Raw genomic sequence first — 70864 nt, 5'->3', positions numbered from 1 at the left:
GATAGGGGAAACTCTCCCGGTATCGATTCCTACTTGTTGTTGATGCTATTGAGTGAAACCATTGAACCAAGTTTATGTTCAGATTGTTATTCATCATCATATCACCTCTGATCATGTTCCGTATGATGTCTTGTGAGTAGTTCGTTTAGTTCTTGAGGACATGGGTGAAGTCTAAATGTTAGTAGTGAACTATGGTTGAGTAATATTCAATGGTGTGATATTTAAGTTGTGGTGTTATTCTTCTAGTGGTGTCATGTGAACGTCGACTACATGACACTTCACCATTTATGGGCCTAGGGGAATGCATCTTGTATTCGTTTGCTAATTGCGGGGTTGCCGGAGTGACAGAAACCTAAACCCCCGTTGGTATATCGATGCAGGAGGGATCGCAGATCTCGTAGTTTAAGGCTGTGGTTAGATTTAATTCTTAATTACTTTCTTGTAGTTGCGGATGCTTGCAAGGGGTATAATCACAAGTATGTATTAGTCCTAGGAAGGGCGGTACATTAGCATAGGTTCACCCACACAACACTTATCACAACAATGAAGATTATTTAGCCGTATGTAGCGAAAGCACTAGACTAAAATCCCGTGTGTCCTCGAGAACGTTTGGTCATTATAAGTAAACAAACCGGCTTGTCCTTTGTGCTAAAAAGGATTGGGCCACTCGCTGCAATTATTACTCTCGCACTTTACATACTCGTACTTTATTCAACTGTTACATCAAACCCCACGAATACTTGTCTGTGAGCATTTACAAGTGAATCCTTCATCGAAACCGCTTGTCAACACCTTCGCTCCTCATTGGGATCGACATTCTTACTTATCGAAGATACTACGATACACCCCCTATACTTGTGGGTCATCAAGACTATTTTCTGGCGCCGTTGCTGGGGAGTGAAGCGCTATTGGTAAGTGGAATTGGTAAGGAAAACCTTTACTGTTGTGCTGATTTTATTTACTCGCTGCTATAAGTCATTATGGAGAGATCTTCTCTTCAATTTCTATTTGGGAAGTCTACTACTACCGCAACGGTAGTGGATGAGGCGCCAGTGAGGAAGTAATACCATATAAAATACCTATGAAAATTATTGAACGTGTTATGGATAACCGCTATGAAGGGGATGGAACTGTCCATCCCGGTGATCATTTACTTGTTTTTGCATGAATTATGCGGGTTATTCAAATGTGCAGGTATTGCTATGGATGAAGTGAGGAAGAAACTATTCTCTTTGTCGCTGTCCGGTAAGGCGGCACATTGGTATAAATTCTTGGATAATGGGGATTCTCTTGAATGGAATGATATTGTGCCCGGTTTTATTCTAAGTTCTATCCTCCAAGTGAAATTCATAAGTATCGGACTCGCATAGCTCATTTTGGGCCTCACGATGGAGAGAGCATCGCCCAAGCTTGGGGAGATTGAAGTCTTTAATGCTCAAATGCCCCATTCATGAGCTTCTGGTAATGTTATTATTGATAATTTCTATGCAAGACTTTCTTTTCAAGACAAGACCTTGCCGGATACTTCTTGTTCTGGATCATTTACACGCAACAAAGAAGAGTTTAAAAGGGACCTTCTTGATCGGATCCAAGAAAATATCAAGGTTGGGAGAACGACAAGGATAGAGAATCGGGTATAATTTATGATTATAAATGCATTGAAGCTTTTATGGATACCGATAAATTTCGTAATATGAGTGCTATATATGGTCTTGATTCTCAAGTTCTTTGTAAATCTTTATAAAGCTTTTGCCTCTCATTATGAATTGCCAAAGAAGAATTTTGATAAGTATCATGAACCGTATAAAGATAAAATTGATTCATCTATTAATAAATGCGTTGTAGTTGAAACTGCTGATCGTGTTATTGCTGAAGCTTATATTGAAAAAACTCCTTTCCCTGCTAAAAATAAAGAGTACTGTTATAAATAGTGTGGTTCATAAAAGTGAAAAGAAACAGCAGAACCCGAAGAACAAATAAAAGTTGAACTGCTGTTGCAATAATTAAAGATCTTGTGACCGAAAGTGTGGAGGATGGTCATATTATTTTCTCGTGAAGATGCTTCTAATATTGTCTCACATCCTAATAAACCCAAACAAGCTAGTGTTCCTATGCTATCTGTTAAAATTGGTGATCATTGTTATTATGGATTATGTGATATTGGTGCAAGTGTTAGTGCTATTCCGTATGAGCTTTACACGGAGATTATGCACGAAATTGATTCTTGTGAACTTGAAGATATTGATGTGGTTATTCAGCTGGCTAATAGAGAAACTATTTCTCCAATTGGTATTGTTCGAGATGTGGAAGTTTTATGCGGTAAGATTAAATATCCTGCTGACTTTTTGGTACTTGGTTCTGCTGCTAGTGATTATTGTCCTATTATTTTTGGTAGACCTTTTCTAAATACTTGTGGAGCTATTATAGATTGCAAGAAAGAGAAAATTTTGACTAAATTCGCTGGTGAATCTTATGAGTTTAACTTCTCTAAATTTACTAAAACTCCTTATAAAGCTGATTTGCCTAGTAATGATTTTAAAATGGAGCAATGTGCATCTATTGTTCTTGTTCCTAATAATCCTTTGCAGCAACATTTGGAGGATAGAGAGAGCGAAATTTTTAGGAAAGAAAGAGATGAGCTTGAGGAAATTTTTCTTCGCCAACCTATTCTCAAGCATGATTTACCGGTGGAAGATTTGGGTACAACACCGCCACCAAAGGAAGATCCTGTTTTTGATTTAAAGCCTTTACCTGATAATCTTAAATATGCTCATATTGATGATAAGAAAATATATCCTGTTATTATTAGTTCTAAGCTTTCAGAGATTGAGGAAGAAAGGTTATTGGAAATATTGAAGAAGCATCGAGGCGCTATTGGCTACACTCTTGATGATTTGAAGGGGATTTCTCCGTCTATATGCCAACATGCTATTAATATGGAAGATGATGCAAAGCCTCGTTGTTGAACCTCGTCATTGCCTAATTCCGAAGATGAAGGAAGTGGTAAGGAATGAGGTATTACGACTTCTTGAAGCTGGTATTATATATCCTATTGCTGATAGTAGATGGGTTAGTCCTGTGCATTGCGTTCCCGTGAAAGGAGGTATGACTTTTGTGCCTAATGATAATGATGAGCTCATTCCTCAAAGAGTAGTTGTAGGGTATAGAATGTGCATTGATTTTCGAAAAGTTAATAAAGTTACTAAGAAAGATCATTACCCTTTACCATTTATTGATCAAATGCTAGAAAGATTGTCTAAAAATACTCATTTTTGCTTTCTTGATGGTTATTCGGGTTTTCACAAATTGTCATTAAAGCTAAAGATCAAGAGAAAATCACCTTTACTTGTCCTTATGGAACTTATGCTTATAGACGCATGCCTTTTGGTTTATGTAATGCTCCTGCTACTTTTCAAAGATGCATGTCTGCTATTTTTCATGGTTTTTGTGAAAGTATTGTAGATGTATTCATGGATGATTTTTCCGTCTATGGGAATTCTTTTGATAGTTGCTTGCGAAACCTTGATAAAGTTTTGCAGAGATGTGAAGAAACTAACCTTGTTCTTAATTGGGAGAAATGCCACTTTATGGTTAATGAAGGAATTGTATTGGGACATAAAATTTCCGAGAGAGGTATTGAAGTTGATAGAGCTAAAGTTGAAGCAATTGAGAAGATGCCCTATCCGAGGGATGTTAAAGGTATTCGTAGTGTTCTTGGTCATGCTTGGGTTTTATAGGAGATTTATTAAAGATTTCTCCAAGATTTCAAAGCCTCTTACTAATCTTCTTCAAAAAGATGTACCATTTGTTTTTGATGATGATTGTAAGGAAGCTTTTGAAACTCTTAAAAAAGCCTTAACAACTGCTCCTATAGTTGAACCTCCTGATTGGAACTTACCATTTGAAATTATGTGTGATGCTAGTGATTTTGCTGTAGGCGCTGTTCTTGGACAGCGAGTAGATAAAAAACTGAATGTTATTCATTATGCTAGTAAAACTCTTGATGCTGCTCAAAGAAATTATGCTACAACTGAAAAAGAATTATTAGCTGTAGTCTTTGCTTGTGATAAATTTAGATCTTATATTGTTGATTCAAAAGTTACTATTCATACTGATCATGCTTTGCAATTAGATACCTAATGACAAAGAAAGATGCTAAGCCGAGGCTTATTAGATGGGTACTTCTTTTGCAAGAATTTGATCTACATATTGTAGATAGGAAAGGTCTTGATAATCCTGTTCTTTGATAATTTGTCTAGATTGGAAAATATTGCTTATGATCCTGTTCTCGTTAATGATAGTTTTCCAAATGAACAATTGGCTGTAATAAAGGTGAGCTCATGAGACAGTCCTTGGTATGCTTGATTATGCTAACTTTATTGTTTCCAAGTACTTGCCTCCAACCTTTTCAAATTTTCAGCAAAGGAGGAAATTCTTTTATGACTTGAGGCATTATTTCTGGGATGACCCACACTTATATAAAGAAGGAGTGGATGGTATTATGCGAAGATGTGTTCCTGAGTATGAACAACAAGAAATATTGAGTAAATGTCATGGTAGTGCTTATGGAGGACATCACGCTGGAGAAAGAACCGCGCAAAAGGTTTTACAATCAGGTTTTTATTGGCCAACTCTCTTCAAAGATGCGAGAAAGTTTATTTTATCTTGTGATGAATGCCAAAGGGTTGGTAATATCTCCGACGCAATGAAATGCCTATGAATTATACTCTTGTTATTGAACCGTTTGATTGTTGGGGATTTGACTTCATGGGACCTTTTCCGTCTTCTAAGGTAACACTCATATACTTGTTGTCGTTGATTATGTTACTAAATGGGTGGAAGCTATACCTACAAAAAGTGCTGATGGTGAGACCTCTTTAAGAATGCTCTTAGATATTATTTTTCCTAGATTTGGAGTACCTAGATATATTATGACCGATGGAGGTTCTCATTTTATTCATGGAGGTTTTAGAAAAACTCTTGCTAAGTATGGTATTAATCATAGAATTGCTTCGCTTATCATCCTCAAACTAGTGGTCAAGTAGAATTATCAAATAGAGAGATTAAATCTATTTTGGGAAAGACCGTTAATAAAACTAGAAAGAATTGGGCTAGTAAATTGAAGGATGCACTTTGGGCTTATAGAACTGCTTATAAAAATCCCATGGGAATGTCACCTTATAAAATGGTTTATGGGAAAGCTTGTCATTTACCTCTAGAACTAGAGCACAAAGCTTATTGGGCTGTTAGAGAATTAAATAAAGATCCTAAACTTGCCGGTGATAAGAGGTTGTTGCAATTGAGTTCTCTAGATGAATGGAGAAGTGAAGCATATGAAAATGCTAAACTCTTTAAAGAGAAAGTTAAAAAATGGCATGATAGGAGGATTATCAAAAGAGAATTTAATATTGGGGATAAAGTCCTATTGTATCGGTCTCGTCTCGAGATTCTTTGCGGGAAATTACTCTCGAAATGGGAAGGACCATATGTTGTCGAGGAGGTGTATCGTTCAGAGCAATCAAAATTAGCTCTCTCCAAGGCAATGCTACGCAAGTGGTGAATGGACAAAGACTCAAGCATTATATCTCGGGTGATTCTTATAATGTTGATGTTGATATTATTCAAGTGGAAACACCGGAGGCCTACATCAAAGGGCAAATTGACAGTCCGCCAGAACTCGACTTCGAATAGGTAACAGTACTGGTAATGAAAAGTACGCAATTTACTTTCCGAACTATATTTTTGCTGTTTTTGGAAAATATGAGAAATTACGAGTTCGAAACGGAGTGGAAAGGACGCACGAGGGGGTGCCACCATAGGGCGGCGCGGCTGACACAGGCCCGCGCCGGCCTATGGTTTGGCCGCCTCGTCGCCCCTTTCCGACTCTGGTTCGATCTGGTGCTTTCCGTTTGTCGTGAAATTTTTTGCTATATAATCCCCCGGACCCCTGGAGGTCCGTATATCGTTTTCTCGACGTGTTTTGTTTCGAGCTGTTTCTGCCAGGATCTGTTTTTGGTTTAGAAGCACCATGGTCTCCAAGAACAAGGGCAAGGAGTTTCCGGATGAAGATGATCGAGATCTCGGGTGGAAAGAGGAAGACAAGGACTTCAAGGAAGAAGATGAAGAAGAGGTGGAGGAAGACTCGCGCGCACGCCCGCGTGCTACCATCGCAAGCATCAAGGTGGTGGACAACCCTTTTTGTGCAAACAAGAGCGCAAGAATTCGCACTGGAGGAGCAGTCCCACGTCATTACCTAGCTCCAAAAACATCTCCATCAGGCACTCATCACCCCTTTCACAATCTAATTTTCAATAATCAAATTGAAGGGACTCCCAAGGCAGCATTGCCTAGCCAATGGGATATAGATCGCTCTAACACTGCAGGAGAGAAGGAGCCCGAGGCTGAAGAGTGGGGAAATAACTCCAAGAGCTGGGACTCGCCATCAGACAGACTCTTTAACCGCGTCGAGCACAATTCAGAGATGATTCGCAATCTCATGTACAGGATTGACGAGCTTCAGGAGCTTATTGAGAAGCTTGTCAGGAATTCATCACCACCATCACCGAAGGAGTAATTCATCATCGGTATTGGCATCCCCTTGGTTTGTTCCAAGCTTGGGGGAGTGCCGCGGTATCACATTATCACTACCTTTTACTTTTATTGTCAAGTAGTATCATATCATGAGTAGGGAAGTTATCATATAAGATGGGTTGCGTTTGGAAGTATCTCTCCTTTAGTTGGTTATCTATGTATCCCTTGGTGTGAGTTATCGTTATGGAATATTAATGAGAAGTCTTATCATTTACATATTGCACATCTTATTTTAGTTTGCAATCTCTATTATATGATTCACCTTGTTGTTAGTATTGGTATCACTTTGGGAGCATTGAATAAATCTATTTGGTTTTGGCAAACTTAGCATTGGTCAATAGCAACAACACTTTGAGGTTTAAATAGAAAAGAGAAATACATGTAGATGTTTCATTGTCTTTCTTGTTAGCTCATAGCTTATTATTCTGAAGTTAAAATTGTTTGTACTTACAAGGAAGATGCATGATTGTTTCTATCACATGTATATTTGTTTGTTTCCCTCGACTCTTATGCTTGCTAATTAACCTTGCTAGCCAAAGACTGTCTTGAGAGGGAATACTTCTCGTGCATCCAAACCTTAACCCAAACCTATGCCATTTGTGTCCACCATACCTACCTACTACATGGTATTTTCTGCCATTCCAAGTAAATACTTCATGTGCTACCTTTAAACAATTCAAAACTTAGTATCTCTTATTTATGTCAATGTTTCATAGCTCATGAGGAAGTATGTGGTGTTTTATCTTTCAATCTTGTTGGGCAACTTCCACCAATGGACTAGTGGCTTCACCCGCTTATCCAATAATTTTGCAAAAAGAGCTGGCAATGGGATTCCCAGTCCCAAATTGATTAAACTAAATAGACACTCCTCCATGGTATGTGATTGATGGACGGCACCCGAAGGATTCGGTTAGCGATGGCTTGTGTAAGCAAAGGCTGGGGGGAGTGTCATCATCATAATAAAGCTAAAATAAAAAGGCACTCCTTCATGGTATGAGATTGTTGGCAGGCACCCGAGGATTCGGTTAGCCATGGTTTGTGAAAGAAAGGTTGGAAAGAGTGCCACACAAAATGAAAATAATATGGGAGCCGCTCTTAGGAGGTTGTCTGGCAAGGGGGTTAGAGTACCCGCTACCGGTCGTTGACAACAACAAACACCTCTCAAAATGTTACTTTTATTCTCTTTATATGATTGCAAAAATTGAAAAAGCTCTAGCACATGATTTAATCCCTGCTTCCCTCTGCGAAGGGCCTGTCTTTTACTTTATGTTGAGTCAGTAAACCTATTTCCCTCCATCTCAAGCAAGCATTTGAGTAGTTGTGATCAAACCATTATATTGTGATTTGCTACATCATGTCTTTTATTCTTCTTTGTTTAGTACAAGTTTTATTTGAATGAATATAGCTTTGCAAGTTATCAATGATTATGAGTAGACCATTACGATTGAGTATGCAAGTTGTGCCTTATAAACTCTAACATGAGAGCGCTGCTCAATGAGATAAATATAATCTGTTAATTGTTCTCTGACCAAGAACGAAGTTTGCCATCACCAATCATGATTTCTCATGCACCTTTACTTGTGATTACCTTATACTTGTTTCAATATGAGTTATAAGAGGTTGTTTACTATAATGTCCTGTGTGAATGAATATGATGCTTCTTGTCCGTATTTTATTTATCGACTCTTCACTCCATAAACATGTGGTCATGTCTATCGAGCTCAGTTTCGCTTGGGGACAAGCGAAGTCTAAGCTTGGGGGAGTTGATACGTCCAATTTGCATCACTATTTTATATCATAATTTGCTGTTATTCATTGATATATTTCATATTGGGACACAATACTTATGTTATTTCATCTATTTTGCATGTTTCATCATTATTGGAGGATCGAACACGGAGCCGGGATTCTGCTGGAAAAAGCACCGTCGAGAATGCAATATTTCGGAAGATCAACTCGGAAGGAAATTATACCAAAAATCCTATTTTTCAAGATGACGAAGGAAGCCGGAAGGAGGAGCCGGGGAGGAGCCGGGGTGGGCCCACACCCTAGGGCGGCGCGGCCTGTGCCCCCGGCCGCGCCGGCCTATGGTCCTGGGGGCCCACGACCCTTTTCGCCTCCTTTTCTTCGCCAAACCCTTCGTCCCGAAGACCTAAGCCACGTAGGGTACCTCGCGAAGAGTTACTGACCGCCTCTGCGGGGCGGAGAACACCAGAGAGAAAAGAGCTCTCCGGCGGGCAGGAATCCGCCGGAAATTCCTCCGGGAGGGGAAATCGACGCCATCGACACCGTCATCGAGCTGGACATCATCGCCATCACCATCATCATCATCTCCACCATCATCACCACCGTCATCACCGCTGGACACCGCCACCGCCGTAGCAATTTGGGTTTGATCTTGATTGTTTGATAGGGGAAACTCTCCCGGTATCGATTCCTACTTGTTGTTGATGCTATTGAGTGAAACCATTGAACCAAGTTTATGTTCAGATTGTTATTCATCATCATATCACCTCTGATCATGTTCCGTATGATGTCTTGTGAGTAGTTCGTTTAGTTCTTGAGGACATGGGTGAAGTCTAAATGTTAGTAGTGAACTATGGTTGAGTAATATTCAATGGTGTGATATTTAAGTTGTGGTGTTATTCTTCTAGTGGTGTCATGTGAACGTCGACTACATGACACTTCACCATTTATGGGCCTAGGGGAATGCATCTTGTATTCGTTTGCTAATTGCGGGGTTGCCGGAGTGACAGAAACCTAAACCCCCGTTGGTATATCGATGCAGGAGGGATCGCAGATCTCGTAGTTTAAGGCTGTGGTTAGATTTAATTCTTAATTACTTTCTTGTAGTTGCGGATGCTTGCAAGGGGTATAATCACAAGTATGTATTAGTCCTAGGAAGGGCGGTACATTAGCATAGGTTCACCCACACAACACTTATCACAACAATGAAGATTATTTAGCCGTATGTAGCGAAAGCACTAGACTAAAATCCCGTGTGTCCTCGAGAACGTTTGGTCATTATAAGTAAACAAACCGGCTTGTCCTTTGTGCTAAAAAGGATTGGGCCACTCGCTGCAATTATTACTCTCGCACTTTACATACTCGTACTTTATTCAACTGTTACATCAAACCCCCTGAATACTTGTCTGTGAGCATTTACAGTGAATCCTTCATCGAAACTGCTTGTCAACACCTTCTGCTCCTCGTTGGGATCGATATTCTTACTTATCGAAGATACTACGATACACCCCCTATACTTGTGGGTCATCAGCATCCCAAATGGGCCTGCCGAAGATAGTACCCGGGGTTTACTGAAGGCCCACTACCCGAAGAATAAGAAGATTCGGAAGCCCAAGATATTATTAAGGAAAGCTAGAGTTGTAATAGGAAGTGTTATTTGTAAATCTTGCGGGATGAGTTAGAAACCTTCCCGGACTCTGTAACTTGTACAACACGAATCCCTCGGCTCCGCCTCCTATATAAGGGGGAGTCGAGGGACGAAGAAAGCATTGAATCATTGTTTCTCAAACCCTAGTTTCAGAATCGTCGAGTACTTTTCGGCTGAAACCTTCGAGATCTACTTGCCCTCTACTTCCAACTAAACCCTAGTCTACAACCTGTAGGCACTGACAAGTTAATACCTTGTTAGTAGGTGAAGGAGGTCACAGTTGGGAAGGGTGGATATGCTGCCATGGGTCATCCGATAGTCTCCCACGGGGTTGTGGCGAGCTGGATTTGTCATCAGTGCTCCAAAATGAAACCAGTGAATTACGAAATTGTGATGATGCATATGTTATTTGAGATGTTGCAAACCCATACATGTTTTATTGCAAACACATAACCGACATGTTATGGTGACTCTAGGTATCTATTGCCAATCAGGTGTTCATGTTGCTGGTGTAATTTTGTGGCGCTGCATAATTTGATCTCCATGATACATCTAATGGGTTTTCATGACTTTCCACGATAAATAATAATCAAGTGGCATTGCAACATCTATCACTAGAGTTTCCTAGCTACATATTGGTTGGTGGAATACTTTTCGATTCCGTTTGAACACTCTAACAATGGTGTGTCCAACTTACAGCGCAAAAGTCGATTTCTAACAAATGTACATGTGAAATAAAGATGGTGAGCTCAAATAGATCATTTAAGGCTGGAGCAAAAACCTGGGAAAGGACTCCAAAGCCCTAAAAACATCGCTGCTCCTCCAAATCTCACAGCTGGACACCCAGGCGGACTCAGTGGGTCTGGACGATGATGCCTGGGCAATCCGTTACCAACTTGAGGACCAACTTCTGCAGTTCTATCGTGTTGAAGAAGAGTACTGGAGACAGCGTGGTAGGGTGAAGTGGGCACTCTAGGGGGATGCCAACACGGCCTACTTCCACGCGGTGGCAAATGGAAGACGCCGCAAGTGTAACATCACTGCTCTCAGGAACGAAACTGGGCCGATTTCTGAGCCAAGACAAATCCAAGAGCACGTTTACAGCTTCTACAGAGAGCTCCTTGGCACCACAGCGCACAGGATGCGCGGGCTGGCCCCCAACATCTGGGAGGGAGTTGGGCGCGTCACCGAGGAGGAGAACAATGGTATCCTCATCACCTTCTCTGAAGAAGAGCTTGAGGCAGTCGTAAAAGACATGAAATCTAACACTGCACCTGGCCCTGACGGCTTCCCCGTCCTATTTTTTAAGAAGTTCTGGCCCTTGGTGAAACACGGGGTTTTACACATTTTGAATGACTTTGTGTTGGGGCGCATTGACATTGCCAGGCTCAATTTTGGAGTTTTGTCCCTTATCCCTAAAGTCCCGGGCGCCGACCTTATCACCCAGTTCCGCCCGATAGCACTCATCAATGTTATCTTCAAAATCATCTCCAGAGCATATGCTACGCGGCTCGACCCTATCGCTAACCGAGTGATTAGCCCCCATCAAATGACTTTCATCAAAGGAAGGAACATTTTGGATGGACCGTTGGCCTTGATTGAGGTCATTCATGAGCTGCGATCCAAGAAGCTAGGAGGAATCCTCCCGAAACTTGACTTTGAGAAGGCGTACGACCGCGTGAATTGGGATTTTCTCGCCGAGGTGCTCAGATGCAAAGGTTTCAATGAGGCGTACATTCACCGCATTTTACAGCTAGTCTCCGGGGGTCAGACCGCAATCTCCATTAATGGGGAGATTGGCCCGTTCTTCTGGAACAAACGTGGAGTCCGACAAGGGGATCCCCTATCTCCTCTGCTTTTCAATTTCATTGGGGAGGCCCTTTCGGGCATGCTCACGGCTGCGATGCAGGCAGGGCACATACATGGGGTAGTGCCACACTTAATTCCAGGGGGACTTTCTCACCTCCAATACGCAGACGACACCCTTATTCTGATCCAGAACGAAGAGCAAAGCATCATTAATCTCAAATTCCTTCTCATGTGCTTCGAGGATATGTCCGGCCTCAAGATTAATTTCCACAAAAGCGAAGTCATAGTGTTGGATGCTCAAGCAGAGGAACAAGCTAGCATAGCAAACAAGTTCAACTGCAAGCAGGGTGCCTTCCCATTTATATACCTAGGACTCCCTATATCTGACAGAAAACTCTCCCTGGAACAATGGTTATTCCTGGTGCGCCGCTTAGCCTCTAAACTAGAACCTTGGTTGGGAAGACTGTTGTCCTCGGGTGGACGGCTCGTCTTATCCAATTCCTGTCTGGATAATCTGCCTATGTTGCCATGGGCCTCTTCTTGCTCCATGACGGCATCCACGCGAAATTTGACTCAATCAGATCAAAGTTCTTCTGGGAAGGAGCAGGCCCCAATCGCAAGTATCACATGGTTAACTGCCGACGGTGTGCAGGCTTAAACCTATGGGGGGATTAGACCTGCTAAATACTAAAAAGATGAATGTGGCCCTGCTCCTGAAATGGGCCTGGAAACTTTACCAACAGGACGATTCTATCTGGGAAAAACTCATCAGGGCGAAATATGTTGATGCTGAAAACATATTTGCAGGTTCGGGCCATGGGGGCTCGCAATTCTGGAAAGCTCTGCATAAGATCAAGCATCTCTTCAAAGTGGGGGCCAAACATGAAGTGCGGAATGGGCTCCGTACAAACTTCTGGTCTGATTGGTGGCTTGGGACGCTCCACTCAAAGACTCTTTTCCACATCTCTTTGCGATCTGTGACAATCCCGATGTCTCTGTTGCGGTGGCCTGTCAACAGGAGGGTCTGAATATCCGCTTCTGTCGTTCTCTGGGCCCCACGGACATGAGGCAGTGGAGGGCGCTGCAAACATGTGTGGATCATGTTCAGTTGATCGACGGGCTAGATACTATCCTTTGGCACCTTGAACCATCAGGCAAATACTCTGTCAAGTCCATGTATTCGAAACTCTCGCAAGGTACCACGGTAGCTCACTTCAAAGATATGTGGGGCACGAAGGTGCCGTTAAAAGTCAAGATCTTCTCCTGGCAGTTGGTCATGGACTAGCTCCCAACCTGCAGTCAAATCGCAACCAGACACGACCCTTCCAACGGTGCATGCTCCCCATGTGGGGCCACAAAGGACGCTGCACACGCTTTCATTAGCTGCTCGCTTGCCAAGTTTGCCTGGAGCGCGCTCAGACAGGTCTTAGGCTGCAATTGGTGCCCTGCTAATTTTGCGCAATTCCATGCTATCCTTAGTAGCTTTTCGGGTTTATCTCGTAGGTTGCTTTGGGTATTCTTCCTTGCGCAATCTTGGGCCTTATGGCTGATCCGTAATAAGCTCACCATCGAGAGGAAGATCATTAACCACCCCGCTGACGTTTTATATAAAACTGTGATCCCTTTGCAGCTTTGGAGCTCCAGGTTCAAAGGAAGGGACAAGGAGGGTCTCTCGTGGATGGCGAACCAGCTAAGGGAGCTATACGCATCTATGAGGCCAAGAAACTGAAGTCAACGGCGAAGCCCTGAGCCCTTCCCCACGCGGTGTCCGACGCTATCGCCGGGGCTCCCCATCAACGCCTTGCCTAGCCCCCGGCGTTAGTTCGTTTCTGGTTGTGTTTTGGCTAAGCTGTATGCCGCAGTATGTTGTTCTTTAAGTTTCGTATCTTGGTCTGTATGACTTGCTAAACGTCAAGGCTTTATTGATTTAAAGTCAGGCACCTGGTGCCTTTTATCTAAAAAAAAATAGATCATTTAATTTCCCGCCTAGGATATGATCTAGAGGGCAGGCGTGTACCTGGTGGTACGTTGCTACATGCATTCATGTCTGGTCACCTCTCTGTTCTTGCTTGCTGCAAAGCGGTGGAGGATGGGACCGGGGTGTTCCTCCTTTGTTAGCTCATAGCAACAACTTATCATATTTCCGTGTCGAGATTTATCCCTAATCTAAACACGGCGACCTAACAGGATAACACGTTACTCCCATTCATGTCTCAGCGGCACTATGCTGTGACTTATTGGGTAAAACATACATAGAAATGTCAAGATTTGTTCCTAATCTGATAAACTCAGCACTTGCCATTTTCGTAGGAGAGGAGCTGTCCATAAATTATTAGTCTCTGTCGCATACATGCCCGTCAATTGTGTATGAAACTGACCTGACTCTTGATTATGTTGATGTCCCATAATAAGAAAAACGGATCCTTTGCTCTGTTAGCTTGACAGTCATAGCTTTGGTTCAAAATTTGCCACATTGTTGTCATCTGCTTCTATGGTTGGAAAATGTACCAGGCCTGTCATATCCGAACTTCAACATTCACAATGATTCCTGTTGTGGAAGACACTGAACAAGTATTGCTATGCCCAGATTCAGATCACACTGAAGATGCTACTGCGATTCTTTTCAATGAGTAAATATTTTTCCATGATCTTCATTAAGACAATCAAACGGCTCAGTAAATGTAATAAATTAAACCAAATTACATTCGGTATCATTTGATCTGGGTTAATCTATGCCAGTAGGAAAATTTCTACTCCTACTTGTTGAAGAGCCACTTCAGGCTGAGCTTGGGGTGCCCCAGCCACTCGCAGAGAGCAGGGGGATCCAAGAACCTGAAACTAATCTTGGAGAGCCACTCAAAGAGAGGAGGCCCCAAGAACCTGACAAATTTCTTCGCCAGGAAACATCTCCATGACCCACAGCTCGCGCTTGGCATCATGAATCCGGCCTGCAAGAAACAAAGAAACGCAGCTGCTTCTGTCAGAACCAAATTCCACCAAATGATGTTCTTGTTTGTTGCTGCAACCATCATGCACAAGATCACGGTGCAGCGGTGTAGGGTGTGGCAATTGTACCATGATGCGAAGCGCCGCGACGGAAGCCGCGGCGACGGCGAGTGCGCCGACGACGCAGAGAGCCCTCGTCGTCGCCGGCCGCATCAGCGCTCGATCCTGCGGCGAACGCACATACAGAAGAAGGGGCCAGAATCTCAGATCAAGCAAAAAACAAAACTAGTTGAGAAAGACTGAAAGAGGAGTTAGAGGCATTAGCATGGACGAACCAATAGAGAGGGGCTCGCCGGAGTGTGCGAGCCCGGCTTGTCGGCGGAGCGCGGCGGTTTCTTGCGGCGGAGAACGGAGGGGAGCCGCGGCGCTCGGGGCAGCCTGTTCCGCAGGAAGTGGAGGAGCTTGAGGGTGCGCGGCTTCTTCTCGGGCTCTGAAGCGCGGCCGCATTGGGAGGTGACGGCGAGGCGCAGGCGGCGGGGGAGGCGGACGAGGAAGGAGAGGCGCTCGCCGCCCTGGCCCCACCCCGGGAGGATGTTCTCAGCGGCGGCGCGGATCTCCAACCCGCCGCGGTAAGTCAGGCAGGCGGTCACCGACCACGTCGCCGGCGGCGGCGGCGTCGACGCCACTCCGGGGTAGTTCGCGACCGCTCGCTCTGCTTTCGCCATGCGCCTTCAGTCACTCAGATGGGGTAGTTCGTGAGGAACTGTAGATCTACCGGAAAGCGCTGTGAAGTTTCGAAGAAAGACACAAAAGTATACCCTGAAAATGAGCCGAAGCTTCGAAAAAAGTCTGAAATTTGAAATGCATGGAGTAGTTGTTCCTGCATTGCACGTATATTGCACACAGTTCTTGTGAATATGCAAAATTTCATCTAGATATGACCATGTGAAAAACATGGTTTCATGACTTGGAGCAGCGGCATGTAAGCGGGGGCGACTGCACAGGAGAAGACCAAAGTCTTATCTTTCAGGGTGAAAATCCAAGGTCTAGCCTTAATTGGTTGTGCCTGGCAATGACCTTATTGAAGGCATTGTTTTGAGAGTGAGGACCTTCTTCAGGGTGAAAATCCAGATCTTTGATCGGGCGACGACAACGCTTGTGCACTGTTCCTTCTTGGAGACGCCGCTTTTGAAGAAGTTTGACTTATGGTGCTGTCTTGGTGGTGTTAGTGTTGTTGTTTCAATGTTTAAACTACCGTAGCGGGACTTTTCATTTTTCCAGTAATTCTTCTTTCTTTTTTGGCTGTGTGCATCCGTAAGGCCGTTAGGGCAATGCGTTGTTGCAGGGGTTGTGTGTAATTGGTATTTTCGATATTAATATATGCTCGTTGTCGAAAAAATGTGAAAAACATGGGATGTGAATTCATTTATGATTTTATGTATTACCCGGGTGACATATTTCTGCATGAATTGTGCGAGTGCAGATGATTTAACATAGCTATGCTCATTATTATTTTTCAAAAATCTCATAAAATTGAAAGAGACACATGCAACATGAGGATGCGGAGATGACTATTCGTCCAAAATACACACATTTGCTTATTTGACTTCTCACTTGTATTGGCATCTTAAATCTTGCGGGTTAGAAAAACAAGACATTGTGTATTAGGAGTCACTGCAGAATTGGGAAACCATAAATTTTATGAGGTATTTTTGGGTCAGTATAAACTATAATTTTTTGATGAATAAAAATATATATATGAGAGGATTAGTGAAACGAAGAATGAAATTTAAAATTTGGCATCCTCTACCTTTCTTTCCGAGTTTTATCGTGAATTTTGGAGCATTGTAGTGCATTTCAAAACAAATTGCAACCTTATTAGTCCTATGGGAAATACCGTTAAAGGAAATATTACAATTTGGAGAAACCCTACACCTCCCTCTCGTGGTCGGACCAAGGTTCAGTTTTGTTGTCGGTAAGTGAATATGAAATGATCGACATTTGGTTTTGATGACATTTTTTTAGTATGTGAGATAAAACTAATAGATCTTATGGTTTCTTTGGTAATCAAGCATACATAAAAACTAAGAAGTGATAATTAAGTATACATGGTATCGCATGACCATTTATAGATTCCTTTTACAACAGAGCATATTGTTGTGTTGCATAGTGTACAGAAATGACAATGCACACATGATTCAGATTAGTATGATCATTCATTTGGGACGTGAGTGACACCTTCCTCCCCGGAAGATAAGGAGCACAAAGATTCCAAAGAGATAGGAGGTCAAAGATGATGTTCTAGTCGTTGTTCTAGATCTAGTGGTCTTGAGGTGTAGTGCCTTTCTTTTTTTTTCCTTGAAATGGTGCTATTTATTTGATTCAAATAATTTCATAGACAAATTGTAAAGTTGGATTTGGATTCTCTATATAGGTTTCTTGATTTGTATGACGGGATCCTTTGAGCTTTGCTTTCTTGGAGACTTTTCATCCGGTCCGACCTCTTAGAAAGATTTATTAGTTTCACATATGGTTGACATGCAATCCTATGGAAATCAACTAGGCATAACATTGCAATTATGTTATTTTTTATTCATGTGTTTATGAATCATGCAAAGATGCTAAAGTAATATTACATCACTTCGGTTGTGCATACGCCTGATTGGTACATATGATTAGCAGGATTACAAGAAAATTAACTTGAAAATAAAAGGCATGGTTTTAATGTTTGGTCATGCTAGCTTGAATCCTAAATGCTTGAATTTTTACAAGTCCATTTGAAACAAGGAACTATTTATAACATTTTTTTGCGAATAAACTGTTTATAACACTTGAGTGCGAGCAAGAGTGCAAAGCAATTATTACGAAAAATCCAAGACTAATCGAACTAGCAACACAAAAAAATTCCGAAGGATTTAAATCATCTAAATATACTACTCCTTCCGATTCAAAATAATGCCTAAAAATAGATGTATCTACCGGAGGGAGTATAAAAATCTGTTGAACGGAAGTCGAGGTTACGTCTGAAGTTTTGAGTGTCATTTTGAAATGACCAGTGGACACTCAGTTTGCTTTACAATAATTAGCTAGTATATATGCCACCGAGAGTTCATGGTGATGCGACTGAAGCTCATCAATTCCCTGCCACGACATTTCAACAGAAAAAACGCCCATGCATATGCACGACCACCAGTACCGATCACATAACGTAGATCGTGCATTCATGGAGAGAGAAATGTCGGTAGCAAGAAACGCCAGTGGAAAAATGCTTCAGTCCATTAATTCCAACTTTGGATCCATCCATGTTCGTATTAAGTCACCGGCATGGTAACGTCTCGGTCTACTTGATCTGTTGTTGGTTGATTCACAGTTAGCTAGTGGCCAAGGCCAAGGTCAGCTCATGTCCCCCTTAATTTCCTCTTTCCACACTCTGTCTTGTTTCTTCTTAACTTCTCCCCCAGTGAGAACGAGAATTTGTTCAAAAAAAAAGTGAGAACGAGAATGGGTGTGACTTCTACATCTCGATGGTTCTAGATGTAAAAGTACCAGGTCATGGCCGGCTTATGCCAACTTTGGATCCAAGGTCAGTATATTGTATGATTGCTTTATTTTTCCAAGTCTTAAGCATTTCTTTATATTCAGAAAACAGAATTAGAAGCCAGCTAGTAAGAGGGATAAATGGAGGTCGAGCTACATGTAGCTCCGCATGTAACTCAGCCTCCGTTTTAAGTTAGCCCTCTATTTCGAAACATTCAAAAATCATATCTAGAGTTTTTTAAAATCTGAAAAAATCATAGAGATAGCTAATGATGTAAGAAAGTGTAAAATTTCAATACTAATTGCTATATATTTTAGGCTGCACAAAGGAGATAAAATCTGACAAATTTATAGTGAATATTTTATTATTTTTGTGCAGCCCAGAATAGAAAGTGGTTCGCATTAGGATTCCGCACGTTTGTAGTACACATCATTGGCTACCTCTTATTTCAAATATTTTTAGAACTTTGAAATACGGATTCTGTTTTGAGTTTCCGGCAACATATGCTCCAATTAATTGTGGGCACTCCTCATTAATTGCATAGTATTCATGAAGATGTAATATATGGTGTTTGTTTGTGCACTGATGGTGTGGAAGATCATGTCTTGCCCTAGGACCATGAGATCCACCAAGGTCCATCCTCATGGGGTTGAAACATGAAAGAGTGTGTGCACCTGCTGTCTTAAGTTCAACGCTTGGGACCAACCATGTTTGTTGTGTATCATTTATAATGTGGTTATAGTCATTCTACGTAGCTACATATTGGTATGAGAAGTAGTATGAACTAATTTTTTGTATATATAGCTCTTGTGTTCCAACATGACACTTTTTTCTAGGGCTTTTCTACTTAATAGAGCAGAGAGTTTTCTCTCTCTTGGTCGGCACCGCCCTAGGCGGTTGCATGGCTCTTGCGCCTTTTGATTTTTTATTATTTCGGTATAAAGACATGTGTGTGTTTGAGAAAGATCCCCTTCACATGATTTTTGTAATGTTCCCACAAACCTAACCAAGAAAGTAGGAGTGGATTCCTACAAATGAATCAAGTAATAATTTCCTCATGTTTGTATGTGTAAAATATTTACTTTTATCCTAGAAAAAAAAGTTAGCCAGTGATTAAAATACAACCAATCCATTTCTAGATAAAATAGTTAATTTTATATAACCATAAAGATGCTAACTATGGTAATTAAGATACAATTATACTATTTCTGCATGGTCTATAGAAGTACGGCACTTCATGCCTGATGTCGGACTAATTGTAGGATGGAACATTGCGACCGGTGTATTGTTCCTAAACTATTAGCTCAATTTGTTCACAATTCAATTACTTGCACGATTCCATGTAAATCTCAGCGATAGCGGCATACAAAATGACAAGATCGAGATAAATATGCAAAATACTCTAGTACATACCTCTTTTCTCTCAATTGTTGGTTGTTCAATTACATTTTTCACGTTGCAGTTGGCCTATCCCGTTTGAACTCTATATGCACCTCGCGGTGCAAAACTCAATTTCTACAAAATGCATATATGAAACAAGATGGTACTAGCACACTATAAGATCAACATGATCATTCAATTTTCCACGAAGGCTCCAAAGGGCTGCCGTGCACCTGGTGATATGTTGTTGCATGCACTGGTGTGGTCTATGTTCCTCTTTGCTTGCTCCAAAGGGGTGGAATATGGGACCAGAGATGATGTTCCTCCATTGTTAGCTATAAACGCCAACCTCTCATAGTTTCATGTCAAGATCTATTTCTAATCTAAACAGTGTCAATTAACACGTTAAATACTTCCATGCATATCTCAATGGCAGTACTACATTATGTGTTATTGAAGGAATCAACATACATATAAATATATAAATATATGTATACTTTTATAGTTAAGTGTACCAATGTAACGCTCGTTATAATCTCTAATTTTTAGCTTTAAGCAACAACAACACACATTTCCATGCAAAGATTTATTCATAATCTAAATAGTGCTCAACTGCTCGCACATGCACGGGTTTTTTATTAGAAAATGCATGAAGTGTTTCTTATATTAAACAGAGGAGTCATGATCCAGCAATATTTTTTCTTAATTTATTGTTATCATAATTAGCATGGAAATATTGCTAATTGTACTTCTCGTAAAGAGTTCAATAACTTTATAACATTATTTTACCTGAAATACCAAAACTCTTCAAAACAGAAACCCCTTAACCAAATTTGAAATAAATAAAAAACTCGCTAAAATGAATATTAGTGATTTTAAAAAATTGCTAGTGATTTTTGGATATTGGATTGCGTATGATAGTTTGAAATGTTTAAACCTATGTGTGTTTTGTTGCCTACACATTGATGCAATGACTCTAGGTATTGCAAATGGTGTATTCATGTTGGTCTCCATGCTACATTCTTGGGACGACGTTTCTTGAGTTGCTACAAACAAATAGGTATTTGTTGCATACACATATTTTTTTCTACACAACTGTGTACAAATGTTGCAACATGTTTTGCATTGTTTCACATGCTGCCAAAAAAAAGGCACGGCGGTGTTGCAAATGTACAAAAAAGTTTCAGGTTGAAGGGAGGATGCTTATGCTGCAATGATCGGACAACTTAGAATCACGATTTTAAGTCAGATGAGATGTTCCCTGAGGCGGTTGATCTGGATTTCGTTCTATCTGTCACTATCACTAGATTTTTCCTAGCTACATATTTGTGGGAGGAATACTTTTCGATTTCACTCGAACTCTCTAATGATGGTATGTCCAACTTTCCATCCTTTCTCTTGAACCAAATGAACTAGTTGCAAATTTCAGTGTTGTATAATTTAGGATTTATAGGTTTTTAGTATACATCATTGGCTACCTCAAAATTTTCATTTCAGATTTTTTAGAATCTCTGAAATACGAAATTTTATGTATTCAAAAATAAAGATATACAAATCGTTCGACCCCTATTTGTCCACTCACCAAGGACCTATTTATTTAGCTAGTTGTTTTCGACTCATATGTGCAAAGGACGGATTCTAACAAATGTACATACCCTATAAAAATAGTAGTAGATGGTAAGCTCAACTAGATTATTTAATTAGCCAGGTAGGATTTAGAGGGTAGGCATATGTTGCTGAATGCATTGATGTGTGGCCACCTCTCCGTTCTTTTTTGCTTGCTGCACAGGGGCGGAATATGGGACCAAAGGCAGATATGTTTCTCCATTGTTAGCTCTAAGCACCAACCTATCATAGTTCCATTTGAAGATTTATCCTTAATCTAAGCACTGCCACCTAACAGGATAACACGTTACTTTCATGCATATCTCAGCGGCGCTATGCTGTTGTAGTGTTCGCTAAAAAAACATACACATGCTTTGTATACTTTCCTATTAAAGTGTACCAATGCGAAGCTCATATATAATTTTTTTTTGTTATAGGGTCAATCAAACATGTACGATCCAGCTAGACACCATGGTCATGTTCCAGCCATATTTGCTGTTTGTATTAATTATATAGTAATCGTAGTTAGCAGAGAATTACTGCTGTATAAACTTCTAGCAAAGGAGCACCTCCATTCAGATAGGTTCTAAGAGCATCTCAAACAGGCGTTGTATCTAGCGTTGTATCTAAAAACGTAACTAGTTTAGCGCGCGAGAGACCTAAATTGATGCTCCAACAGATGCTGCAACCGGTGCTGCAAAGTGGAGCGCGCTGCAAAAACGCTATCCCGTGCGCTATATCTACCGCGCCGGAAAGAGTGTGCGGTACAAATCGCTCGCAGAAACAACTACCCAGTTTTACGGCTTCAAAATTTAGAGCTTCTGTCGGAGAAGAATATGACCCCACGCGCGAAACATGGATAAAACGCGCTGCAAAGTAGTTTTATAGCGCCAAAATTTAACGCTTCTGTTGGAGACGCTCTAATCAACCATTCAACCATTGCATGGCACTATGGCAGTTGCATCAGTCAGTGTCAACCTTGAGACCTTGGTCTCTGATGAGTGAGTAGGCTCTCCGACTTTGGTGGTGGAGTGTCGGTGGGTCACACGGTGCAGTGCATGGGAAGGATTGGAATGCGACCTCCGGATCAGCATCAGGTGGAGGCCGCCCAAACCCAACCAACGCAACAACTTGCCGTTACGACTGTTTAATTAACTAAAACCCCAACAAATTTGAAATATTTAATGTTTTCTTCTAAGAGACAGTGGCGTGCCACCAAACTCCTCTAACGCTAGCTAGTAGGCGCCTCTCACTTTCTTCCTCCTTATCCACACGGCCTAACTGCTGCCAAGGAAAATTGTTTTCGAAGCAAATGTATGAGCTAGTGAGGAGATTCATGCGTGGCCGTTTTTGGTTGCAGGAAGAAGAAAATAAGGAAAATGATCGAGCATCGATTTGTGGCCGCGGACAACTGTATTTATGCGAGTTATTCTAGAAGAAGAATAACACGGGATCAAGTTGTTCCTCCCATGGTCGACAGTTTGTAATAAGCTGACAAGAAACTCCAAATGGAGACCAGGTTACAAGGAGCCATTCATTTTTTCTTAAATATAATCTTATTTTGAAGTTCCACAAAAGTCAGAAAAAGAAATCATGCATGTAGCCAATGATGTACTATATTACAAGCGTGGAAAATCCCAATGCGAAATAATTCTTTCTAGGCCACATAAAAGTGACAAAAGCGTGGATGTAAATACAGAGGGCGGACCACCTCGAGTGGTGGAGGGTGGATCCCCTCACCTTGGTTGCAGCGTGTCCGATGGTGCAGGCCTACCTCGCCCAATCCGTCGGCTTCGCACTGTGATGGTGGCCGCATCTTGGGCTCAAGTCCGTGGATGCCGCGGCGGCGGCCTCAGAAGGTGGACCACACGGGTGTTCCTTCGGTGGGCGAAATGGCGTTGGTGATGGTCTTGTCCCTGTGGTCATTTCGGGCGAGGAATAGGCAGTGGGAAACCTTGGTGGTGGTGGCGCTTTGGTTTCGACATTTCCCATATCGTGTTTGGAAGGCCAGGCTTAGGGATAGAGGGCGGTACGCTTGTGGGTGTGTGCGGATGTCTCTGTGATAGGGCTCCAGGTGAAACCCCTTGACCGTCGGTCTCATCGATGGCGAGGCGTTGCGTTGCGTTGCTAACCTCTTTGGGGCGTCATCGTGAATCAATTGTCCCCTTGGTAAAGTTCCCGTGTCGCCGATGACAAGTTTTGGTTCTTCGTGTACTTTGTTGTTTAACTTTGATCTGTTATGTAAGAGAGTTTCGTTATCGCCTTTGTTATCGGCCATATGGGGCTTTGTTTGTAGAGCAGAGCAAAAACCTATTTCGATGAGGTAAATATAGTGAACAATGCACATTTCAAAACTACAAAATTTATCAGATTTGTCATTTTTGTCTAGCCTAGAATATTAAAAAATAATACATTAAGATTCTACACGCTTGTAAGATGCATCATTAATTACATCTAAGGTTTTTTGAAAAATAAAAATAAACGTGTAAATGTGATCTGTAAGATGCATCATAATTACATCATGGCAACTGCAGGATGGATCTCTGGTGAAGATTCCTCCAAACAGGAAAGATTCCGGTGCAATCACATGTCAGAGTTTTATTTGACTACTCAATACTATTCGCTATACTACACTAGTACTTGGCTGCACACTATTCACGATGCTAGCCAAATTAATCCGCACGCAGCTTCCAAATAGTATGCAAAGTTTCTTCACAAGCGACATAACGAGAATGACAAGGCGCCGTGAAAATCTCTCAATTCTCTCTCTTTCTGCCGTAAAAATACAATTCTAGAAATTGACCTGGTACTAGTATCAGACTAGCAGGAGTGTCATAAAACTGCTGCGACCTGGTAGTAACGGGAGTGTAATAAACCTGCTGCTCAGGTGGAATTAGGACAGTAACTTTTGGTTTCTTACCTTGTCATTTATGTATAATCCAGTTATGCAACACTATTTTCTTTTATGGGCTAATGACTTTACACACACGATTGTCGACTACCAAACATCCAAAATGCAAGCCACTACAAGAGGCCAGTTTTCCGGGCCTGATTGCTATTTGTGTAACCTAAAGGGACTTGCCACCAAAACAAACTCTTTACAGGCCAAGCCATCCCATCAAATCAGTACGAACGATGGGAAATCATGCACCAGGTTTCAGGTCATAAACAAAAAAAAAATCCGTTCTTTTCTTTTATATTTATGATTTTTTTGAATAAATAATCACATTTCTAAATTGATATGTCAATGAACAACTATATCCGTCATATCATCTCCAAGTAACTGTCATTAAAATGTTTTTCATGCCTCAACCATAGAGACAAGTCGTGTGTAATAATGGTTCACTGCTTCCAGTTACATCCGGTGAAACCTTTGCGGCTGATGTCAGAGCGCTAGTGGCGTCTTGATTTCTCCCATTTTATTCTATCGTCGTCATGGTCTACTAGTTCTATGGCCCAATGATCTCTGTCGAGGGTAGAAGAGTGGATGGTGGCCAAGTTGTTTAGGGCTAGTGGAAGGGTCGAGGTTGTGAGAGTAGTCATTTCAGCCCTAGGTTGTCCTTGGGATAGATGCGGCGGTATCGACACTTGTCCTCAACCGTGTTGTAACTCGGCCGCTTGGCATGCTTGGCTCATGCGACTATTCAAAGCTTGGAGGTCAATCAAACTTATCGATGTATGATCTTTCATGACATCTTTATCGAAACAACACGATATAATTGGTAGAGCTAGAGATGGTGACATAGTTTTAATGTACTCTCTCCATCCCTAAAAAAACTGCTAAACGAGTAGGGAGTTTGTTATTTTTTTGTCTTTATATGATGTCTTCATTCTTCTAGCGATGGTGATGTAGTTTTGATATAGTTCTAGAGTTTGTTAGCCTTTTTTAAGTTTTACGGGACAATGCAATGTCTTCTCTTGATTAATAGTGTCATGGCCGCGGTGTTTGAAAAAATAAGCTTGAAAATTTGATGTAAATTTAAACTAAGTGGTGTGCAATTTCGTGAAACAAACACTTAGCAAAACTTCATTAGTTTTCAAAAGATTTGAAAGATAAACAAATGAAAACTAAAGAGATTTAACGAGTTGAATCCAGCTTGCAGCAATGATGAAGCAAACCCTCACCAAACGCCAAGGAATCACAAAATCTTCCCATTGAACACGTGGCCACCACAATCAGTCGAGCACTAACTGCGAGTACTACTTCTAATCAAACATGTCCCCATAGAATCACTAACCACACCCCGTAAAATCTAACAATCACAGTTAAGTCCACGCTCACCACCAAACCCGGAACAACAACCGAGCGGAAATGTCTGGTTTTTATATAAAAGCCCCTGTCTCCGTCTCCGGTTAGAGTCAGAGGGGACGGGTGGAGTCTCCCCAGGAACGCAGCTAGCGCGACTACACAGCACGAGCTGCCGACCGACCGCCAGCGGAGAGCTGACCCGGATCCCGATCCTGCACCTGCCCAGCCTCCCAGATCTCCCTCCCGAGCTCCTCCCCCAGATCCAGCTCCAGGCACTTGGATTCTCTTCCTTCTCGCCGGAGCAAAGAGGTTGGTGCTTCTGACTGACCCGGCGCGCGGTAAAGCCCGTTTCTTGCTCCGCTTGCTCGATCGGAATGTGATCTTGGTGCTGCTCACCGCAGGTCCCGCCGGCGGCGCTTCTGGTCGGGAAGCCAGCTCTTCGGTTCCCGCTCGCTTGCCGTTTCTTGCTGCTTTCTGTCGGCGGCGGAGATGGGGGTGGCGGGGGAGAAGTTCCAGCTGGGGACGGTGGGGGCGCTGAGCCTCTCCGTCGTCTCCTCGGTCTCCATTGTCATCTGCAACAAGGCCCTCATGAGCGCCCTCGGCTTCATCTTCGGTATGAGATCCAATCTTGCCCTCCTCCGGCCAGTTCAGATGTGCTCCGCTCCTCCTTGTCTTTGCTCGCGCTTGCGCGCTTGCTTGTTTCCGTGGATGCTTCTGCTCCACGCTATGCGCCCCCCGCCTAGTGCTTGTAGATATGTGAGGTCGAGATTTGGTGCTGGTGTGTTCAGCGTTCAGGTGGGGCAGTGTAATCTTGGGATAGGATCGGGTGTGTGGATGGGTAGATTGAGCTGTGAGGGCTCTGTTTAGTGAGAACCACAAAAAAATGTTTTCTCGTGTCGGTGGAGTTCCTCCAGCAGCATATGGTGCTGTCAGTTCTAAAACAAAATAGATGAGCTGTGAGCAAAATGTTTTCTTGTGTCGGTGGAGTTCCTTAGCTACTCAGCTAAGAGTGAGTTACTGGAACTAATATGTCGAGGAGAAGGACTAGCATGAGCTTTAGATTGTACTACCAGATAATCTGTTGAGAAGGAAGGAGCACTAGTTCGTCCAAACATATCAGTAATACAAATTCAGTTAGGCAGATTGATTACCCTGAAATTTCACCCAATTTTGTTCTTTATCATGCAGCCACCACGTTGACGAGCTGGCATCTTCTGGTCACGTTTTGTTCACTTCATGTGGCATTATGCCTGAAATTCTTTGAGCACAAACCTTTCGATGCAAGGACCGTTATGGGGTTTGGCGTGCTCAACGGCATCTCAATTGGGCTCCTCAATCTCAGTCTAGGTTTCAATTCCGTTGGTTTCTATCAGGTAAGAGATGTTCTTTGCTTCCCTTGTGTCTGAAGTCTGAATCCTTATCTGGAAGTTGCTTTGGGTGTACACAAACTTAGTGTGGCTTTTTAGTTTTAACACATGTAAAATATCATGGGAGAACCAACATTCTATGAGAAGGGTTTCAGTTGAGATGTTACATTTTGTGTGATGCTCTGGATGTTTTTCAGCCTTACACTACACCAAGCTCATGCTAAAAATGCTCTTTATGTCCAGATGACAAAGCTGGCCATTATTCCCTGCACTGTTATCCTGGAGACGCTTTTCTTCAGGAAGAAGTTTAGGTTGGTATCTTGCTACATCATTATGTCCTCTGTGCAGTGTAATAGTTATCATCTTAACATGTTTCTGACTTAATTCTGCAGTCGGTACATCCAGCTCTCCCTAAGTGTGCTCCTTTTTGGTGTTGGAGTTGCAACTGTGACTGATCTGCAACTCAATGCTATGGGGTCTGTGCTGTCTTTGTTGGCAATTGTCACGACCTGCATTGCTCAAATTGTATCCTTTCGACAATTATTTGTTATTTTCTACTTTAAAACGTCTCTGCTTGACAAATCATCTTATATGATAATAAATTTACATGTAGCTACAACATGTCATGTAGTTTGTCAATATTAGCTAATTAAATAATAAATTGAAGTAACTCCCTACAGCTACTGTTTTTTCTTCTTCAGAAAACAGCTATATTGCGTCTGGCTTACCTGTTGAACATCAATACGTACCACAGATTTTCTGTCCTACTCATGATACCTCTTACAACTGCAACAGCGTTACAATTGCGTATTACTTTTGTTTTATGGTGTACGATTTGAGTCCTTAACCAGCCGACAGATGACCAACACAATTCAGAAGAAGTTCAAGGTATCTTCAACCCAGCTGCTGTACCAATCATGCCCATACCAAGCATTGACCCTGTTCGTTGTTGGTCCATTCCTCGATGGATTTCTGACTAACAAAAATGTCTTTGCTTTTGACTACACGCCCCAAGTTCTGGTAAGTAGTGAACTAGGCTGTATCTTGATTGTTGACACAGCTTCATGTGATTCATTGCTTGCTCTTATCATTTGTGCAGTTTTTCATCGTGCTGTCATGCCTGATATCAGTGTCGGTAAACTTCAGCACTTTCCTTGTGATCGGGAAGACATCTCCTGTAACTTACCAAGTCCTTGGTCATCTTAAGACATGCTTGGTTCTTGCCTTTGGCTATGTCTTGCTTCATGATCCATTTAGCTGGAGAAACATCCTTGGAATCCTGATTGCAGTGATTGGGATGGGACTATATTCATTCTTCTGTACCCGCGAAACTAAACCCACTGAAGCCTCTCCGCAAGTCACTCAGGTACATTTCCCCCTGGTTATTTTCATTGTACTTTGAGGTGAAAACACTTTCTGTATGGATCTGCTGAGTGGCTTGATTGAGTAAGCACAAGAAACTTAGCATGAGTCTTACCATGTTGTCCGCTTAAGCTCTATCGATTTGTTTAATGTGCTTCATTTGATGTTGGATGGTGGTTCTCTGCTCATGCATCTATTGTACTGCTTACCATTTTCTTGCTATTTACCATGCTATCATCTGCATCGCAGGTGAAAGAAGGCGAATCAGACCCTTTGATCTCAGACTCCTTAAGCAGCGCCGAGAACGGGGCCGCTACAGCCGATGATGAGCCTCTGAAGGTACCCATGTGGAGCTCCAAGTACGCACGGGCATGAACGCCGCTCCGACGTTGGTTCATGGTACTATACATAATTATTCAGCTTAGTAGGCAGATAGTAGGGCTGGAAGGAAGCCAGCCAGCCCTGAGTGTAATGAACGTTCCTTGTTCCATTTTTGGGCCTTTTTTTCTTTCTTGCTTTTGTTTTGGCTTACCATGTCCATGGTGGTGTTGTTAAAATGGATCTCACTCCGAATGACTCCAAATGGCAGATCTACCTTGAAGCTAAGACACACACAATTGCTGGGCAGGAGACCTCTTGTACTATTTTTCACATGTTCAGCTTCAAATTCGCCCTTGTAAACTTGTAACTTGGTAGCAAGACATAAATACCAACACGTAGTTTACATTCTTTTTGTGCCATGTTCAGTGTATGATTGGTGAAGATCTTTGAGCTTTCAGTTTGTGATGTGTTGGGTTATTTTTTTCTTGGGTCCCACATGTCGGCAAGGATTACGTGTCGTAACTTGTTGCTCGGGTATTGACAAGTCGTGACAAGTCTCGCCAAGGGATAGACCTGTAAGGCTGTAACTACTACTTAGTGTACTAAATTTTGAGGGCATGGGGAGTGAAGAGGAACCTGATACTGTGCCAAAGTGGTGATTAATCGTTGACTTGTTAACTTATCGATCGACAAGATTAACTTGTTGTGTGATTGTGTCGCTCCAGCTTATCGATAGTCAGGACTTTCGACGCTCCACCAAGTGCCGCTTGTTGCCGTTAAAATCAAACGGGACAATGCAGCTACTGCGTATAATACCGTCAGCCGCCTGCCCGCTTAGGCTGCTCATAGTGGGGAGTAACATAAGGTAGTGTCATGCATAAGTTACTAGTCCATGTTACTGCCTTCATAGTGGAAAGTAACTTAGAGATGGTATCATGCAAAGTCTCATTTATTAGTTTGTAGACTCATTTTATCTTGGTGTGTGTGATGTTATGATAACATAGCTAGTTACCACCTCCCTCTCTTTCTTCATTTATTGCTATGCCATGTCACCGAAATGTGTGATGTTACTACCTAAGTTACTCCCACTATGAGCAGTCTTACTCCCGTCAGCTAGCTTGGATAGCTCAATCCAAACGATTGCTCCCGCCAACTTCTACGTTCTCACTGCTCAAGGCAATCGATCAATCGATCAACTTGCTTGGTGAATTCAATAATTATCGGCAAAATCAGAAGAATAAGGGCATCTTCAATGGGTGATGGAAACGAACGCTGAGCGACCGTTTGCGCACGGTCATAAAATGCGTCTGGAACCAAGCTCAACGGCCCGACGCACCCGCGGAGACGCAAACCTGATTCAAATATACACCTTGGATGGGTCTCCATGAACACTACACGGACACACTGAGCTAGCGAACGTTTCGTTGGGCCCGCCTGGCAGTGACCTAGGCTCGATGCGCCATGTTAGCCGCGTCAGTACTGGTGCCGAAGCGTCGCTTCGGCAGTCTACACCATGGTAATAGCGATGCCTCGCCTACCGAGCGGCGGCCGCCCACCTCTGTCAACAAAGTTATGGCGATGCCACGCATGCCGCACCCCTCGACTGCCTCCGACGTATATAAAGAGGTGCGCGCTCGTCTCATCTCCTCCCACACAAATCCTAGCAGCCGCATAACCTTCATCGTAGGCACCAACTTTGCTACGATGAGCTGCGCATGCGGCGACTAGGCTACTCCACCTCCACCTCCTACTCCACCTCCCCCGATCGACAACAGCGGCTCGTTCGATGATGGCAACGAAGATAGCGTGGACTGCGTTATTGGCTCAGGTAGGATGACAAGTAACAAGCAGTCGTCAGGAGACACAAATAGCAAGAGACCACATAATCGGAGTGGAGAAGCAGACCAACATGTTTGCAAGTACATATGCAGTGTCTACAAAGAGATCACATTTCATGCCTTTGAATAAAATTACATATAGAGCGGAGGCATAACATGTGATTCGAAGTGAAACAGAAAAGTTCGAAGTGAACGACAGAATAATTCGCAGAAACAAGCTCATTGTACGGAATCTAGGAGAACAAATTAAAAGACGAGATGAAAGCAACCCCCAAATGGCACAAGTATATGCAGAACATTAATAACTTCAGATTAAAATAGCAGTGATGTTGCAACGACCAACACAATTCTTACAAGGAACACACGGTCATGACACACTCGAGCATTTAACTACAGAGTACAACTGAAACATAGATGTAACACAGAAGAAGGTGAAACATGGGCTCTCCCAAGACATCAGAACTTAGCTCTATCAGATAAAACAGAAACTGAAAAATCATATTTACATAGGAGGTATCTACAGATAACTTGTGTAAGATAATTGCACAGAATCAAAGAATTCTTTAAAGTTCCTATCTAATAAAAATTTATAATACAATGATATTAATAAAAGAATGAGTACATACACATAGTCTACTCATCGCCTGTCAAAAATGGCCTAGTGAGATACTTGCATAGAATCTACTAGATCACCAAGCATGCAACTTCACCTGCTAAAATTCAACTCAACCAGGTCATATAGATGGTGGCATTTTAAGTCAGCATTCATAAGCAAAATTCCTGGGAACTAATTACATACACATGGCTAATCAATAAGAGCTAATCAAGTATCCCCTTTTACCTAGCACTGCCTACAGGTATATTATTGCTGTGTCCTATGCAAGCTAGTTCAAGATTTATCGGAATGTACATACAACATATATAGTAATATTCAGCATACATAGTAGTGGTACATAGCTCGTAACTCTACTGAGATATCATGCTCCTGATCGTCACATCACTAGCATCAATGAACAGCATGCTCAAGTCTTTTTTGCTTCATGATTTGACAGGGCACTCATCAATTGATATAATCCATCCAATCTTATGTAATTCAGATTAAATACCGCTATAATAATCTCAGGAAGAAAGGTAACCAATCTCAATGTAAAGCTCGGTCGAATCCATCAAATCCAAGATCTTTTTAGTAGCACATGGATAAATATCAAACATACAGATCAGGAGATGCATCATACAACCATATTTCTACTACCAGTACAGTACCATGATGAACAACATGTATCTGTTCTATGAGTAGATGAATAGAGAACGAAGTTTCCTCGTGCTCTTCTTTCCCTCGACCACTTCACCCCCTTGCAGTGGCAGAGCTTGGGCCAAATGGGTGTGGGGGGCAAATGGGCTAAAGAGGTGTCTTGGGCCACTACTGGGGGATCAAATCTAGGCTATTTCAGTCAAAAAATGTTAAATATGAAGTGATTTTGGGCTAAATTCTTTTCGGATGGGGGGGGGGGGGGGCAGCGGCCCCCTGACTTACACATAGCTTCGCCAGTGCCCCTCCACCTCCCCATGTTCCTCCCCACACAGGTCCGTCTCCCCACGGACCTCGCCAGCCGACGGCTGCTCCCCACAGATATGGGCAGAGCTCTGCTGCTCGAGGGACGGGGTAGTTCGGCCGAAGAAGGGGAGCGAAGGTTGTGTCAAAACAATTGCTTGCGCTAATTTCCGTGCTAAAAAAGAATAGGCATTATAGAAAGGAACGGAGGGAGTATTATAAAATAAATGAATACAAACTATAGTATATTATAAATTCTAGGAACTTTTTTTAAACTGAGGAACCTTGTTTTTCATTGCATAAAGTTTTCTCAGGGGAATCGAAAACAAATAGAAGTGAACTACTACAGCCATCTTGTGCCATTTCTCTCTCTAAATTGGGCCTTTGGACCTTTTGTTCACAACAAATGATGGCGCAGGCTGCTTTCACACTCTCTTGTCCTGAGAGTGGCCCATTTACACCACCGAGCAGCATGTAAAATGGGCCTGGGCCGGCCCACTAGACTCTACCAGCCCACGGAATTGGCGGGAAGAGTGAGAAGAAATGGCGGGAAGCGCCGCCGCCAGTGACGCGAAACCTCAACCCACTATAACTCATCTTCCCTTCTCCCTCCCCATCCCGCCGCTCCATCTCCCCGCCATTGCTCCCAACCTCCCAGTCTCCCAAGACTACAGCCAGAGAGAGAGAGAGGGAGAGGATGGTGGGCCCACAGTACGACCTCGTCGGGAATCCCCTGGGCGCTGTCCGCACCACCTTCGAGAAGGCGGCGGCCGCCGCCGCGGCGGAGTCCGGAGGCCGCGACCCGGTGGCGGCGTTCCGGTCCAAGGACTGGGGTGCCAGCGAGGTCTTCCGCTCCTTCCTCTTCGACCAAGGCGGCATCGACAAGGTATACAACCCGATAATTTTTTCTCTCCCTCGTCATGTGCTACGTTAGACGAGTTCAGTTCAGAATCTGGTCTGGTTAGCCTTGGCACCAAGTTATTTAGATCTGTTCCTCCCATATTAAACAATCAAATGTGCGTTGATTCTGATGTTGGAGTCAGAGCATTGTAAGTGGAAATTAATTACTCGTATAAAAGAATTGCTTGAAGAACCTGGGATATCGGATTCGATTTAGTGCTGTCAGTATGTGCAAATTTGGTCAAGAGTTTATGGTGGGGAAAAGTATCAGATGAGAAGTTATGACTCTGTTTATGTGGATATTACTACGAAATATTTTCGAGATTTTTCACTGTAGGTCACTAGTCAAAATGAGTTTTCTCTAAGTATTTTTTCCTTGCCAGGTTCCCCTGTTGGATGCATCAAATCTCGGATTGATCAAACCGAACACCCTCGTTCGGTTCCGGGGAATGGTTCAGGACATGCTTGGTAATGAGTTCTACGCTGGTGCTTTCAAGGTACTGAATTGACTGTGCTCATACCTCATAGCTTGTTGTCAAGCTGCAGCTAGTGCATCATATGCTTATCTTTAAATATTGTTTGTGAAGGATGGTTCTACCTGGAGGACGAACAAGTTCACAGATTTCTCACCATTTGCAATGCCGCACCCGTGTGATTCACATCTCTGGGAGCGCCATCTCTTCCACTGCGTGCCTGTATGTTACTGCTTCCCTGAGTACTTGTTTTTAATTCTCGTATCAATTGTACAGTTGGTTGAATTCGCCTTGACTTTGTGATTGATTTCTTTCAGGTGCCCGGGCAGAATACCTGGACACTGGACTCTACCCCTGGACCTGACTTGCGCCAAATGTCAAGCTGCATGTCACCTGAACAAAGGGAGAAACGGAAGAGGGATGGAGATGATGATATCATGGATGTAAGCTCTTGTTTTATTTGCTGCCGCAATGTTTCTCTTAACTTTTCAGTGTCCAATAACCGGCATTGGTTGCTATCATTGTGATCTAATCCATTGCTTGTTACAGGTTTCAGAAAATGGTAATGGTGAGAGTTCATCCAGTAAAAAACCGGTAAGCACTCTACTTAGTTTGCTACCAATGTGAAGGGTTATCTGATTTGTCAATTCTCCCATATGAAGTTATCTGATAATGTAGTGCATATGTATTTCTGGCATGGTTTTAAAGGTGAAGATAATCTAGCAGTTGATTAACTCAGATTACTTTTCTCTTGTCTGGATATAGATAAGCGTAGTCCTAAAGTAGGATCAGTAAGCCACATCAATTGAATCGTAGATGCTCCATTTCATATTAATCTGAAGTCACATAAAATGGATTGGTTGCCTTACTTAATCTGCATTTGCTTTTTCTCAGAAAGAAGATGCCGTCCAGATCTCATCTAACTCAGCAGAAACGACAGCAACTGAAGCTGTGCCAGAGATGAATGGGAATGATCATCATATTCCTGGAAGCTCCTTTTCATGTCTTGTGAAGGTTGAACACCTAATTTTTGTTTTTGTATTAAATGTGTATTAGCTAGTTTATTTGTTGCGCTTCCTGTTCTTGCATGTTCTATTATTTACAGTCTCATGCTTTTGCAGATCTATGATATGCCTGAAAGTCAAGTGAAGCTAAATGACGTTGGCGAGTTCATAGGAGTATATACATTTGACCCAGAACTTGCTGCTCCCAATGATAATTCAGATGATATAATGTTTGACCTCATAGAAGATGTAACAGCTCAGCTGCCTCCCAGCAAGGTTTGTCTGTTACAGAGTGCATACTGATTGATTTGATTTCATGTGTAATTGTGATACTTAAATTTCTAGCTATATTTTGGTTTTTGCCTTGATCTCTATAGCCTAAAAATATATTTGTGTAGGTGCCCCGTCTTCACTGTTTGGTATGGCGAAAATTATCATCTCAAGATTTTCTAGCAAAGCAACCTGTTGAGGTGAATCTATAACCGTGATCAGAGACGGACTTGTTAAACCATGTATTAGCTTCCTCCTACATACGGAGTTTTTCACCACTGTTTTGGTAACAACTTTTATTATGACCATGCAGCCTTTGCCAAGTCTACTAAAAGGCATCAGACAATCTTTGCTCTCGCATCTCACTCAGCTACTAGGGAATGATGACCTTGCAGCTCAATGTTTGCTGTTGCATCTTCTATCCAGAGTATGTCGTGTCACTGCCATTGCTTCCTTGCTTGCTTCTTGCTACGACATTTGTATTTGATTTAATGATTTCTTGGTCTTTTCAATATCTCTACAGCTTCGTACTAGGGTGGATGTTGTCACCGTTGGCAGGCTCTCCTTGAATTTCACTGGATTTAACAGGGAAAGTGCTTCCATTTTTGGAAACCAGCTAAATACTTTGATCCAGAGACTAGTGCCATATTCGCAAGCTATTCCTCTGTCAATTGAGTATCTCAACACAACCACACTTCAACCTAGAAAGGATAACAAGTCAGGAAGGTAAATCTTGTTTTATCAATTTTGTTTGTCTAATCGAATTCAAAAAGTATGCAACTCCCTGTTCTTTATTGAAAGCTAACCTCTCTACTCTTCATAAAATTTGGTGTAGGTTGGTCACAGGAGTTCTGCAGCTACCTCAGGGCACTCACTTGACATTTGATGAGACTATCATGCAATCTGGATCTTTGACATCTAAAGGTGTTGAGAATACCGTGCTGCTCAAGAACTTGATGGACTCAATGATGGTAATAATCCTCCACAGAACAACACCTAGCAGTGCATTGGCGATGGCACAATATTTCTAGCATGAAACCCCAAATCGATCATTTCTGCATAATTTACATCTGTAATTTTTTCTGTTCTTCTTGCAGGTTGAGTATGATTTTGAGTACTACAAGCTGGAGATGGCAACTGATGTGCAGATGCTTACTCTCTCTGAAGGAAAATCAAACATCCTGCCTTCTGACTTGGTAGTGCCTTTTCGTCCATCCACTGTTCCTGCAGTGACTGCAACTCCTGAGGAGCTTGAGAGTTGGAGATGGTACTTGGCCACAGTTAGGTCTCTTCCTCAGTCAAATGAACCTGAGATTTTGCAGGTAACCATCCCTCAATCCACTTCTTATCTAGCAGATTCAGAACTCTCAGATTCTGTTGTTTTGTACGGCGTGGTTTACACCTGTACTGAGTTATTTTTACATCTTGATTGTAGACGATCCAAGATGAAATGGTCAATGCCATGCGTGAAGATAGGAGCTTGGGTTGCTCTGAACTTAGCAGGTATGGTTTTGTCAAGAGTTATGTGCAAGCTTCTGATCTTTATATTCAGCTAACTTTGTTTCTGCTGATCTGCAGATGGCTAACAATGGCGCAAATAACAGCCTCAAGCTTTGGTGAGAAGAGCCTTTCAATGGAGCACTGGCAGATGGTGAAGGAGCTTGAGAGGCTTAGGAAACAGAGGATGCAATGAGAAGATATCTCATTAGCACATGAATGTGCAAACTCCACTTGTGGTAGTAGCCTAATGATATGTGTGTATATATCTCTAGTGATCCAAATCACAAGACATGCATCTGCAACATTATCTGTAATCCTATGGATGCCATTGGCAACTTAATCAAGATTGGCATGTAACTTTGTCAAGTTTGCTATTGTGGCCATATCCTGAATTGAATGGGCAAGTGTGCATTTATTTTGGAAGTAAACAGTGTGTGGTTCAGAGTAGAGTTTTTAAATACAATTCTACTTCTGGGTATCAAGTAGTAAAGTTGAAAATACAAATAATGAAAAGCCACCAATGCAAATTATTTTCATGTGGATATCTCATGTTTCAATTTTTCTGAAACAGAACTCAGTAATTTCTTCCATAACCTGTAATTCAGGATTTATTTTCTTCCCCATAAAAATGGTTAATAGAACCATCATGATTGGGCAAATAGTAGTTGATACAACGAGATAATTACAAGTGTTTTATATCTTCTGTCGTAGATGTATGCTGCTCTGAGGGGCTTGTATGTTGGGAAGTGAATGGTACAGTATAGTTGATGGCTTGCTGCATAATTCAGAATTTAGAGAGTAGGGCTCCAAATGTACAAATACAACTTCTGCCCAAGCCAAACCTTCATAACTGGTAACTGGGCAGTTTGGCCATAGGGGAGAAAGCTTGCATATACATTTCACCTTCAATTATTATAATCTGGTTCGATTTTGAAGCATTTGCTGTTGATTTGCATTGTATTCACATCTTCACAAAGCCGCAGATAGAAGAGCGGTTTCCATCGTTGCCGGCGTGCCTGTTTTACACGCATGTATTGCGTAGCAGACATCTGTTGTCTCAAGGTACTTCTGGAGTTTCACCAGAACTAGTGGGGTATATTCAAGCACCAGCCTCTTGCACTGAGAAAATGAAACAAAATATGAGCATAACAGAACTAGATCTAGACCTTGCAATGTGTTGAAACTGTCTTAAAAGGTTTATGCATTAGTACCACTCTGCAGGTACAAAGTTGCATGCACCTAATGTAATTGCAGTGAGCTAGAGATGGGTTTCTGGGAATTGAAGCATATTAAGTGCCCACCACCATCTTAAGTTCTGAAGGTTCTTAGGCTCGTCGATGAGAAGTACTGTATAATTGACGTGGTTACTTTTAGAAGCATCAAAACAGTTAAGATTTTCCCGGTGATTTTCATGGTACGAACGGCCACGAAAGTGAAGGGATCCGATGATCTGTCATCATTACTACAGGTTGTTTAGTCTGTGTTTCGATATATCTTACTGTTATGTCAACTTAACTCACCAGCGGTGCATATTGCTCCGACTTGCTGCATGTTTTGAGAAGAAGCTTAACTATCTCCAGCTGCAAAAATTATGACACATACACCAAAAGACATTAGCTATGTGCAAAGTACAAGCCAACCATTGCACTAAAAATCGATGATGGCCACCAAGAAGATAGCAGTTACCTTTGCGTTGGGATCTTTTAGCATGGTCAGAACTTCAACAAGAGCTTGGTGGCATAGACCACAGGCCTCCCCTCTAGCGGAAACCCGCATCGCTGGCCCCTTCGGGCATAGGTGCGCCGACTCACAGAACTGCTCAGGTTTAACCACGGAGACCTCCAACAAGAGAATTGGGATGTAGTAGTCGACCAGCGTGATGCACTGCGAGAAGGCAAACCGTCAACGAAAGCCAATCAGTGCACACAAAAATCAGACCTGTGCCATCCAGGCAGGAACTGCAGCTTGTATCCACACCTGTTGTCTTAGAGGGCCCAAATTTGCACATGCGTGGTTAAGGACGCCAAGAATCTCGGCCTTGGTCTCGTTCTGTTGGAGGTAGAATAGTGCTTCGGTTGAGTATTGCTGGCATAGTTGACACAGCTTTTCATTAGCCACAGTTGATCCTTCTCCCCTGCTTACTTGGGGCATGCTTTCCTTTTCTGAAATGGATACAATGGAACAGATTAGTACATAACTCATAAGGTCAACACTGTGGAGCTTGAATTTGTTGAAGGAAGATCAAGATATGGCGAGTATAATTTGCCAAGTCTGGATCACAGTTTTTCTTAGGAGTGACGATAAATGAGAATGCAGACTTGCAGAGTCAGCAAATGAAAGCAAATGATACCTAGGCAGCAGAGAAGTACACAGGCATCAGCAACACAATTCATACTACTATGTGTCTGAAACTTAGATGGGGATAAGGAGATGTAGAATCATTGCGGAATCAGAACACAACCAAATTAAAAGATACTAGTATTTTGGTCGAAAACTAAGAGTTGGTTCTTCATATGCATTGTAACAAATAGTACAACTTTTCAGATGATCTTTTAGCACAGCATGTCTTTATGTCAAATATGTGCGCTTGGATTGCATACAATTGCTGCACTCAATCATTCTACTTAGCATTATCATCATGGATACCATGGCAACATGAAGAGAAACTACGTCGTAACAAACAAGAATAATCGATAGCAGCATCGATTTCTTGTACTAATGAAATTCACAACTTACTCAATATGCAGGCATACGGGTCTGTGCTCCCCCAAGATGCATGTCTGCTCTCTGCTACCACGGTTGAAAAGGCCAGCACGAGTACGAACGCGAGACTCCTCATCGAACACGCCATGCCTGCTCACAAGTTTGGCAGTTTGGAGAATCAGAACTGAACAGGGAACTATCCAACAAATGTCAATGCGTGCATCAGAAGGCTACTCAGGATGCACCCAAAAGTGCAGTTATGTTAGAACAGGAAACGGGAAATCAGACAGCCCTAGCCCTTTTGCTAACCCAAATTTCTAAGAAGTCAAACTCTGCCTAGGTATTTCAACCTCCAATTTAATTTCCCAGACTGGTTGAGCTCCATTTCGCAGCACAACAAGTTCATAACACACACAGGCATATATACATACACATTTTGGGCACCAAATCTCTCCACCAGATTCAGCTAAGACCTAGAACGTGCTCTGGGAATACAAGGCCCCAATTTTCCGAAGCAGTTGAAGCTACCCAAATCGAGCCTCCGCTGAACGGCGGTCTAATTCCAGCAGGACAGATCAAGTCAAGAACCAGAAAAATACTGTCAGCCATACTAGGAGGAGCTAATATTTCCAGGGGAATCACGAAGCAGCTCACCTGGTTGACTCGCTGTGCCGTTCTCTTCTCTCATGTCTCGGAATGGAGGAGCGCAGGTCGGCGAGTCGAGGGTCTGCGTCGAGCTACTGGTTTTCGTTTGTCTCTGTCTTAAGCTTGACGAGAGGTCCTGAAGAATCTTTTCTTCAAAGGTACGCTGAAGAAAGACCGGAGTGCGATTTGTCGTTGAATATTGCATCAGCTTTTCGCCTTTTCTGTAACACAATATAAAACACACGAGCTTTGCATCGAGCGGTCCGAACTCCGAAGTTGCTACTGATAAAATTAGCATCCAGATTATTATGTGAGTAAACTTCATTTTTACCGTGCCTGAGAAAACAAAAAGGACTAAAAAATCGTCGACAGCAGGGTTCGAACCTGCGCGGGCGTAGCCCAACAGATTTCAAGTCTGTCTCCTTAACCACTCGGACATATCGACTATTTTGTCTGTAATTCCCCTAGCCTAAATTTTATTGGTGACTACGTAGAATTTGGGCCGCATCAAACCATAGGCCCGCTGTATACTACGTTGGAAAGCTGGCCCTCAGCGCCACTGACCAACGCCGGCTGATTTCCATGGATTGCTTTGAAGTGTGATGTACTGAAGCTACGTCATGATCATTGCTCCCCTAAAGAAACATCAGAATCACTGAATACACTTTTTCTTTCAAATGGCCAAGTTCATCCATGCATGAAGCAAGGGCAACGAACAAAGAGCGCATCATCTAACAGAGAAAGAGAGCGCGTGATCTCTTCATCCACGACCCTCTTTCGTTGAGTGTTGGTAGCCACTACCGTTAGATCATTGCGAAAACGGTTACCCCACTAATCCTACTTTAGGAAATTCACTTTGGAGCTCCGGGTAGCTTGTCCTTTTTTTAATGAAAGAAATAAGAAAAAAAATGTATTTCAAAGATTCAACCAAATATCAAAGAAATCTAGATGTAGGAAGTATGTATCACACATGCGTGTAAATTTTCAACATGAAATTCCTTATATATAACCTGAGCTACAAAAAATTCAGTTTGTGGATTTTGAAAAAATGTGTACTACTCCATACTGTTATCATGTTTTGTGTGACCTAGAGTACAATATATAAGATCCATATTGAAAATTTACGTACATATATGAGTATGCATCCTTAACCACATCTAGAATTGTTTTTCAGATTTTTTTAAACATTAAAATGTACTATTATTTTCGAAAAGTATTCAAAAAAGGGACTTCCTGGACACCTCTTTATTTCAAATGCGTTTCGAACATATTTAAAAGGGTTTTGCTTGTTCTCAAGCAAGTTCATGCTAAGTCAAGTCCTACACCGATAGATTTGCTTCGTGATTCGTGTTAGTTGTTAATTGCAACATAAGTTGTAACTGATTTGATAACATCATCTGAGAACGAAGTTAGTTCTCAGTCGATTGAGAAAAAAAGACACACTCTATTTAAAAATGTTAGAAAATACAAAAAAATATCTTGTATATATCTTGACAAGTTACATGCTCATAAAGTTGTTTCAGCAAAAACCGACATGTTATGTGTCCTATGTAAAAAAGTAAATTTTGATGCTAAAATAATACTATATTTTATGTTAAACTTTAGGTGCGCACATTGAACATATCCCTGTACATGCGATTTTTTTTCATTAATCCTTTTAGTTTTTAAAATATATTTTATACATATATATACCGGCCGGGTGCATACCCGGATCAGTTTTGAGTTTCCGATCCTTCTGGATCTGAAAATTTTGGCAATAGTGTGATCCTGATCCTTCCCATCATTCTGCATATACGCCGGCGCCGTCCTGCTGCCGTGCCGTGCTATAGCTAGAGCTAGCTACATTTCTTAGTTTCCACGCACACGCATGCATGCAGCCATTGACGTCCATCGCCGGCCGGCCGGCTCCATCGATCTTGTAGCTCCACGTCTCTTCCATCGTCCGCTTTGTGTCACCGGACCTCGCTACCTCTTGCTACAGTTCATGCTACTGCCTACTGCATTCAATAGGTAACTAACTAACTGCCGGCCCAACTGCCGCCTGCCGGCCGGAACTTCTCTTCCCGAGAAGATAGCTACACTGACTCAGAGCAGATGCAGCAGAAATGCAGAAATGCAGAATGCAGGGTGGTGCGCCGGGGCGGCAACATGGGCAGGGAGGAACAACAGAGGATATCTTTTACTCCCAAAACTACCTAGTGGCTAGTGCTACCGTGAACATATCCACAACTTGCGAGGAAATTGCTAGTGGTGTGGCTTCAAGTTCTCGTACGAGGCGTTGGGACGCAACAGCAAGAATTACAAAAAAAAATCGCAAGAAAAGTTGCAAAAATCTAGTTGATTGACAAAAGAAGCCATGGTGACATGGAAACTTCAATTGTAGCCCGAGCTACATGACTCCTGTTTTGTTTGCAAATTTTGAATCTAACAATTTAAAGTTTCAAAAATTTCAAAAAAAAATTAGTTGTAGACAATCATGCTCTACCACTCTGCAAAATCTGAGGATGAAATACATTATATTCGAGGCTACAGAAAAATAACAAATTTTGACAAATGTTGGAAGTTTCAAAATCTGCATTGTTCACTTTTTCAGATCCACGGATTTGTGAATTTTGTACAGCCTACAATACTCAGTCTTTCGAGTTGCTTTTTTTTTTACAGTAGTAGCTAGAGTACATCATTGTCTACATCAAGATTTTTTGTTCATATTTTTTGAAACTATTAAATGCTATTTTCCAATTTTTGAAAAAAACGATCTTCATGTAGCCAGAGCTACAAAATGCCACACTCCATGGCGACTTCCCAATATAGTTATAATGTATATGAAAAGTGCTTTTGGCTCCTGAGCTCTAGTGGTCTCGCCATTAAAAAAAGTTGTTTTTAAGTTATCAAAAAACATGAAAATAATTCTGGAGATTGTCAGTGATACATCTCACAATCATGCATAATCTTAATCCGATTTTTATTTTTATTTTTATTTTGTGTTAGATAAAAATGATAAAATCTCATATGTTTTGGAGATTTGAAACTGATTACTCAAAACTACACTTTTGTTATTTTTGTGTAGCTTAAAATATAAAATATTTAAAATTTATTTTTTACACGTTTGTGGGATACATCATTGACTATATGTGTTTTTTAGATTTTTCTGAAACTCAATTTTTTTATTATTTTTAAAAACGAGATTACTGGTGCACATGTGCACCCAATCTCTGTCCGTATGTATACTAATGTACAGTACCTGTTGCTTCCGTGGATTGCCAGCTGAGTGAATCTTCCAAGTTCACCGTCAGACACTCGCACACACGGGGTGAAGAATATAGTTGATCAAATGATCTTGCTTGGATGTGCGGAAGATCATTAATGAACATGTCGAGCTACTCCTAGCTTTGCTTGCATCAAGAATAGGGCAACGAAAAAAATCACATTTTTATAAACGGGTGGCGCCTCTACCCGGCCACAAGCTAGGCAATATGCAGCTATAGATGCATGCATGGTGCCGTGCGCACACCAACACAAGTTGGGCAGATACACCTATTATTCAGCTTCTATAGTTCTAATGAGCTAAGAGCATCTCCAGTCGCATCCCAAACGACGTCCAGCAATAGCGCCGGGTTAGTCGTTTGGGGACGTCCGGACCAAATTTTTGTTTGGAGAAGGTCCCTTTCCTAGCCACGTCCCCCAAACACGACCTCCAAACAAAAAGCAAGTGTAAAAGTCATGTCCGGCGTCCCTGATGGAGCCTCTATACACAGGGGATGAGCTAGGGACGACGGACAATATTTGAGGGACGTCCGGAGCGAAGCGGCCTTTGGAGCATGCGACTGGGACGTTTTTTTGACCGGTGTTGGGGACGCTTTGGGGGACGCGACTGGAGATGCTCTAAGTTATTGTTTTTACGAGTCATGGCAAAGTTCTATAAATACTAGTAAAAAAAGGCCTCTAGTCCCAGTTAGAAACGGGCTTTAGTTTCAGTTGTTTAACCGGGACTACGAAATCGAAAGTAAAGGCCCTGTTATTTAGTTTTGGGAGCAAGACGAGGACTGGGGCTGAAGGACCTTTAGTACCGGTTGATATCAAGTAATCCACGTGTCGAGGGCAGGCAAGCGCTAAAGGACCTTTATTTTTGTGTTTTACATTTTCATTTTGTGGTTACCATTCAATTTTTTTTCTTTTTTCTTTCAGTTATTTTTCATTTCAAACAATTTTTCGCATGCATATTCTACGGTACTACATACTACATACTGTACACATTGATGCATATATAATATATTTTATCTTACGAGCATACACAAATATATACAATATGGTACATTATCTATTTAATTACATGAAGATCACTAAATTACATGGAGGCATGAGTGGCAATGGTATTATACGTTTGCAGATATGACCTCCGTAAGCAAAAATCCCGCAAATTCCTCTTGAATTGCTAGTACACGGTCCTTTGGTAGAAGCTTGTCCCGCATATTTTTGGTCTTCAAAGAAGGAGATCAATATGAATATATGAGGTCTTTTCGGTGTATATATATTAAATCATCATAAAAAAATTATGAATGAAACTCAACACAATTGATGATAATAAAGTAAAATTGTGAATATTGTTTACATACTTGAAGTTGTTTTAGATCTCCGCGCTGCTCACTAGCTAGCCGACATGTGAATGGACTCGCAAACGTAGGATGCACATAAATTAGTCCCATGTTCTTTCCTCAAGCACTTTAATTAAGAGAATATAATTCAATCAAATAATAATCAAGCATGATAATGGTATTAAAATTAGAATTAAATAGATGCATGCGCCGACCTAGTACTGCTTACCAGGATCCCTCGAAAATGCAGCTCATGTTTCCAGTCACCGACAACCTTCTTGATGAATCGTTTCCAAACCCTGCCCGATAAAGAAAATGAATAAAAGATTTATTAGTTACTTGATATTAGAAAATGAACGAAAGAGATCGATATAGTATGATAATGATTGAAATTAGCTTTGAAGCATAAAAGCGATGTTCTCGTAGAGTTTAGGGTTTTTACTAATGAGTCCATGATATCAATTGTTCCATCCTCAACTTTAATGATTAGCAGAATCTAGTGGAAGCTGAGAAAAATAATATAGCATAACTCATCAATTACACTTAACATCGAGTAAGTAAAATAGAATGTGTATAAGACAGTAACACTCACTTGAAGTTGTAAGGAAATAGTATTTCAGTTTTGATATTTTGTTTAATTAAAAACCTTAGTAAGTTAGCCTCTATGTCCTTGTCGTGGTTTTGTACCATAAGAAAACTAATGGTATATGGGTCAATGAACCCAATGTCATAGATTGTCCGTCTTTTGCATTCAAGAATCTTCATTATGCATAATAGCGTATACAAAATATAGAGATGATAATTACATGCAATGAACGAGCCAAGCTACAGACGTAATTAAAGAAATAAAACACTTACAAACAATAGCATCTGACGATAGATTTATCGAGGACGTCTTGATTGTATAACTGAAAAAAATTCTTCAATCATAATACAAATCTGATCTTCATGTAAGTAATGCTCTTTTCTAACTGCCATCATGTGAGCATGATTCACCCTTCCTTTGAGTATTCCATGTACCCATCGTGCAATCTTCGCACTTATGTTGGTAGATGTCGGATCTTCTCAGGTCTGACCAGAGGCTGCCCGATGAAAAATTTCCATGCTACATCAGTCTTGGGGATACCTTCCCTGCCTATCAATTGAGCAACAGTCGCACCAAGTTTTCTAGCAATGTCCTCATATTTCCCTCGTGCATCCATATCGGAAAACGCGTTGAGCGGAGGCAACGATTGTTTTTCCTGTTTTCCGAGCTGGGAAACTTTTTGTCCGCTAGCACTACTTCTCGTCTGCTGCATTTCGATAAATGACTTCTGAATGCAGCGCTCATAGTCTGATGGCCTATTAGCCACATGTGACGGTGGTCGCTCAATCATGTCCACAAAGTGTTGTCTGGTTTTCGGATCTATTTTCTCCTTTGGTTGGGGTTGTGCCGGTGCAAAATGGCTTTTCACTTCGGCATCCTTGATCCTTTTGCATTCCTCATCAGTCACGCCATAAGCTAACTTGGCAGGAGCCTCCTTGGCTTCTTCGTTGCACATGCTTTCTTCCGAGTAGTACTAGTTGACGGAGCAGTGGTCTTTCGCTTTTGCACCTAGGATTAGTGGGCGGAGTCGGCTGATGCGCCGAAGATCCAGATGGACTCACGATGTGGTCCTCTCGAGGAGGGGTGGAGATAGAGGTGGATTGCTACTCGGAGGAGTCGGTGGCCTTGGCGCCAAGTCTGGAAACACGATATAAGACAAAATGCATTATACATGGACCAAAATTGGACCAAAATTACAGTGTTGTCTACCCAATATTAAATATTTCAGATAATGTAAAAACCAATATAATGGACTGTAACTTGGTACATAAAGAACTTGTTCAAAATATAATGGCCAATATAGTCTACATGTATTCAAAAGTGAAATTTACACCCTTATTTGCCCAAAATCACATGTTTCTGTAATGTAAATGCTACTTTAATGGGTTGCAATTTGTGCAAGATGCAGAATTGACATAAAAATGTAGCTCCTCAGTTTTTGTTCGATTCATCTGTTTTAGCAAAGTATAACTAAGATACAACAGGTTAATCAAGTCAAGTAATTAACGTAGGCTAGAACGGCAAAAAAAAAAGGCGGCAGGAATAGCTCACCATGGATGCAGGCCTCCAAGTTAATTAGTCGTGGATTTGTCCCGGGACCGGCAGCCTGCCTACTGCTCGTCCCAGCAGCCTGCCTGCCGCCTGCTAGTGCTATCGCCGACGAAATCAATCGGTGAGAGCCTAGCGTCGATGCCAAATTGGCGTGAAAAAGAAACTCGGAATCAGTCGACCGACGGATACGTTCTCTATTATATTTCCATTTTCAGGATATCCAACTACTCAATCATACATTCATTTCCCTCTATTATTGAGGTCTTATAAATGATTCCATGGAATTTGACAACCCCAATCCAATCATATACTCATAAGAATTAGTCGTATATTAGATTTTGTGGATTTTGGTCGTATAAATGATTACATATAATTTGATTATCCCAAATCCAATCATATACTGTACTCATCAGAAGAGCTCTCCTAAAAAGTTCCTGAGGATTTAAACATCCTGAATCCTCGGACAACAGCTCTCTACTTGATTACTGAGATTCCTGTTTCAGACAGGTCACGCGAACAGCTAACCAGATCTACACTGTTTTGACCTTACTTAGATTAACTACCAGCACGCCAATCGCTGTTAGCTTAACTCTGCAGTGTCCTGCCTTGGCCCTGCAGGAATTGAAGGCCTCGCATGCCGTTAGGTGAAAAGTCCAGCTACACGCTAATGCAAACAAAAGATGGCCTTATTTAAGACCAACCCGGTGACAGTTCATCCGTGCGTACCATCGGAACCCCACTTCCATTAACAAGTTAACAAGGTGATTAGGGTTTTTAGTGGCGACCATTAGGCCCCCCTGATGACAATGAAGAGGAAAATACCGAAAAGCAGCTCGATCGATCTGCAGGACCATGCATGCGATGTGTAGCAGGTTAGCTACACATTTAAAATGCATGTCCCCAGAGAATTGATACACAAAATATGATGACGGTGGATACACTAATTGATGATGGATTATCCGATTTTTTCTCACCTCAGTAAACATTCATTTTTTACGGAAATCGGAAATTGGTAAAGTTAAATTAAGCTACTAGCTAATAGCTCCCTTCGTTCCATATTAGTTGTCGCAGCGGAGAGGAAGTACAGACTGAATAACTGAGCATCAAATTTAGCCAGAGCTAGCAGGCTGAGTACTAGCTACTATGAGTAGTCTATACAGGGAGGGCTGGCAAGAGAGAACGCGACGGTCGTACTGCGTATTAATCGCTATGCTTTTCATAGCAGCTGGAGGAGGATCCAAACAAGAGATCTACTACGTCGTTGGCTAGCTCTATCCATCACCGAATTTAGTTGGAGCAAGCTATAGCGATCGAGTACGTACAACTACTAATGGTGGATGTCTGAATCGAGCTCCCCTGGTCCAAAATACGGAGAATTTATGGCCTGTTGGTGGCGCACCGGTGTGATATGGGTATGCATGCATGATATGCATGCATGTGTTTTCTTGATCCACGTAGATTATTTTCATTTTCCTCAAAGTAAGAAAAATCTCATAAATATCTATTTCTTTCTTCCGGAAAGTGTTATTTACACACGGGCACCAGTGCTCTCTTGAGTTTCAGATTTTCGAAAATTTTGAAACCTCACATTTGTAAGTCTTAAAAAATTACGACGTTAAATATATAGATAGATATATGTGGAAGGGGTGTATGCAAAAAAGTCTCGTTAAAAAATACTTTGTATTTTGAAAATATAAAAAAGACAATTTTCTGACAGTAAGTTGTAGTAAAACAGTGTTACAATAGTGTATCCTTTTGTCAGAAATTTGTCTTTTTTGTATTTCTTAAAATTTAAATTATTTTTTACCGGGACTTTTTTGCACACATTTTTCATGTACATAGCTATCTACATATTTAGCCCCATAATTTTTGAAATCTTGAAAATGTAAGATTTTGAAATTTTCAAAAAACTGAAAGTGGAGGGATCACTGGTGTCCATGTGCACCAAATCCCTGTCCTCTTTCTTCGAAGTAAGAAAAAATCTCATGAACTTCTCGCTCCACATAGATTAGTAATAGAAAAAATCTCATAAACTTCTGAAAACATTTTTTAGAAGTTAATAAAGAACCTTTTTGTTGATATATAGACAACATATACTTCTATGAAGTCCCAAAATTTCAATATGAATTCTGAACACACATCTGGAAACCAAAAACACATATCTGGATGCTAACAAAGCAGTCACAAATTTCATTTGGCTGTAAATTTAATTGGCCCATTAATATTCTTAAAGGTAAATTCGTAATTTTTTTATTGTTCTATAAAGAGAGTTTGGAATTAATTTTTTAGATATCCTGATTTTGTTCCATAGTTTTTGGTTACTTGTGGTCATGCTAAAAATCAAAGAATGCATCGGGAGTACCCGAAGGGTATGAGTACCAGATATATGGTGCATGTACATGTACACCACATCCACTGAAGACTGGAATTGGAAGGACTGGAGATTTTGGAATCAATACATATGTCTCATCGTGGACGCGTTACGTAATTTTTTTAATGCACGCTAAAAAGATAACACTGTCAGTGTTGCACATTTCACATGTCTCTTTTCTTGGTGTTTATTCTTTTTTCAACAACATGAGCCCTTCCGCGCTCTCATGTATCTCTCACAGAGCTTTGTACAAATAAGTAGTATCGCAACGTGATCACACATTATAAAGAAATATGATATATCTAGCTAGTAATACCAATTTGATGTTTTATTGTTGTTAGTTGCTAGTAGTTTATTTATTACACATGGTGAAACATGGAATTTTTTGACCCGTTAAAATAGTAAAGTAAGTTATTGATCAAAGAAAATACTAATTAATTACATGACACATAATAATAAGACAAAAAGAATCCTATTGGTAGAAAAGATTCAGAACTACTTATCACTCAATGTTGTTACTACACATTATCAACTTGGGACCTTACTTCATACTCAACCATACAATTTTAGACTTTTTTTGTAACTTTAGTGGGTCCCGTAAGAGCAATTTATTCAAAAGTTCAAACTAGTTTTACATTAAACTTAAACTATATTCAGAATTTTGTCACAACTTTTCGAAATTTGCTAATATAATATTTGAAATAACCTCTAGTTTTGTTGGATATTTTTGGTGATTTCTGCAATATTTATGTTTTAGATAATGTCAACATTGTTCACATCTAAGAAAGTGACGATGTGCAAGTTAATCACACAATTAGTAGTTTAATCTCATAAACATATATGGTCCCTTTTGGTTCAAAAGAACTTTGTATGAATTTTTGAGTGTACTATATTTCCTTGGAGGTTTTATAGAGCTTGTTTGGTTCGTAGGGTTGGAAACCACAAAAACAAATTCATTTGTGATATTTTATGAAAAACCCATATTAAACCTCATAAATGTTGTTTTCTTTTAAATGGAAACTATGGTATTCACCTACTTGTCCGGACAAAGTCCCATATTTTTCCTAGGTGCAACCAAGCATCATTCATTATACATTCATATGTGTTTTAGTTCTTGTAGGATCGACCATGCCATGACATCCAATTTGTACATTTTTTCAAAATCATGCGAAGAAGTAAGCCTCTGAGAGTCCATTTATGCACACAAAGCAAGCATGATTCCTCTAAGATAATTTTTAAAGATCTTTTAAGATGTGTGTAGACGGGTACATTGAATAATTTCCTGCAAATGATCAAGATATTTTGTGAGTCATGTACTCTCGGTTCTCCCAAAAAGGTGAACCTAATATATTCATCGATATGTCTAAATGTAAGTTGGTTGGTATTTTTATGTGTATGTTGATTTCTAAAAAGCGGAGTTTTAATTTAAAAAAGTATAGTGCGTATTTTATTGATTACAAAAGGTAAGGATTCAACCAATATTTGCTTCTCGATGTTTGGTGTATGTGACACAGTATCAATGCTCGTGTTAAGATTCCTGTGAAATAAAAGGCATATGATTAGACTCCATAGGAATTTAGTGACCTCAACCTGATAAACCAAATGCATTCTATAGAATTTTTTTTTCTTACGAATTGAAACCCACCAAAATTTCAATAAAATTCCCCAATCCAAAAATTAGGCCCTAATCCTGGTTAGCCTGTGGATCCAAACAGAGTAAAGTCAAAGGTCGCCTCTCTCTCACTGCGATCTTGACAGCCGGGCAGTAACAAAAATAATCAGCCGAACAGCAAGGGGAGACGTGCAAACGGGCAGCACAGCTCCATTATTAATACAGCCCCTGCTGCCGACGAGCATAAAACCCCACACTCGCTCGCTTGCTGCGAATCTCAGTGTCCAGTTCCTTTCCTCCCCAGAGACACCTCCAACCATCCATCAACCCATGGCGACCACCCTCGGCAAGGTGTTGGAGGAGGAGGCGGCAGCGATCCAGCCGAAGCAGGGAAGCGGCAAGGTCTTCTCCGTGTCCAGGCTGCTGACGAAGGACAGCTCCGCCGGTGCCGCGCCGTCCTTCAGGGTCTACTACGGCGTGGCCTCCGCTGGGGCCGTGCCGTTCCTGTGGGAGTCGCAGCCGGGCACGCCCAAGAACGACGCCGCCTCCGACGCCACCATGCCGCCCCTCACGCCGCCGCCGTCCTACTACACCGCCGCGAAGGAGGACGCCAGCAGCCGCAAGGCTACCGGCGGCGGAGGCAAGAAGGTGGGCATCCTCGGGTTCATCCTGCCGAGGTTCGCCATGGCGAGGCGCCGGACCCGGCCGTCGGGGTCCCCCACGTCGTCGTTTTCGTCCGTGTCGTCCTCGTCCTCGTCGTCAGCGTCGACCACGTTTTCGTCCTTCCGCGGCGCGCAGTCGCCAGCGTGCTCGTCGATGCGTAGCGGCGGGAGCAGCAGGATGCGCGCGCCTTCGTCGTGCTCGTCGATGCGCGGCGGCCGCGGCTACGGCAGTAGCAGGATGCACTCGTCCTCGGCGTCGTCGTTCTCGGACGAGGATGACACGGCGGCGGCGGCGTTGGCGTGCTTCGGGGTGCGTGGCGAGAGCTTCCGGGCGCTCAAGGCCTGCCGCGTCGCCATGACGGTGAGGAGCGCGCTGGGGTCCGTCGGTGGCGGCCATGGCACCGCTCCGGTGCAGGCACAGAGTGTCAAAGCTAATTAAACTCGCACTGCAAGATGTCTGGTGTTATCTGTTTCTAAGTGTGTTTCGGTTGAGCTTGTAATACTACCAGTGTATATTATGGAAATAATCAATGAGCATGGCTATGCAGTACGCGTTTTCAGAACTTGAGATCAGATCAGGTCTCTCTCTCATGGTCATGTGCAGTGCTACACTGGACAATGTATGCATTGCATTTGCATTTGCATTTGACCATCTTCCTTTCAACAATTGTATTTGTGTTAATCTTGGAACGTACGTTGATCTCTTCCTACTTGTGTTAGTTGGGAAATGAATGCCTCCACAGTGATAGAAAGAGACATGTCCTGATTTCATGGAATAAACTAAGAATTGCAGAGAAATCAGAAAAGAAATCCTGCAGCTGGTTGGTTTCCACGTGCTGATTTCTACACTTTCCCGCACTAATTAAATTTTGAGGAAAAAAACAATGGCTGCTGATCGATCTAAGCTTTTTCTCGAAACACAAACAGATCTTTATGAGCATCTTCGAGAGACTGAGTACAAAAAACTTGATTCTGCGGATTTTAAGATTGATAAAGTCACCGCAGATGCCTCACTATTGACGAAAACATCGTCCCACACTAAAAAATATTTCACCTTTTATAAGACACTAATGTGTCAAATTTGGAGTTCGAACTCTGGTTGGTTGGAGTGCAACTGCCCTCCTAACCACCCAAACACATGTTTGTTTTCACTAATGGACCTAATTTGTGCATGGAAAAAGATATTTGTTTTTAGTAGAGAAATCTAATTTGGGTCACAGGTTGCATATGAACCCATTATAAGAAAACACATTTAAAAAAATTGAAATAAATTTTCATATGTACATCTAAACATGCTATGTTTGCACATATGTTTTTGGAAAAAATAATATTTCTTATATCCCGTGTTGAAAAGATAAATTTTGAGGCTCCAATATGCGTACGTAACACCTTTTGCCTTCTTTACACAGGTTATGTAAAATGTTATTTTCCTCCAAAAACTTACATGCGGATATAGAATGTTTGCATATACCACACAAAATTGTTTTTTTTTTAAATTTAAAATTTATTTTAAAACATTTTTAATACTAAGATTTATATGCGGAGTATGAGCCAAAACACTACTTCCTAGTGGTAACTGTTTTGGATTTCTCTACGGTCACAGGTTTTCCCACTGCATCATCACAGTGCTGCCATTTATGCTTGGATGATGAGCAGTGCAAGAAAACGTTCACAGTGTCCACTGTCCAGTGCGTTGGTACTGTGAATGCACATGACTGCAGTACCGTGGCATATGTGAAGGTTAGTTGGTGCATTTCTTGTCTAGCCGGCCATGGATTGCCCATGCGAATTGAATGTCATCAGTGAATTAAAAACATGGACCAGACTCATCGAAACGCTATCGAACAAGCTAGGCATTAGACATAGGAAAAAGTCTGTCATCGTACCGGTACCCTTTTAAAAAAGGAAACGAGACAAAAGACTTGACAAAAGACTTGAAAGTTTTAGAACAATTGCCTAAGACAAGCTCTAGGATTTCAAATGGAGCCTACTGTCTCGAAATTACATTGCTCAATTTTATTTTATTTGCATGGCTCCGCTCTGCCTCATCTTTGATTCTATTGATGACCATGTGTGGCGGCACACTTTAGCATTTAGCTCTTTCAAAAGTTTCTAAAAGATGAGCATGATTAGAGAGGCCATCACCTTCCTTTACTTCCCTCTTTGAAGCGCAAGTGTGGTCCACCAATCGTTGACGGAGGTTTCATTTACCCAAAGCTTCGGAGCCATGTCATGGATACCACACCAAGCAAAAAATTTCCTTCCAAATTCAAATAGATCAGAAACTACACTTGTAAAGAAGATGCATCGTTGATTCTTGCTCTTGGTTGCAAAGAGGGCAATTTCCACAGTTTGGCCATCCAGTCTATTCACCACCCAAATCCTATTTTGCATTACCAACTGAGCAAAGAACTTAGGTTTTTGGGAAGCCAAACCTTCCAAGCCAAAGCATTGAAGGATGTTGAGATGAGCCATTTGAATTGCATCTTGAAGGCCGACGAGGCGGTATACTTACCATCATTAATTTGTGAACTTCCAAAAGATACTACGGGGGATTTGTTGGTCAAGTTGGATATTGAAGAGAAATTCCCATATCGTGACATATTGTTGGATATGTTCCATGTCAAAGACCAACTTGAGTATATATTTGATTGACCCAAAAAATGTTCTCAACAGCCTTCCTAACCGTGCAATTCTTCCTTTTAGACTTCGCGAATATTTTAGGCGTAATCTTCTTTGGGAGCAAAAGCACTTAACCATCCGGCTAATATCATCTATAAATTTGTGATTCTTATGCAGTTATGGGCAACAACATCCAAGCCACAGGACAAGGAGGGACCGGAGTGGATGAAAACGAGTTCAAGCGCATCTATGTGGAAAATAAGCTACCAAGTTGTGGATGGAAAACGAGCTCATGCACATCGACACGGAAAACAATCTAGCAAGCTCGACGCCATAACCTCGTGCCCCATAGTAGAATTAGGGAGTTTGATTCCGTTTTAGCTGTCCGGTGAGGTGGAACTTTCTGAACCTTGGCTAATTAAGTTGTATGCCGCAACATGTAATAACATTATGACTCAGTGGATATGTGGGCTTTATTAAATTAAAGCCAGGTATATCATGCCTTTTATCTAAAAATAACTTCTTGGGCCGAATGCCATGAAGCCAACATGAGTTCCAAAATTTGATCCTTTCTCCATTGACAACCATGGCCATCGATATAATGGCTGCCGCAAAGCGCTCTCGATCATTTTCATTGCAAGGGTTGCCAAGCCCAATCCCCGTCTTGGTGCCATCAACCCATTCAAATCATGATCATCTTAGTCGAGCGGCGGCAAACTTGTCTTGACGATAGATACCAAGCCCACCAAGTTTAATTAAATTTTGTCTTAATTTACCTTGCATTTTCCCGGGTCACTTTGTCCCCTCCCGCCCATAGAAGAAGCTATTAGAAGAGCAATTGTTCTCTTTAATACCTCATTTGGAAGATCGAAGTGATAAAGGTAGATTGCTTGGGAGTGAGTGACCTAAACCAAGACCCTCTTCGGCCGGCCATGTTTACGTATTTCAAAATTTTAGAGGCAAACTTCTCGGCTATTTTATCATCAAGATGTTGAAAGTTCGCTTTTCTAAGCTGGCTTTTTTTAATAATTTGTACTCAAAGCGGTGACTCTTACTAGATGCTTCACGAAAATAATACTTCTAGGCATGGGGAAAATGGAAAATGGCTTTCCTCTGCGAAGAGGGTGGAAACCCCAAGGACAACATTGTTTTTCAACCCAAAATACACACATCATAATATGGACCCATCATCTCGCTCATTTTACCTAAACACCATGAATCTTTCAACATAGAAGGTTATTTTTGTGAACAATTTTTTAGAATATTTGAAATATTCCAATTTTGCTATTTTAGCTAGGTACTATGTCACATTAGATGACGGAATGCGGAGGTTCCATATTTTTTCGATTTTTTCTAAATTTCTAGGGTTAGGTTCAGGTCATGGTCAAAACGGCGGGCATGAACCTATATAGCTAGGTGTTGAATCTTGTAGGACAACCACATCTCATTTCTAAATTCATAGCTCCCTGATCCTGTTTAGTTAACGGAGAATATCGTGCATGCTAGCCATCTAGCTAGCGACGCAGAGGAAGCTTCGACGACGACCGCCTTTGATTATGGAGGATAAACTAACGAGGTAGCGTGGTGGAAAGTTGCGCGCGACAATGGAGGAGCCGACGCTCCCGGTCCCGGATCCTCCGCCGCGCCATGGATCGGGGTCACGTGATCCCGCCTCCCGGCCGCTCCGTAGCACAGTTTGTGACATTCATCTGTGTCTGTGTGGTCGTTGAGAGCTGGGTCGTTTTAGTTGCTGAATCTTGTGACATTAGCATAACTAGTGGAATGCCCGTGCTTCGCCACGGCTCCCTACCTTATGCCAGTCACAATATTACATCGATCTCTACTTTATGTAGTTTCACAAATATTACAAGTGTAAATGATGCGCAAAAACATTTAAGTACATAAAAATAACCACATAATATTTAAAATATCATAAGATCATATCACATAATTTAGTGTAATAATTATAAAAGGCAACGAGACCGACATATTATTTCTTATATTATTTATTAAATCCATGCTCTCTTGATCGTGAATAACATATGCTCGCACAACATCCTGTATGTTATTTTCAATGTCATTAGCAAGGTACTTGAGTATGTGTATCAAAAATCTCTTTGTCAACTCGTAGCCATCCTGCACAATCAATCTATCGAGTTAGCATGAAGTTTTATTTTCATAAAAATATAAGGATGTGAACATAAAGTACTCCCGGTGCAAATTGGATGAACAAATCATTTATTGCATGAAAGCATAAAAGAAAATACTAAGTAACCAAACAATTTTTTGCAAATAAATGGAAAATATTATTATCTCTTGGTCATTAGGATGATAATACTTTTTTTGTAATGATAACCAATGAAAACCACATGTCAGTGCTTGTTGGTATTGGAGTACTGAGAAAAGTCGGACAATCCTGCTTTCTTCCTCACCCAAATTTCCCTAATTTTAATTTTAAAATAACAAACTTTTCCCAATTTCACATTCTCCCGACACCACCGCATGGGTTACTCATGCCGCCTGTGGCCACACACGCCGCCAAGGTCACTCGCTGTTTGGCGCCCGTCCACGGCTAGCTCTCTCACGTCCATCCCATCCTCCGGCGCTGAGCCACTCACCGTCGGCCTCCACACCCCCCGGCGCACGGTTTCGGCTGCCGGCCTCCCTGCCATTCGGCGGACGGTTCAGGCTGCCGACCTCCCCGCCCTCCGGAGCTAAACCACTCCTCCATCAGCCGCACGGTTGTTACTCCGCCGTTGAAGAGTTGCCCGTGCTTTCCTTTGGTTCCCATGCGGGCTCACTATTACTATTTTTGGAAATATTCCTTTACCACAAATGGATAGTTTCGGTGACCTGACTATAAGCAAAAACAAGGTCGACCTCGATGTAGTTCTGTCCAGGATAGAATGGGAAATTAATATGGCATGAACCAGAATCATTCAATAGATCAGTTTGAACCGTAAAATTGGTTTATAATACACAAACTTTACCATTCATTTTTCTCCGCTCTTTCCCATTCTCATGGCACAACAAAAAATTCATATGATAGAAATTTATTTCTGACATTGCCATATTTTTTATATGATACGAAATTAATTTCTGATATTACCCATAAACAATTGACGAAGCGGAAACACACATTTGCAATTGGCAGGCAAACACGCGCGCTAGCAGTCAGCGGCAGCAGCAGTAAACACACAAGCCAAATCTATGTCTCCAGCTATTCTCATCTCTTTTCTCAATTTCTCTTGCGCACGACAAATAAGGCGTACGCGGTAGACCACACGCCATGGTCGCTGCTTAACCCTCGATCTACTCCCTCCCTCCTCCATCCAAAGAGCCGAAAAAATTCAGTCGCCCCGTTCATCCAAAGAGCTACCGGCGGCCGCGACGTGCACGCACCATGGGAAAGCCGACTCGCACTGCTACACCTTCCAGATTTGCGCCTGGCAGTCCCACCCATCGGTGCGGCGATGCCACGCCACCAGAGTCGGAAACGATGGGTTGCCATGATGATATGCGTGTGGTAAATTGAGTCAAACTGTGATAACTCCATCATGGTAGTTGTTCCTATTAGCAAGATAAGATAAGATAAGATAAGATAAGATAAGATGGTTAGCTATTTTTGAGGAGTGCGGACCGGGTGGTTTGAGGGAGGAAATATGAATTGAGGACGTGGGGGGTATTATTATCCATCCTGAAAATGTGACACCAGGCATTCACCAGTTTGCTCTTAATAGTAGAGATTAATCGAGCTGCGCAGCGTAGGTTGCTGCTGTTGACGGCCTGCGCAGACCAACTAATCGAGAGCACGCTCGTTCGTGCGATCTAGATCAGCGTACGCACGTCCAGCTAATCGAGCACCGAATTATTGCGTTGCGTAATTAATCAGTGTATACACTGGCAAGCAGCCTGCCTGCCTGCAAGGAGACGCATATTTTTTTTCGATAAGGGGGATAAAATCCCAGCCTCTGTATCAATTGATGCATGCGGCCCTTTATTAACTTTATTAGGTCTCCAAAATAAATTTATTACAAATCATGGATCACTCAAAGTCTCGACATGAACTAGCCATCTAAAAATGATAAAAAAGACGCGCCGCCACAAGATCTTCATGTGAGCCGCCTATCAGTATGCAAGGAGACGCATATGCATGGATGCACGGACACACGGTTGGATCAAGCTCTAGCTAGTCGCATCAGCTAACTGTCGCTTGCACACGCACGGCTCATATTGACCAGGATGAACAAACAGTTGAACTCGTAAGCTAACTGTCGCTTGCACACGCACGGCTCATATTCAAAACTTATTTTTGACACGAAGAAACACGCCAAATGGCAGCGTGAGTTACCAGTTAGGTATCCGTCGTTGGTAATCGCATCACGAGCTAGGTCGGCGTCTTCCGTGGGGAATTGTGAATTGGGATACTGAAACGTGATGACACGCATCTAATCGAAGGACGGCCCTGTCTGCGGGAACCATTCTTAAGTTCAGTGAACCCTGACGAGACGCGCAGCACGTACGGTGCAAGACACGACCACGAGTGGTCTCATGCCTGTCGCCACCAAACGTGATTGTGTAGCATATGTTTCCGCAAGTGTGTCGGCCCTACCTGCATAAATAATACGGTTTCGCTGGTTATCGGACGGCCGATAATTAATTTAGAGGTCATGTTGAGAACCGTTAGATTTACATCATGAATCATGCATTGGGTAATTTTCATACTAAACTTTTTCAGCTGCAAGTGGAATACAACTAAGAGAAAGTGTTCTTGGCTGTTTGATTTGCCTCAGTGATTAACGTAGCCAGATGTTGCAAGCAGGTGACAAACTGCCGGTTGACCAATAACTAACTGACTAAGAAGAACTAAGCTACTTCTCAGTCGATCGAAAACAAGTAGCCTTCCCTGTAGAACAAGATCAGAATTTTCCTATGACATTTATTTTGATTCATTCTAACTAGCGGTTATGACGCCGTAAGCTTAGGGTGTGCTGCTGTGAATTGGCTTGTGGGAACAGTTCTCAGCTGTCGCGGTGGAGTATCTTACATGGTCGCTGCTCGATGCGCTCGCGCCACTACTGTCCACCTGTTAGGCTCCGGGGTTGGCGTTGACATAGCCATGAAGCAACAGTTAGGAAATCAAGATAGGCGCCCCGAATAGTGAGAGAGAAGACTTACTGATGATCGATCAACTCATGTGATTGGGCTTTCTTCTCTTATAGGCTCTAGCCGCCAAATGGCACAACCAAATGAGTGAACCAAGCAAAAGGAATCTTCAGGTAATGCCAATCTGCCATCGTCAGATAACTTCACCCCGAGCTAGCAATTGGAAACTGAAAAGCTAGAACATAAATAAACCAAATTATATCTCAGGACTAGACTAGGAGCAACACATCTACAGAGGGGCAGACAAAGCCATCATTGCATTCTCATACTCCATCCGGTGCCTGGCCGACGCCGACGGTGACCCACACCCGGCCGCCGTGTGTCGGTGGCAGAAAAAACCCTTTGGCAATTTCAGAAGCTAATGGTGCAGATTAGATTAAATGCAGGTGCTAGTGCGCTTCGGATGTCAGCCAGATGATTTGTATAGCTCAGTTCATGCTAACTGATTCTTGATGATGATGATAACGATGTGCATGCATGGTTGGAACGACGATGATGGCAATTTCACTAGGGTTCTTTCATTCTTTGGAAGCAGGCACAGATCTCTGTCTCTACATCTTGAGATCCACTGCGGTTGTTGGCCAGCTTAATTAGGCATAAAAATGGCGATCAAACATATTTGTAGAGTATTGCAACTTGTGTGATTAATTTTTCTTCTTCTTCGCATCAAGATTACTAATGATTTTATTGCAGGTGCACGTGTGGTTTGTCAGCTCCTGTGGTTTGTCAACTCCTGCACTAAGCAGGTTGTTTGTTTTCTATATTTTCACATCTCGCCCAAGGCATAAAAAGAAGAGAATCAGTACAACAGATATGACTGCATGCAAGTGGCTAAGCTTTTGTTACCACCAGTCAGATGTACACCTTCCTTGTTGATTTTTTTTTTGAACGGGTACGGGCCCAAAAGGACCCGGAAGCTGCTTCATTTATAAGCGGTGGATGGACAAATTACAGGGGAGTCCACAAACAAAGTAGGAACTAGAGAAAAGACCCCAGGAATTACAGCAAGGCCCTCAAGATAAAAAAGCAAGCGGGTCCTCGAGATCCTTCTCCACCACCGTGAGCTGAGCTCCGCCGCCACGCCAGGAATACCGGCACCGGGGACGCACCACTTGGGCCAGCACCACTGAATAGTGCCCAGCAGCAGGAGCTGAAGATCATCCACGTCGGCTTGAAGCCTGGAGGAAGATAGACCATCGAAGCGAGGCCAAGGAGGGTCGCCTTTTGACCATGATATGCAGAGGCAGGGCAGAGGTAGCCGCCGGCTTCGGTCCTCTGCTGAAGAACTCCAGAAACGAGAGCATAGAAGCTCTCCGGCGCAGCAGATGTTCCCCGCCGTCGCCAAGCCGCAGCTCCCTGAACAGCTGCATCTCCCTACCCCCCTCGCCCCCACGGCCGGCCAGGGAAAGGAGATACACCACCCAGAGAAACTTGAGCTTGGCACAAGATAGAGGCCCTTTATTTGTGGAGTAGCCCGCCGCCCAAATCTTGACCGCAACCGACTCCGGCCACCAGAGCATCTCGTCGGAGAAGAGGGCCGCAGGCCAGCTATAGATCTCGGCCAAGAGATCTAGCAGCCACCTCCCGGCATAGCGCCACACACCGGCATAAAGCCTAAACAACCTAGATATACTAGAAATATACAGTAACCTAACTCTGGCGCCTCCCCTAGGCCATCTCCGACCGGCTACGCCGGCAGAGAGGCCGTCGGATCGGCCCGGTCTCCGGTGGGAGGCACTCAGGTACTGTACCTAGAAGAGAGAGGGGAGGGGGGGGGGGGGAATGGACCCCTCCCTGCGGATTTGTAGTCTACTACTACAAAACGTGAGTTCCCAAGTATGATCTGAACAACAGCACGGTACATTCTGTTATGAATCTTCACTAGTCCCACACATGGCCAGTACGTAATAGAAGTGGCTCACTCACTTTATGCAGCTACACGGAAAATAAACTAGCCTGAATCTTCACTAGTCAGAACCCTCGTACTGTCACTAAGATTATGCACTTGATAATTTACTTTAGTTATATTTTGCGAGGAGAGTAGTTCCGTTTATAATCGTTTTTACCTTTTTTTCATTAGTCATAACTCCTTAATTAATGGTGGGGAAAAACTTTAATTTATCTCCGTTTTAAAAAAAGTTACTCCCTCCGATTCATATTAATTGACTCCAATATTGATGTATCTAGAACTAAAATGTGTCTAGATACATTCATATTAGAGTCAATTAATATGAATCGGAGGGAGTACTTCAGTTCGTGGTGACAAGAGAAGTCTTCAGGGATTATTTCCTATGCTATTCAGGACTCCACAGATAACTTGTCACCAAACGGCTCGGCAACATAAGTTGCAGCCCGACCGGTCGAAGCAAAGTGGTAGAAGGAACAAAATGGCATCAGTCACGTGATCATTCCTGGCCGTTAAGTTCCGCAGCGACATCATCAGTTTGTGTTGGTGGAGCTTAATTGTTTTTTAGTTGCTGCATCTTGCGACATTAGCATAATCCATCAAGGTGTGCTAATCGAGAGCATTGCTGATTCGTGTGATCTAGTCGAGTACCGAATCAACTAATCGAGTACCGAATCATTGCGTTGCACTAATCACACTCCTGCGCGGCTATCTGCAAAATTAATCAAAGCGTACTGTATACACATATAGCTGGACACATAGCTTTGCGTGCCTGCCTGCTGGTGCATGAACACATAGCTGGATCAAGGCTAGCCTACCTTAATTTGACTTTAAGAGGAGGCATTACCTGAACTCGTAACCTAACTGTCACTTCACACGCACGGCTCAGATGCAAAACTTACTTGTGAGTAACCTAACTGACTCATGCTTTCGCACGAAAAAACACGCCAAATGGCAGCGTGAATGCAGTCCAGACTTAGCGGCCGTTGGTCATCGTATCACAAGCTATGTTGGGCGTCTTGCGTTGGTAATCTTGAAACCTGATGATCCGCATCTAATAGAAGGAACGGCGCTGTCTTCAGTAAACCCCTGACGAGGCTACCCTTCTCTAGTTTTCTTCAGCTTAGCGTCAAACATACTGCAACCCGCCTCAAACATGGCAGCCGCTAGCGATCAACACAGTCTACGCGGATACACGACGGTTGCCGACGGCGATCGTCCTAGGAGGAGCCTGACAGCCAACGTTGTTTTTCGTTTGACTTGTACGGTGCAAGACACGACCATTTTTTTGAACAAGGTTAGGGTGCAGAGCACCCTAGATTCACATTACTCATAGACATTGTGCTGATACAATCATTGGTCCTGCCAATGTAAGTCTGTTTATTGCTACAGAGACAGGGCAAGAGTAAGCCGTATGAGTAGAGTGTGTGCAACAGCATAGAGGTGAAGCTGTTGGAAGAGTTTTTGCCTTTTGAGCATAGTGATGAGCTATAGCATTCAGAGATCTGTTTATGTGGAAGATGCTTGGTCTCAGAGGCTGCATGTTTTCCTGGAATTGTACAGCTTGCCTTCTAATCTCCCAGAGGACATTTGGATTTGCTCCACCATTGGCCTGCACTGCTTTTGCAAGCCCCAGGTTATCTGTGAAGAAATAAGGATCCTGCAAAATGAGTGAAGAAACAATGCTGGCAGCAATAAGAAGTCCTTCCGCCTCTGCCTGCAAAGGTGTTGAAACTGGCACTGTCTTGGCTGAAATAAGAACGTCAGTGATGTGCAATCCTTGCTTCCAAGTAATATGAATCCCAATTCCAGCTTTAGATGGTTGTCCATTAGGTCTTTTCTTCCAGGCTGCATCAACAAAGATTCTTGGACCAGAATATAAAAGATGTGAGGGTGTTTCATTCATTTTTGGAGGAGGCTTCGGATGTTTATGTATTTGCAGGCTGTTAATCAAAGCATTTGTTCTAATGATTACCTGACTAGGCTGCCCTTCTAAATTGTTGAATAATTTTTCATTTCTCATTTTCCACAGGCACCAAAGGAAAGTGAAAATATTAGTAATGTTTATGTGAGGGTGGTTTAAAGCCAGGAGTTGTAAAACAACTGTGTGGAAATTTTGAGCATTTTGAGTTATCGAATCCATCCTAAGATACCAAGGTGACTGGAACCAAGCAGCTCTAGCAAATGTGCAGGTGAAAAACAGATGAATGTCATTTTCTTGGAGACCACATCTGCAACAAATGTTAGAAATATGTCTAGAATACCTTGATGCTCTTTCTCCAGTGGGAATGGCTTTTCTTATGATTCTCCATGCAAATGTTTTTATTCGTGGCAGTATGTCCTTGTTATCCCAAACCTTGTTGAGTAGGCCTAGCGCTGCATCATCAGGTGGTACTGGCTTAGGAGCCCCTGCATCAAAAAGATACTGCATACAAGCTTTATAAGCAGCTTTTGTATTACATTTTCCGTTTGGGGTCAGCCTCCAGCAAAGAATGTCAGGTTCTTCATAAGGAATGACTTTAACTTCTTTAATAGCATTTGCAGTGCGTCTTTGAAATAGAGAATCAATGAGATGGGTATTCCACTTTTTTGTTTGGGGAATCCAAAGGTCCTTGATTTGCGCTGGGTAGGTAAAATGAGGTTCCTGGATAATCATATCATCATAAATGTGTTCCCAGGTTGTGCACCAGGGTGAGCTCCAGATTGAAATGCTACCTTGAGATATTTGATAGAAAGAATTTTTCTGTAGAATCGGCAAGGTTTTTATAACTGAGGTCCAGTAGGCTGATTTAGGAATATTAGATTTAGCTCTCCATATAGAAGTGTCATGAAAGTATTTGGATTTAAGAATTTGATAAACATGGCTTTGAGGGTTTTCTGCAATTCTCCAAATAGAAGTGAGAATAAGAGCATGGTTTACAGCATTAAGATTTCTGATCCCTAGACCACCTTCTTTAATAGGGGCACAAATGTTTTTCCAAGCAGCTAGACATAAGGGTTTATGATCAGGATCAGAGTTTATACCAGTCCACCAAAAATTCCTCACAATGGCTGTAATCTTAGTGTGAATTTTTTTTGAGAATATGATATTGGACATGTAATACACTGGGATGGAGGAGAAAACATATTTGATTAATTCTAGCCTTGCAGCATGAGAGAGAGATTTAGCTTTGTATGTTGAAAGTTTTGATTTGAATTTAGTTAGAACAAAATTGTAAGCCTCAGATCTGTTTTTTGATGGAAGAATTAAAGGGTGACCCAGGTGAATAAAACCTTCATTGATGTCAGAGACAGGGAAAATAGTTTTCAGGAGATCCCTAGTGTTATTATCCACTAGTTTACTGAAGACAATACCTGATTTTGTCCAATTTGGAATTTGCCCTGATTGCTGGCAGAAACTGTGGAGAATGTGTTTTATATTTGATGCCTCCTGCTGAGTTGCATTACCACAAATTAATAAGTCATCAGCAAAGAGGAGAGAGTGAATTGGAGGACAGTTTGGTCCTAGAATTATACCATGCAAATTTGTTTGGGTAAGACTTAGCTGAAGCTGAATGGATAGCTCATTAATGGCAAGGACAAACAGGTAAGGTGAAATAGGGCAACCCTGCCTGACCCCTCTAGAACTGATGAAATTGTCATATGACTGACCATTGATAATAACTGAAAAGGAGGGGGTTGAAATGCAAGTGTGAATGAGATTGATGAAATGGCCATGCAACCCTTTACGAGCAAGGGCAAGCAGAATGAAGTTCCATTCCAATCTATCAAAAGCTTTGGCTAGATCTATTTTCAGCATGAAAGCTTTTTGATTCCAGGAAGAAAGTTGGAAGGAATGAGTGATTTCCTGGGCTATAATAATGTTGTCACTAATTCTTCTTCCTTCAATAAAAGCTTGTTGAGAAGGATGAATATGATCAGGCAGATGAGGTTTTAGCCTATTTGCTAGACATTTAGTGATGATCTTATAAATAACATTGCAAAGGCTAATGGGTCTGTAATCTGCTGGCACCTGAGAGATAAGCTTTTTTGGAATAAGAGCAATATGAGTTTTATTTGAATGAGGAGGTAAAACACCTGTGTTGAAGAAATTTTGAATGATAGCTAGCACATCATCTCCTATCCAATCCCAGGTAGCCAGATAAAATTCCACATTAAAACCATCAGGGCCTGGGGAAGCATTTCTTTTCATACCTGTAAGAGTATCCCAAATTTCTTCTTTTGTAGGAATGGAGTCTGTGAAATCATTACTTTGAGGAGGAGTGGTCTGAACTCTGTGAGTCCCTTGATGTGTTGTTTGTGATGCAAAAATTGACCTGAAATAGAGAACAAAGGTATTTGCAATCTGATGAGGCATAAAGTGAGTTACATTTTGTTCATCTCTTATGGACATGATTGAATTTCTTCTTCTTCTTTTTGCAACTGCTCTGTGAAAGAAGGCAGTGTTTCTGTCCCCTTCTTTTGCCCAACTTTTCTTTGCTCTCTGCACATAGAAATCATTCAGCTTTGTGATTGTTTGCTCATACCTGGTGGTTAATTGCTGTTCCTTTGCAAGATCCTGCTGACTTGGAGGAGCAGTTTGAGATTTCAAAATATTTGCCTCTAGCTCCTTTAATTCTTCCTGTAAAGGTTTTTTCTTTTTACACCAAATTTTCAAAGAGTTAGCCAACCTATTTGTCCTATGATGATAAGCATTCCCAGCAGACTGGTGCCAAGCATTTTTTGCATATTGTTGGAAATCTTCTTCTTTAAGCCACCAGTTTTCAAATTTAAAATGAGGTTTGACAGTGTTTGTCTTACCATTAGTTGAGAGCAAAATAGGCGCATGGTCACTGAAATTGTAAATGAGAGGCATGTTGTAAACCTTAGTACAAGGATAACTAATGCACCACTGGTTGTTTGCTAAGCACCTATCTAGGCGTTGAAACAAAGGATTAGATGAAAAACGCCTATTCGTCCAAGTGTAAGCAGGACCGTTATAACCAAGATCAAAAAGACCAGCCTGCTTAATGAGATCCCTAAATTGAGCCATACGATTGATATTGACATTAGCATTGCTTTTTTCATATTCGTACATAATGTCATTCATATCACCTAGACAAACTATAGGAAGGTTGCTATTTACATTTGCAAAATCTGCAACCTGCTGCCAAATAGTACTGGTATAGATATGATAAGGGTCACCATAAACACAAACTAGGCCAAAGGACACATCAGAGGATTTGTCCTTTGCTAAGGCTAATATAAGATTAAAGGAGGTCATCTGAATAGAAATATCCATCTCGTCAGTCCACAAAAGCCAGAGCCCTCCCGATCTTCTTCTTGAAGGTACTACAATACTGTCATGCATATTAAAGCGAGAAGCAATGTCTACAGCAGAAAATTTGGATGATTTAATTTCTGAAATGAAAGTTACCTGAGGTTTAGCTGCAGAGATCATCCTGGCAAGGTGAAGCATCTTAGGACTGCCAAGGCCCCTGCCAATGCCTTGGCAATTCCATCCGAGTACTCTCATGGCGCCCGTGGCGCCTTAGAGGCTGGCGCCGCTGCCTGCTGATCCACAGAGCCTTGATCACTGCTCTGAACTTCCTGCATATAAGCCTGACTAGGAATATCACTGCCTGCATGTTGATCTTCGGCTGAATCATGTGCATTGCTGATGGTTGCAGTAGCACGAGGAGCAGAATAATAATCCATGTTGATCCCGCGAGCCACTCTAGGAGGTGAGAAGCAGCCAATGCGAGAATCCTCGGTGCCTTGCGTGTCCACCGACGGTGATCGGAGATCGTAATTGGCAATATCTGGGGAAAGTTGCGCATTGCCCGTGCTCTGCTCCTGAGCCATGGTGTGCATAGCATTTCCCAAATCAATCCGACTAACAGTGCGCAGAGGAACACTTCCGCCCACCTCCGCGGCATTGCCAACACGTCTCCAAACGGAAGCACCAGAGCTATTGACAGTGTATCCAGGAGGAGATCGGTTGAATTGGCGTCGGCGAATCCCATCTAGATTTTCTGCCACGAAACCCAGTCTCTGCACCGGTGGGACGGTTGGCCACGACATTGAATGGCGGCGGTGCTCGACCTTGAGCAGCTCTCCATCGATCGTTTGACGGACTGCTGAGGATCCCCTTTCCCCTTCCCCCTTGCTTGTCTTGATCTGCTCGATCGGCCCTTCGCTGAGCTCCTCCAGGCGGCGATTTGGCCGAGGTAGAGTCGGAGCCGAGTCGCGCCTGGCCATGAGCTTCTCCTTCTTCTCCGCCGGCCTGGTGTTGATGGATTCGCCCACCAATCTCATCGGTAAAGATGCGGAGCGCAGCCCCTGCTTGGTGAGCTCCATCACCAGCGGCTGGGAGAGCCGCTCTCTTTCGTGGCGGGAGGAGGTGCGACTTGGCCGGCGGCGCCGGCCTCTTGGCTGATGAACTGGATGGATGAGGTGGAGGGCGGAGTGATTGTTGGTGGGTGCGAGGTGAATGGGGACTGCGAGACATAATCCTGCTGTTCTCGGAGACATCGTCGGCGATGTGCTCTCCAACTTGTGGTGGCAGAGTAGCAGTTATGAGCGGGGAGGTGGTGTCTGTGAAGTGGAGTTTGGCAGCAGGGGATTGTTCGAAGGGGCAGTGCTGTGGGTGGAAGACACCTGCATCTGCCAGGTGTTTGGAAACTGAAAGGGCTGTGGGGACAGGACAAGTGTCTTTGGGCTTACTGCTGGAGGAGGCCTGGGTAGCATTTGGGCTTTTACCTCTTTCTGGACCATAATTGGCCTGGAGAATATTCACCTCTTCACTTCGCGTATATGGTAAAACTCCAGCACTCTCTAACTGCTGCAGCATCTGAAATGGAGACTGGTTTTGCTGTTGAGTCTGCAGATACTCAAAGTCCATGTCGTCGACACATCTGTGCACACCCTGCTCTTCTTCTCTTGTCTGAAACTGGATCAAGCTGTCGTCGGTGGCGTGTTGACTTGCACGTATGTTCTCACTCTTCTGGTTTTGGTGCTCCACGTGTGTGCGTTGCTGATATGTCTCCGACGTATCGATAATTTCTTATGTTCCATGCCACATTATTGATGTTATCTACATGTTTTATGCACACTTTATGTCATATTCGTGCATTTTCTGGAACTAACCTATTAACAAGATGCCGAAGTGCCAGTTGCTGTTTTCTGCTGTTTTTGGTTTCAGAAATCCTAGTAACGAAATATTGTCGGAATTGGACGAAATCAACGCCCAGGGTCCTATTTTGCCACGAAGCTTCCAGAAGTCCGAAGAGGAGACGAAGTGGGGCCACGAGGTGGCCACACCCTAGGGCGGCGCGCCCCCCCCCTTGGCCGAGCGGCCCTGTGGTGTGGGGCCCTCGTGCCGCCTCCTGACCTGCCCTTCCGCCTACTTAAAGCCTCCGTTGCGAAACCCCCAGTACCGAGAGCCACGATACGGAAAACCTTCCAGAGACGCCGCCGCCGCCGATCCCATCTCGGGGGATCCAGAGATCGCCTCCGGCACCTGCCGGGAGAGGGGATTCATCTCCCGGAGGACTCTACGCCGCCATGGTCGCCTCCGGAGTGATGTGTGAGTAGTCTACCCCTGGACTATGGGTCCATAGCAGTAGCTAGATGGTTGTCTTCTCCCCATTGTGCTTCATTGTCGGATCTTGTGAGCTGCCTAACATGATCAAGATCATCTATCTGTAATTCTATATGTTGCGTTTGTTGGGATCCGATGAATAGAGAATACTTGTTATGTTGATTATCAATTCATGTCTATGTGTTGTTTATGATCTTGCATGCTCTCCGTTATTAGTAGATGCTCTGGCCAAGTTGATGCTACTAACTCCAAGAGGGAGTATTTATGCTCGATAGTGGGTTCATGTCTCCGTGAATCTGGAGGGGTGACAAGAACCTCTAAGGTTATGGATGTGCTGTTGCCACTAGGGATAAAACATTGGTGCTATGTTCAAGGATGTAGTCACTAATTACATTACGCGCAATACTTAATGCAATTGTCTGTTGTTAGCAACTTAATACTGGAGGGGGTTCGGATGATAACCTGAAGGTGGACTTTTTAGGCATAGATGCATGCTGGATGGCGGTCTATGTACTTTGTCGTAATGCCCAATTAAATCTCACTATACTCATCATAATATGTATGTGCATGGTCATGCCCTCTTTATTTGTCAATTGCCCAACTGTAATTTGTTCACCCAACATGCTGTTCATCTTATGGGAGAGACACCTCTAGTGAACTGTGGACCCCGGTCCAATTCTCTATACTGAAATACAATCTACTGCAATACTGTTCTACTGTTTTCTGCAAACAATCATCTTCCACACAATACGGTTAATCCTTTGTTACAGCAAGCCGGTGAGATTGACAACCTCACTGTTTCGGTGGGGCAAAGTACTTTGGTTGTGTTGTGCAGGTTCCACGTTGGCGCCGGAATCTCTGGTGTTGCGCCGCACTACATCCCGCCGCCATCAACCTTCAACGTGCTTCTTGACTCCTACTGGTTCGATTAAACCTTGGTTTCTTACTGAGGGAAACTTGCCACTGTGCGCATCACACCTTCCTCTTGGGGTTCCCAACGGACATGTCAACTACACGCATCAAGCAAATTTCTGGCGCCGTGATAACCCACAAGTATAGGGGATCGCGATAGTCTTCGAGGGTAGTATAACCCAAATTTATTGATTCGACACAAGGGGAGGTAAAGAATACTTATAAGCCTTAACAACTGAGTTGTCAATTCAGCTGCACCTGGAAAAGCACTAGTAACAGGGGTGATGTGAAAGTAGCAGTAATATGAGAGCAGTAGTAATAGTAACACAGCAGCAGTAATAGTAACACAGAGGTAATATGATGACATGTAGAACAAGTATTTGATGATGAAATATGGACCGGGGTTCCCAGCGATCTACACTAGTGGTAACTCTCCAATAAGTGACAAGTGTTGGGTGAACAAATTACAGTTGGGCAATTGATAGGAATCAAAGCATTAAGAAAGAACATCAAGATTATTAATTATGTAGGCATGTTTTCCGTATATAGTCGTACGTGCTCGCAATGAGAAACTTGCACAACATCTTTTGTCCTACCAGCCGGTGGCAGCCGGGCCTCAAGGGAAACTACTGGATATTAAGGTACTCCTTTTAATAGAGTACCGGAGCAAAGCATTAACACACCGTGAAAACATGTGATCCTCACATCACTACCATCCCCTCCGGTTGTCCCGATTCTTGTCACTTCGGGGCCATTGGTTCCGGACAGTGACATGTGCATACAACTTGTAGATACAATCTAAGCAACAATATAGAGCTTAAATCTAAGATCATGCCACTCGGGCCCTAGTGACAAGCATTAAGAATAACAAGATTGCAGCAACAATAACTTCACAAACTTTATAGATAGACTAATCATAATGTATCATCCATCGGATCCCAACAAACACAACACCGATTACATCAGATGAATCTCAATCATGTAAGGCAGCTCATGAGACCATTGTATTGAAGTACATGGGGGAGAGTATACCGACATAGCTACTGCTAGATCCAGTTGTCCATCGGGTAACTACTCACGGAGCCTGTCGGAGGCGTTGGCGATGATGGAGATGGCTTCCCCGGGCACGTCCCTGATCCGGCAGGGTGCCGGAACAGAGTTCTGTCCCCCGAATTGGAGTTTCGCGATGGCGGCGGCGCCCCTGGAGTCTTTCTGGAGTTTCGTCAATTGGTACGGTGTTTTTAGGTCGAAAGGGATTTTATAGGCGAAGAGGCGGCGCAGGGGGGTCGACAGGGTGGCCTCACCCTAGGCCGGCGCGGCCAGGGCCTGGCCCGCGCGGCTAGGTGGTGTGGGGCCCCCCTGGCTCTCCTCCGACTCTTCTTCGGTGTTCTGGAGCCTTCCGGGAAAAATAGGAGGTTTGGCGTTGATTTCGTCCAATTCCGAGAATATTGCCCGAACAGCCTTTCTGGAACCAAAAACAGCAGAAAACAGGAACTGGCACTGTGGCATCTCGTTAATAGGTTAGTTCCGGAAAATGCATGAAATCATCATAAAGTGCAAGCAAAACATGTAAGTATTGTCATAAAACAAGCATGGAAAATCAGAAATTATGGATACGTTGGAGACGTATCAGCATCCCCAAGCTTAGTTCATGCTCGTCCCGAGCAGGTAAACGATAAAAAGAATAATTTCTGTAGTGACATGCTACTTACATAACCTTGATCATACTATTACAAAGCATATGAAGTGACTCAAGGCAATGATCTATAGTTGCTAACAAATAGATAACATATAGCAAAACTTTTCATGGAGAGTACTTTCAAGACAAACATCAAAAGTCTTGCACAAGAGTTAA

At 42.5% G+C, this 70864-nt stretch overlaps 5 protein-coding genes and 1 non-coding gene across 7 annotated transcripts; 3 read left to right on the top strand and 3 right to left on the bottom strand.

Annotated features, from left to right (window-relative positions):
* Positions 1 to 14421: 14421 nt before the first annotated feature.
* LOC127338160 (uncharacterized) lies at positions 14422 to 15521 on the bottom strand. The gene is made up of 3 exons (XM_051364395.2): positions 15076 to 15521; positions 14870 to 14965; positions 14422 to 14742 (listed from the first exon to the last, which is right to left on the bottom strand). Exons 1-3 carry the CDS (start codon positions 15463 to 15465, stop codon positions 14551 to 14553), a joined length of 678 nt encoding a protein of 225 aa, XP_051220355.1. The 5' UTR covers positions 15466 to 15521; the 3' UTR covers positions 14422 to 14550.
* A 10086-nt stretch (positions 15522 to 25607) lies between these two features.
* LOC127341260 (UDP-xylose transporter 3) lies at positions 25608 to 28974 on the top strand. Its single transcript, XM_051367064.2, has 8 exons — positions 25608 to 25821; positions 25914 to 26125; positions 26701 to 26885; positions 27123 to 27190; positions 27272 to 27404; positions 27738 to 27899; positions 27979 to 28245; positions 28491 to 28974. The coding sequence occupies exons 2-8, from the start codon at positions 26002 to 26004 to the stop codon at positions 28614 to 28616; spliced, it is 1065 nt and encodes a 354-aa protein (XP_051223024.1). The 5' UTR covers positions 25608 to 25821; positions 25914 to 26001; the 3' UTR covers positions 28617 to 28974.
* Positions 28975 to 32579: 3605 nt separating this feature from the next.
* LOC127341261 (mini-chromosome maintenance complex-binding protein) lies at positions 32580 to 36465 on the top strand. Its single transcript, XM_051367065.2, has 14 exons — positions 32580 to 32838; positions 33236 to 33349; positions 33440 to 33547; positions 33643 to 33768; positions 33875 to 33919; positions 34220 to 34339; positions 34447 to 34605; positions 34728 to 34799; positions 34913 to 35026; positions 35123 to 35325; positions 35435 to 35570; positions 35697 to 35921; positions 36035 to 36102; positions 36178 to 36465. The coding sequence occupies exons 1-14, from the start codon at positions 32650 to 32652 to the stop codon at positions 36290 to 36292; spliced, it is 1794 nt and encodes a 597-aa protein (XP_051223025.1). The 5' UTR covers positions 32580 to 32649; the 3' UTR covers positions 36293 to 36465.
* Positions 36466 to 36680: 215 nt separating this feature from the next.
* On the bottom strand, positions 36681 to 39662 carry LOC127341262 (uncharacterized). 2 transcript variants are annotated; one of them, XM_051367066.2, is made up of 6 exons: positions 39457 to 39662; positions 38836 to 38952; positions 38077 to 38261; positions 37786 to 37983; positions 37620 to 37679; positions 36681 to 37218 (listed from the first exon to the last, which is right to left on the bottom strand). In XM_051367066.2, the coding sequence occupies exons 1-6, from the start codon at positions 39650 to 39652 to the stop codon at positions 37069 to 37071; spliced, it is 906 nt and encodes a 301-aa protein (XP_051223026.1). In that variant the 5' UTR covers positions 39653 to 39662; the 3' UTR covers positions 36681 to 37068. The 2 variants fall into 2 exon arrangements, with proteins under 2 accessions (XP_051223026.1, XP_071684047.1); XM_071827946.1 differs by lacking the exon at positions 39457 to 39662 and adding an exon at positions 39234 to 39337.
* Positions 39663 to 39810: 148 nt separating this feature from the next.
* TRNAS-UGA (transfer RNA serine (anticodon UGA)) lies at positions 39811 to 39892 on the bottom strand. Its single transcript has one exon. It is a non-coding gene; the product is annotated as a tRNA-Ser (tRNA).
* Positions 39893 to 50395: 10503 nt separating this feature from the next.
* Positions 50396 to 51384, top strand: LOC127341263 (uncharacterized). The gene has a single exon (XM_051367068.2). The coding sequence runs from the start codon at positions 50490 to 50492 to the stop codon at positions 51258 to 51260; it is 771 nt and encodes a 256-aa protein (XP_051223028.1). The 5' UTR covers positions 50396 to 50489; the 3' UTR covers positions 51261 to 51384.
* The last annotated feature ends 19480 nt before the right edge of the window (positions 51385 to 70864 follow it).

This window comes from Lolium perenne, chromosome 3, assembly GCF_019359855.2.
Source record: "Lolium perenne isolate Kyuss_39 chromosome 3, Kyuss_2.0, whole genome shotgun sequence".
NCBI classification, from domain to species: Eukaryota; Viridiplantae; Streptophyta; class Magnoliopsida; order Poales; family Poaceae; genus Lolium; species Lolium perenne.
The sequence above is the reverse complement of the archived record's forward strand: the minus strand, read 5'-3'. Positions and strand labels throughout refer to the sequence as shown.

Bases quoted from the DNA above. Each gene is read 5' to 3' on its own strand.
- LOC127338160 (XM_051364395.2), bottom strand. From the start codon at position 15,465: ATGGCGAAAGCAGAGCGAGCGGTCGCGAACTACCCCGGAGTGGCGTCG. The intron at 14,966-15,075 runs GTTCGTCCATGC...CGTTCGCCGCAG, and splicing joins CGGCGAGCCCCTCTCTATTG to GATCGAGCGCTGATGCGGCC. The intron at 14,743-14,869 runs GTACAATTGCCA...TGTTTCTTGCAG, and splicing joins TCGCGGCGCTTCGCATCATG to GCCGGATTCATGATGCCAAG.
- LOC127341260 (XM_051367064.2), top strand. From the start codon at position 26,002: ATGGGGGTGGCGGGGGAGAAGTTCCAGCTGGGGACGGTGGGGGCGCTG. The intron at 27,191-27,271 runs GTTGGTATCTTG...TTAATTCTGCAG, and splicing joins TTCTTCAGGAAGAAGTTTAG to TCGGTACATCCAGCTCTCCC. The intron at 28,246-28,490 runs GTACATTTCCCC...TCTGCATCGCAG, and splicing joins CCTCTCCGCAAGTCACTCAG to GTGAAAGAAGGCGAATCAGA.
- LOC127341261 (XM_051367065.2), top strand. From the start codon at position 32,650: ATGGTGGGCCCACAGTACGACCTCGTCGGGAATCCCCTGGGCGCTGTC. The intron at 33,350-33,439 runs GTACTGAATTGA...TTGTTTGTGAAG, and splicing joins TCTACGCTGGTGCTTTCAAG to GATGGTTCTACCTGGAGGAC. The intron at 36,103-36,177 runs GTATGGTTTTGT...GCTGATCTGCAG, and splicing joins GGTTGCTCTGAACTTAGCAG to ATGGCTAACAATGGCGCAAA.
- LOC127341262 (XM_051367066.2), bottom strand. From the start codon at position 39,652: ATGCAATATTCAACGACAAATCGCACTCCGGTCTTTCTTCAGCGTACC. The intron at 37,680-37,785 runs GTAACTGCTATC...TAATTTTTGCAG, and splicing joins TAAAAGATCCCAACGCAAAG to CTGGAGATAGTTAAGCTTCT. The intron at 37,219-37,619 runs GTGAGTTAAGTT...TCATTTTCTCAG, and splicing joins CGGAGCAATATGCACCGCTG to TGCAAGAGGCTGGTGCTTGA.
- LOC127341263 (XM_051367068.2), top strand. From the start codon at position 50,490: ATGGCGACCACCCTCGGCAAGGTGTTGGAGGAGGAGGCGGCAGCGATC.